Source organism: Sminthopsis crassicaudata, chromosome 4, assembly GCF_048593235.1.
Source record: "Sminthopsis crassicaudata isolate SCR6 chromosome 4, ASM4859323v1, whole genome shotgun sequence".
Lineage (NCBI taxonomy): Eukaryota > Metazoa > Chordata > Mammalia > Dasyuromorphia > Dasyuridae > Sminthopsis > Sminthopsis crassicaudata.
This window is the reverse complement of record NC_133620.1, coordinates 263641122-263713210: the sequence shown is the minus strand read 5'-3', so window position 1 is coordinate 263713210 and position 72089 is coordinate 263641122. Positions and strand designations below refer to the sequence as shown.

At 35.8% G+C, this 72089-nt stretch overlaps 2 protein-coding genes across 2 annotated transcripts; one reads left to right on the top strand and one right to left on the bottom strand.

Annotated features, from left to right (window-relative positions):
• The first annotated feature begins 35216 nt into the window (after positions 1 to 35216).
• On the top strand, positions 35217 to 50272 carry TMEM14A (transmembrane protein 14A). Its single transcript, XM_074310656.1, has 5 exons — positions 35217 to 35822; positions 41543 to 41628; positions 45883 to 45984; positions 48201 to 48288; positions 49627 to 50272. The coding sequence occupies exons 2-5, from the start codon at positions 41553 to 41555 to the stop codon at positions 49664 to 49666; spliced, it is 306 nt and encodes a 101-aa protein (XP_074166757.1). The 5' UTR covers positions 35217 to 35822; positions 41543 to 41552; the 3' UTR covers positions 49667 to 50272.
• A 6789-nt stretch (positions 50273 to 57061) lies between these two features.
• On the bottom strand, positions 57062 to 71196 carry LOC141566301 (glutathione S-transferase-like). The gene is made up of 6 exons (XM_074310655.1): positions 70995 to 71196; positions 68104 to 68155; positions 65047 to 65179; positions 62262 to 62403; positions 58472 to 58603; positions 57062 to 57614 (listed from the first exon to the last, which is right to left on the bottom strand). The coding sequence occupies exons 1-6, from the start codon at positions 71079 to 71081 to the stop codon at positions 57444 to 57446; spliced, it is 717 nt and encodes a 238-aa protein (XP_074166756.1). The 5' UTR covers positions 71082 to 71196; the 3' UTR covers positions 57062 to 57443.
• Positions 71197 to 72089: the final 893 nt, after the last annotated feature.

Here is a 72089-nt window from a genome sequence, read left to right as displayed (position 1 = left end):
GACTGGCCATAGCCAGTAAGAATCTGAAGATGGATTTGAACTCAGGTTGTCCTGCCTACAACTCTAATATACTATACCACCACCGAGTCCAATTTTCTATTATTCACACTGTCTCCAAGTCAGTTTTATCACTTACAAATAGTGCTTAATAGTAATTTTTAAATACCTTGATATCTATGCAAGATATCTCTAGTACTCAAGAAATCATAGTACTCTTGCATAGTTCAAATTTCATTACAACAAATATATATATATATATATAATATGTAATATATATATATATAATAAAAATATTTCTAGAACCAGGAAATGATCCACCTACTTTAGTTAACATACCATATAATCACTTCCAGACCAACAAAAAGATTGACTATAATATATGTAATATATATATAATATATTGACTATAATATATTATATATAATATTATACATATAATATATATAATATATTGACTATAATATATAATATATAAAAAGATTGATATAATATATATAATATATAATATATATATATTATAAAAATATTTCTAGAACCAGGAAATGATCCACCTACTTTAGTTAACATACCATATAATCACTTCCAGACCAACAAAAAGATTGACTTATATTTGTTTAAAGTTTAATTAAGCTTCTTAGGATTTTAATAGCTCTTGATGATGTTGATATTGCCACAAGTGGCCAGCTCCTGATACTAATGCCACGAGGCTTTGTGATAAAGTATGGAGGAAAACCTCTCTAAAAACCAAAATACCTTGGGAGCAGAAGAGAGCCATGGGGAAATGGGAAACAAAAAACTCCATTTGATGGCAGGTGATAGATAACCAGATGGCTTCTCAGCAACTCAGATATCATGAAAAACAGGTCGTTTACTACAGAATCAGATCACTGACACACTTAAAACGTGTATTCACTCTAATTGGCTGAGTGCCCCCCTCCATTAGTATGGCCTTTATGCAAAAAAAGACAGGCTCCTGGTTCTCAGAAGCTAATGTTTCGTCTCTGTCAATGACCTTGTTTAGTTCATGATGGGAATTCTGTCCCCATTCGTGTCAGTTTTCAAAATTTTCCTCCTCTCCTTACCTCTCTAACATAGAAAGAGTCAGAAGAGTCCCCTTGGGCTAGCTGAGTATCAGGAGTCTCAGTCTGAATCATTCACTTCTCAGCTCTCCTGGCTATCTCTTCCATGCACAGAAGTCCCATTGATAGCTCTGGTCCTTAATAGAGGCAAATTCAGCTATGGAAAAGATGAGCTGGGGTCTCCTGGGTAACTCTGGGGGAAGTTGACTTTGACAAGCTATTTCTGTTGATCTCTAATTTCATAACTGCTTTGGAACAGAGAGGCAGAAATAAAAGAACTTAGTGTTTAAATCCTTAGGCTGGACTTCTCTGCTTTTGAAGAGAAACCACTCTTCCCACTGACATCCCTTTTAAGTCATCTCAACAAGCACCTCCTGGTTTGTAAGGGAAACTAGGAGTTTATATGCAGACCATTCAGATGGAAATACGCTGACCATTGAGTTCTTGGATGCTTTTTAAAAATACTTCAGTCTGTTATGAGAGTAACTGTGCCATAAACATATGTAATTAAAGGAAGAGCTAGTTTCAAAAAATCTTCATGGTATCATTTTGTTTTATTTTAATTCTAGAATTGTAGGGAAGGGGCACAAAATGAGAAATTCACTCAGACTTTTACTATTCAAATCCTTTGCATATTCTCTGCATTATGAAGTTCCAAAAGTACGTTACATTTTCATTCACTCATTCCACAAATATGTCAGTACCTTCTATGTACAATTCACTGTGCTAGAAGCTATTTAATTTGAATGTCTAACAACAACAACAAAATCTTTCAATTCGAGGTGACACTCAGTTTGCTCAAGAACAATGTGTCAGGCATTAACTATTCTCAGAGATACAGTGATTCAAGACAATTCCAAAGGACTCATGATGAAAAATGCTAGCCACCTCCAGAGAAAGAATTGGTGGAGTCTGAATGCAGATTGATGCATACTATTTTTACTTTCTTTCATGATTTTTTTTCTTTTGTTCTGTTTCTTCTTTCACAACATGACATATAGAAATACATTTTACACAATTGATAAATAACCTTTATTAAATTGCTTACTATCTTAATGAGGGAAAAGATATCAGAAGGAGAGAAAAAATTTGGAACTCATTGCTTAATAAATGTTAAAATTTATCTTTATGTGTAATTGGAAAAAATAAAAAAATATTAAAAAAAAAAAAAAGAATAACAAGGCAGGCCTCCAAGATGAGAAGGGGATAACATGGACAATATGTGTAACCAGTCACAGAGGCTGCTATATTTAGAATACTAGCATTTCCTCTCTCTCTTTTCAAGCAACAGAGACAGGTATTTAATAGTCAAAGACATATCCTAAGCCTTCCAGGCAAACCTACACCCTTTTCTTTCTTTCTTTCTTTCTTTCTTTCTTTCTTTCTTTCTTTCTTTCTTTCTTTCTTTCTTTCTTTCTTTCTTTCTTTCTTTCTTTCTTTCTTTCTTTCTTTCTTTCTTTCTTTCTTTCTTTCTTTCTTTCTTTCTTTCTTTCTTTCTTTCTTTCTTTCTTTCTTTCTTTCTTTCTTTCTTTCTTTCTTTCTTTCTTTCTTTCTTTCTTTCTTTCTTTCTTCTTTCTTTCTTTTTTAGTATCAATTTGTACCTGGTTCTAAACTGGGATTTTGCAGAAGCTGTATAAATGCTCTAATACTAAATAGGGGAAAACTGTATAAAACAGTAAAGTGTAGCCTTTATGTCAGAAATTCCTTCATGACACAGAGCCCAAATATACCTTGGGGGATAGGAGGGAGGAATCTTCTACATCTCTGGCTCATTGCCTTTACTCAAATAACCTGGCAACTTTAGCAGTGGGTGTTGTCATCAACTCCCTGGTAAATACATGGTTCATAAGACACAAACAATGAAAAGATTTATTTACAAGTCAATGAAAACAAACAGAACTCATGCTTAGGGTTTACGGAAAATACCATCACCAATAAACCTCCCCTTCCAGAAGCCTCCCATTCTGAGGTAGGAGATTTTGGGGGAATTTTGGGGGAGATCCCAGTGGCTGCTACCTTTAGTGTGGGGTTTATTATGTCTCACTGACCACATTCCTAGCCAGCTCACTGATCAACCTGCATATTTCCACATGGAGAAGGCAATAGTAAACCACTCCAGTATTTTTACAGCCCCCCCCCCAAAAAAAAAGCACACATAAACCCATTGACTCTATGGTCTATGGAGTCACAAAGAGTCAGACATTAATGAACCACAAAAAGGTTCTCAATCATAGGCTTCAGAAGAGAAATTGCTTAGGAAATATCAGAAGGAAAATATCTTCAGATATCCTATTGAAATCTTCCTTTTACAATGGGTGCTGTAACTTCTGGGCTTACATAAGGATTTTTCCAGGACAGCCCCTCAAAACAATTATACATTCTCATATCGGATTGGGTCAGGCTGATTCCACAATCTGATGCCTTCTCTTTTCTAACATGTAACAAATAATATCTTTCTTGTCTGTGAAAATATTTCCCACAGATCAGGTAAATTCTACCCCAACTGTCCTTTTTTTGGACCCTGAGCCAAGTGGCCTTATTTAAATTACTTAAAGCTGTTTCCCTTCAGCTACTAGGGAAGAGGAGGGACCATGGGCAAGTAATCTTTCTGCATTGTAAATTACTGATTACCACCCATACCAACATCAGTTCTTATGTGTATCCTGGTTTACCAGGTTATGTGGAGCAATGAGTATGGAAGTAGGGGAAGAGGAAAGATGCCAGGAAATTTTTACTTGTCTTAGTGGTCCTCAAACTTTTTAAATAGGGGCCCGTTCACTGTCCCTCAGACTGTTGGAGGGCCGGACTATAGTAAAAACAAAAGCTCACACTCACTCGTTTGCCATAACCCGGCGGGCCGCATAAACGTCCTCAGCAACCGAATCTGACCCGTGGGCCGTAGTTTGAGAACCCCTGGAAGTATTCCTTCTCCAGCTATTTTATAGATGAAGAAACTGAGACAAACAGAGTTAAGTGACTTACTTGGGACACATAGCTAGATACTGTCTGGGGCCAGATTTGAACTCAGGAAGATGAGTCTTTTTGACTTCAAGTCCAGCATTCTCTCATATTACCTTGCTTTCCAAGATCATGGCTAATACGGATATATGTTTAACATGACTTCATATGTATAACGGATATCATATTTCTTGTCTTCCCAATGGGTGAGAGGGGGGATTGGAGGAAGAGAAAGAATTTAAAATTGAAAATAAAAATAAAATTTAGAAAAAAAATTAATTCCTCTTTCAAGATTAGGTGGTTTTACTTTGTTTTGGGCTCTTTCCTAATTTAGTCTCTCTTAATACCATTCCCATCTTTGCATCTCCATTTGTCTTTCTATTGAGCTTGATGTATTTCAACATTGTATATGTGTGTATTCAATTTTCCCTTGAAAATTGATAAAAGGGAGGTTCATCAATACTTGCTCCCCTTTCTTCTCCCATGTTTGTATATTTTTCTTTTGTTTTCTCACTCATCGGCATTCCTTTTAATCCTTTGGATTTCTCAATCATGTCCCTAGGAATTTCATCACTGGGAATCTCATCCTCCAGCGAGATTGAATAAGTCTTGGTACTCATCCCTCATCGTATCCTTTTACCCTGATTGGAGGGCAGAATCATGATCTCTAAAACCTCCATTTAATGAGGAAACCTGAGTCAGCTATTGCCTCATTTTCAAGCAGCTTCATTCCTTTGGATTTCTTCATACTTGTATCACCAGCACTTAGATTGCCTGGCACATAGAAGGCAGTTCATAAATTTTAACTGACTGACTGGAAGACTAACTCTTCTTTTCATCTATCTTAATTATGAGAAATAGCAAGTTCTACCCCTTCTTTCTACACTAATGTACTTCTTATTGTCCTCTCTTCTCTTTCTCCTCTTAAAGCCTTCAGAACAGAGATAACCCACTCCCTGGTCCTCTGTTTTTCTTAATGAACCCTGTCAATACTCTTTGAAGCAATTAAAGTTCAAAAAGAATGCTTATTTCTCTTCCTACTCAAATATAGCACTTATTATAATCATATTATAATATTATATTATAATATGGCCCCTTCCAGCTCCTCAAATAAGTTTACCTTTCTAGAGTTCTTTTGACTTTTGGGTGCTACAGTAAATAGGATGCTGTATTTGATAACAAGAAAACCTAGGTTCAAATCAAGTCCCAGAAATTTACTATGTGACCTTGGGTAGGTGGATAAACTCATCTGTAAAATGGGGACAATAATAGCACCTACTTTCTACTATTGTGAGGATAACCTGAAATATTTGCAAAGTCCTTTATAAACCTTAAAGTGCTCTGTCAATGCTAACTAAAGAGTGCTGGGCTTAGAGTCAGAAAGATTTATCTAAGTTCAAATTTGACCTCAGACCCTGGACAAATATCTTAACCTTATTTGCCTCAGTTTCCTCATCGGTAAAATGAGTTGAAGAAGGAAATAGCAAACACTGCACCAAGAAAGCCCCAAATGGGTTCATGAAGAGTTGGACACAAATGAAATGACTGAATGATATTATTCTTATTCAGGTCTAGCCTTTTGATCTACGATTTCATCATTGTGGTTTTTCCCCTAATACATATTGCATTAGCTCTTCAGTTAGAGGAGTTAGGTCTAAATTCCTCCTCTGACACTACATGAGCTACAACCCTGGGCAAGTTACTTAACCTCTGGGGACCTCAGTTGTTTTGATGAACCAAATGGAGTAGACTCTCAGAGTCCTTCCAGCTCAAGATCTATGATTTATCTTTGCTTAGTAGGTAGTTTTTCCATGAGTGGCTATGGCGTGTGTGTGTGTGTGTGTGTGTGTGTGTGTGTGTGTGTGTATATACATTTCATCTGGTGGCAACTTCCAGCTGCTGTACTTTTTGGCTGAGTCTTCTCTCTAGGTTCAGTATACGCAGTCTGTTGCTGGGCTCCAATTCAAAGCTTTTTCAACTTGATAGGACCTGTCAGAGTTAATAGATGCTTCATGGGCCTAGCCAAGACTCATTTCTACTCTATATCGAAGCCCTAGAATGGAATTCAAAAGGAGAGATTATATTTATTGGGCTGGACTTGGCTAGTCGATGGATATGTGACCTCACGGATCCTCTCATGTGACCCATATCTGACTATGTCTTTGCATAAATCCTCCACAGGCTGTCCCTCTATTCTGCTATCTGACTTGCTCAACTCCTTTTCTACCCATTTGTTTCTATGATAATATCATTTTCACAGGTCTCTCTTCCAAGGCTCTTTGTTGGTAATATGCTATAGTTTCTTCATGCTTATCCTGCATCTCTCCTTTGGCCTTTGAGTGAACTGTAACATTAATTTTTTCAGGATTGTGGTTATTACCCACTTCAGAGCCTTACAGCACCAGTAGATGAATATTGATGCTCAAAAGCTAGGCTTTTGTTTCAGACAGAAGCCTGATAGTCATTAAAAGCACTGCATCATATTCCCCATGCAATCCAGTCCAATTAACCCTGAACAATTAGTATCATTAGCATATATAAAATCATTTAACATACATTTTAATCCAATGCAAACTGAAGCCCTATTTTGGATTGTAATTTGTGTTAAATGACTTTATATATGTGAATGCCTCAAACTAATTACTAAGGTTTACTTGGAAATGGGTTAAAAAGAGAGGTCCTAAGAGAGACAAATGACTGAGGGTCCCAGTTCCCAGAGAAGATTGAAAGTAGGGCCCATGTTTTCTAATAGGAAGCACAGAATACGGAGGGAAGAATGAAAAGATTAGTTGGAAAGCTGAGGTCTATACAGAGAAGTTGTATTAATGGGATTTTCCAAATATTTATAGGACAGTATATTTAATAAATGCCTACTATGTGCTAGATGGGGGCAGCTAGGTGACTTGATGGATGGAGAGCTGGGCTTGAAGTCAGGAAAACTCAACTTCTAGGTTCAAATCTGGCCTTAGACACTTTCCAACAGTATGACCTTGAGTAAGCAATTCACTTAACTTTGTCTCAGTTTCCTCATCGAGAAAATGAGCTGGAGAAGGAAATGGCAAACTACTCCAGTATCTTTACCAACAGAACCCCAAATGAAGTCATCAAAGAGTCAGACATGATTGAAAAATGACTGAACAAAACTAAAAATGTGCTAGATATTATGCTAGGCTCTGAGAATACAAATACAAAGAGTGAAAAAATACCTGCTGAAATAACTGTTTGGACATGTATACATATATTGTATTTAATTTATACTTTATGGATATCTTCAACATAAAGAAGATCCAACTCACTTCCAGTTGATCAATGATGGACAGAAACAACTACACCCAGAGAAGGAACACTGGGAAGTGAATGTAAATTGTTAGCACTACTGTCTGTCTACCCAGGTTACTTATACCTTCGGAAGCTAATAATTAATGTGCAACAAGAAAATTAGATTTATACACATATATTGTATCTAGGTTTTATTGTAACACATGTAAAATGTATGGGATCGCCTGTCATTTAGGGGAGGGAATAGAGGGAGGGAGGGGAAAATTTGGAAAAATGAATACAAGGAATAATGTTATTTTAAAAAATTACTCATGCATATATACTGTCAAAAAAATTTATAATTATAAATTTTTTTTTAAATAATTTATACTTTAACATATTTAACATGTATTGGTCAACCTGCCATCTGAGGGAGGGAGGTGGGGGGAAGGAGGGGAAAAATTGGAACAAAAGGCTTGGCAATTGTCAGTGATGTAAAATTACCCATGCATATATCTTGTAATAAAAAGCTATAATAAAAAAAAAAGAAAAAAGAAAATGTAAAAAAAAAAAAAACCTGCTGCCAATCAGCTTACATTCTAAAGGGGAACACAAAACATAAATATAAACTGAATATATAAAAATGCATGCAAATTATTTAAATAAAAAAGTAATTTGGTAGGAAGAGCACTAGAAGTTGGAGAAATCTGTCAGTCAACAACTCTTAATATGTGCCTGTTATGCTACATAGAAAAGACACCATGAAGAAAGTATTCCTGAGCTTAACTCTAAAGGAGGAAAAAGGAATCTATGAGGTTGTAGGAAGGGAAAGGATGTCAAGGAAGAATATTCTAAGTATGGGGGACTGGCAGTACAAAGGCACGAAAATGGCAGATGGAGTATTTTGAGTAAGGAACAGACAGAAGTATAGTTTTATTGGATCACAGAGTGCTGGGAGAGGAAGTAGAACCTAATGACTTTGGAAAGATTGGTTGAAATCAGATTGCTTAGGGTTTTGAAAGCTAAACAGAAGAATTTCTATTTTATCCTAGAGGTCATAGGAAATCAATAGAATTGGTCAAAGAAGAAAAACACATAATCAGATGTGCTTGAGGAAAATAATTTGGTAGTGTGTGTTGGAGGGGCTACAGTGGTAAGAGACTTGGATTAGGGAGATCACATTGCTTGCTGTTGCAAGGATCAAGTCAAGGTGATCAGGGTCTGAACTAAAGTGATAGGTATGTGAGTAGAGAGGAGTTGATTTAAGAGAGATTATAAAATACATTGTTGTTCAACCTTTGTCCAAAGAGGACCAATAACATCACAGGTGATATTTAGACTTTTAGGTGAATTGAATTTAAATGAGGTAGAGTTATACAAAATCATCAGATTCATTCTGTCTTCTAGAATCATCAAACTCCAGTGGCAAAACAAAAATCAGAACAACTGGCATTGGTTTAGGATGCATCCATGATGTCTGATCAAGCTCTAAGCATTCCACAGTGCCTACTTTAATTGCCTTTGAAACAAATTGTCTGCATATGTCCATTCTGCAGGAGGAAAACTTCACATGCTTGGGGTAGACATCCCTTTTACTCATCAATAGGTTTCAGACTTGGTTTAGCAGCTGGAGTGTTCAAGGAAGACTACCACCTCTGATGTGAAGGTTTGCTAAGCTAAGACTGCTTATCTAACTTTGGTGTTTACTTGTCACTCAACTCCAAGAAGCTGTAGTGTGGATCACAGCCAAACCCTGATAAACAATCTTAATTGACCAACTAAACCTAGAAGAGTATAGTAAATGAGGAGAGGTAGAGGTACAGAGGGATCTCCAGTTAAGGTCCAGGAAATTCTAACTGAGGCAGTGGTCCCAAATATCCAGAGTCTGATTATCAAGCTGGAGGGAGAGAAGAGACAATTTGGATTGATGAACTCAAGGGAAGAATCTGGGTCTGGAATAAGTAAAGGGCAATTATTCCTGGAGAACCTGAGCTGGAAAGTTCAGCATAATCAGAAGATAGGAGAAGGATAGGAATTGACACCTGGAACTATTTTTTTGGGGGGGGGTATTGGGAATTCTTCTAGAGATTCAAATCTCTAGCCAGTACCCTTATACTGCCTTGTAGATATTGACTTAGAACTAAAAAAGGAGGATGGAATTTTCAGGGAAGCAGAAAGACAAAGACTTGGACCGAGGACAGGCTAGATTCAAGAAGCTGGTCAGAACAATTGAGAGGTTAAACAAGATATTTCTCCTAAAATGGTCTTGATCGACTCCATGTGCTTGTAATTGGCTAAGTGCCCCTCTCCATTAGGACTGTGTTTAAGCAAAGAAGGGAGGTTTGTGGTTCTTCTCTCCATCAATAAAATTGTTCAAATGCAGTCTACCTATATAATGCATCTTCTTTTAAATCCTCCCCAATGTAAAATAGATTTCATTACAATCAAGAGAATTGGTCTGAGAATGCATTGTTGCTGAAGGTTGCCTACAAGCAGGAGCATTGTTGCTGAGTTATGATGTTTGAAAATCATTATTAAGTGAATTACAGTTATTAATGAAAAAATCTGAGGGGCCCAAGGTTTTTGGGTACCATATAAGTTGGTGGAAAATAAAAGTCACTTTTTTTTTCATCAAGTCACATATTAAAGTCCTAGTCTATTTTCCCATACTACTTGTGTGATCTTAGACAAGTCATTTACTCTCTGGACCTCATTTTCCCCATCTATAAAATGAGGGAGTTGGACCAGATGGCCCCAAATCTAAGATTCTATGACTAATTGATGATTGCTAAGGTTGACCTTTTTATTCATTAAGACATAATTTGAAGTGTACTTCAGAAAGCATAATGGGTATGAATGAGGGAGAGTGGGATTTGGGTTCAAATCTTGACATTGTCATTAACTGTGCATCCATAGACAAGTTACATGACCTTATAAACTTCAATGATAATTCTTAATAGCACTTATCTTATATAACTATTGTGGGGAACGATTGAGACGTATGTGAAGAAGGTTACTAATCTTAAAATGATAGAAATGGCAACTCAAATGATTTGTGATTTCATTGGTTTAGAAGTTCCCTCAAAGGATATGAATTGCATCCCACCCACAACTACGCATCTAGTGCAATTTTTTTCCATGTCTTCCTTGAAGGGAAGATAGTTCTTCCATTCCTCCAGACATTAAAAGATTACTTTTGGAGCATTCTGGTTATCCACCTGATGTTCTTTGCCTTTGCAATATAATCAACACATTTTTTTTCTTCTGTCACATTGCCTTCCCAATACTTTTACTCTTGTCCTTCAGAGTTCTTCATTAGTTATACACTGAAGTCTGCTTCACAAGCAATATGCATCCCTCCATTACTTTCTGTGTGATATTCATTTTAATTTTTAGGTATTGTGGCATCCCATCTCTTACTGCCATATAGTAACACTAGTAAAATATTAATGCTCAAAAGATGGACTTTGCTTTCATTAGAAACTGGGGTCAAAAAAGAAGACAATTACCCATTCAACTCTGGGCCCAACTAGTTCGTTGTCCATTTGTGTTGACTAATCCATATATATTGAAGGACAGCATGCTATAGGTTTTCTTTCCAAATGAATGTTAAAATCGGGGCAATGGATATTCTTCATCCACTTAGTCTCTGACATAGTCAGGCTAAATTCCTTTGATTAATTATAAATCTCTTCCAAGATACTCTGCAATGTTCTGGAGCTTAATGTAATTAATACAACAATGTCATCTATAAACAGGTACATCTAGAGAAACTCGGCATCCACAGGGAATCCTACTTGAACTTGGCCTTTGTACTGGATTTTTTCCTATCACAGTAGTTAACACCTTTGACAAGTCTATATTTCTCTTTTTCATAGTGTTTATAATCAGAGATAATGTATATGATCCTAGGGTCACTGAACAGGATTTTTCTATTATGTCTTCTAAAGAATCTTGAATTTGTATGTTTTAACCAGAACAGATGGCAGAAGTTCCAAAGAAGGAGAAAGGACAAGAGAAAGAACAAAAAGTTCTAATTATATCCATTATATCAAATATATCAAGATCAAATGAAACACTGTATTTAAAGAGTTTTTCAAATTTTAAAATGTGGTTTAGTATCTATTTTTATCATATTTTTAATCCTTGAAAAACTTGGCACAGAGTAGATAATCATGCATGTTGAATAGATCAATGAAGTGGACTCATGAGTTAAACTGGATTTTTTATTTAGTATCTATGAATGTATTAGTTTATTTGGATAGTTAAACCTGGGGAAGACCTTAGCTTAGAAAGGCCATTGTTGCCCATTGTTTCTGGAGCCATCTCCAGTTGTCTTGATCTACATCTTGCCACCGGACCCAGATGGCTCTGGAGGAGAAAGTGAGGCTGGTGATTTTGCATAGTCCTCCCTCACTTAAATCCAATTCACTTGCAAGTCATGGTATCAATGAATCCTCTTCAAGAAAAAACAACAAACAATAAAGCACACATGCTTGTTTGTTCTCAATAAAAAGAAATTGATTTACCTACTTCCCTCACACCCCAATATATATTCTCTTGAATGATTTTGATGGATGGAAGATATTTTGCTGTAAAAAGAGTCTGCAAGTTGGACTTTTGTTCTGCCAAAGCAAATGCTTTTTTTTTGTTTTGTTTTCAGGCACAATGTAATCTTATATTAGCTACATCTTTCAGTTAATTGTGAGATCATAAAGATGTGGTCTGCTATTGAATGTCACTTGTGAAAGCCTGCTTATTCCCTAATAATAGCTCCATAAAGAATGTTCGGAATCCATGTATAGAAGACTCTCATAAAGACTTTGTATAGATGAGAGAGAATGAGAGGGAAGGCATTCAGTTCAGTAGTTACTGATAGGTTGTTGTTTTGTTTTTTTTTTTTGGCTCTGTGTGTGTGTGTGTGTGTGTGTGTGTGTGTGTGTTTGTATTAGTGAGGTCTGAGATTGTTCCTATGTTTTTTGTTATTTTCTCTTCCTTAACATACATAGTATATCAGTTTCTCAATTTTCCCTCCAGAACTTTCAAGTGTGTACATGCCCACATACACATTTGGTACAATCTGATTATTTTTTCCAACTTTGTTCTTTTTAGTGTATTTTCTAATTTCTTTACAAGCACACAGTGTGTTATGTACAAGGTTCTCTAGTGGAATATAAAGATGAATAAAGCAGCTTAATTAGACCCTGCCCTCAAGAAGAGAGGTAAGACAATAGACTAAAATACACACAGTATATGATAAATGCTATAGGAGTGGTGGGAGCAAAATAAAATGAGAATTTGAAGGAGGGAAACATTACTGTTAGCTGGAGAAACCAAGAAGGCTTTAAAGAAGAGGTGGTATCTGTTCTGGACCCATGAAAATAGAGTTAGGTTTCATATGCAAAAGAAAATTTCATTAAGAAGGAATTTTGTACTTTAGCAGCACTGGTCCTAATTCTTGCTTGGCTGATTCTATAAGGAAGGGCTTCGCAGGACCTCAGCTCTGAAAATTCAAGTTACTTGGACTAGTTCTGGCTTTTCATAATTATCCTAGGGCTTGTGTGCTAACCTGGATTGTAGATTTTGTGTCTAAGAATGTATTCATTTATCTGAGTAGATAAAATATGCATGCTCCTTTGTTCTCAACAGAGAGGAATATATTTGGCTACCTTCCTTGTACTCAAATATATATTCTTCTTTTAGTCCAAAAGTTGGCAGGATTGACAACTTTTATTGTCATAGGTCACCTGGTGACTCTTAATGTGGATTGTGATAATTGAGAGTATGGGGAAAGATATGGCTGGAATGTAAGAACCAAATTTTGAAATACTTTCAATCTCAAATCACAACAGAATTTTCTGATCAAAAATTTTAACAATGAGGGAAAGGGATTACATCCTGAGGGTAAAGTAATAGAAAAAAAAAAACTTCCTATGTGTGTTGCTGTTATTATTTTATAGAATTGACTACCTGGTTCTTGACTTAATACATTATTAAAAATCCTCTTCATTCGTCCATTCAAAATGCATCACTGAGCAGTTAGGTATTTTAAGGTTTGCAAAAGTGATGATAATAGCTGTAGATGACAACAAGTTGCTCACATTTGCATAGCACCTGAAAGTTCGCAAAACACTTTATATACGTATCTCATTTCAGTTTTGTTTATTATTTCAGTTTATTATTGTACCTGTTTTATAGGTATAATGGGTGCAATCAGCACTGTCTCTTTTGCCCCACACCCATTCTGCACTGAGCACTGGAGTTGAGCTGGACTCCCCTGGATAACTTCTGTTCTGGGCTACAAGGGCTGACTCAACAATCTTCAGGGATTTGGAGCTTTCTCTCTGATGGCAGAAGGAAGAGGGGGTTGCAAAGAGAACTGATCACTGATGCAGGAAGAGCTGCTCACTCAATAAAATTTAAAGGAAAAGACAACTTCTGTTTTACTCTCTTTTTCCTCTCCCAAAATTTATAGTTGAATAATTTCTCTCTGTCTCTGTCTTTCTCTCTTTGTCTCTCTCTCTCTCTCTCTCTCTCTCTCTCTTTCTCTCTCTCTCTCTCTTTCTCTCTCTCTCTCTCTCTCTCTCTCTCTCTCTCTCTCTCTCTGTCTCTCTGTCTCTCTCTCTCACTTCCAGGCAGTAATTGACTGTTGTTCTCATGTGCTGACTGAATGATTAACCAACCATTGTGCCCACTTCAGTTGCCTTCATGGCTATTGGAACAATTTTTTTCCTATCTGCCCATTCTATCAGGGAAAGTCTTCACATGCTTGAGGTAGACACCTGCCTAATTCACCAATGGATTTGAAATCGCTTGGTTCCCCACAATCTGGTTTAGCCCATCTATTGAAATGTTTTACTAGGGTGTAGCCACTATCCATGCTACAGCTTCTTGGAGCCACAGGTAAGAGTTAAATGGATCAGGTGGATATCAAAGATGGAAAGCATCCTTGAAAAGGGCTCAGTAGCCCTCACACCAGAGGTTCTAGTCTTCCCTGAATGCACCCTATACCCCATAAGAAAATAAATGGCTGCTCTATATTTGATCTAAATTGTAGCTTGAGTATTTTATTTTGGAGCATGTTGTTCAGAATTAAAAAAAAAAAAAAAAAAAAAAAAAAAAAAAAAAAAAACTACCACCAACAAAATTTTACTTATTCCCAGTCCCTAAACATAAAATTTACATAAACTACAAGTGATTTTCCCTGAAGCTACAAGGTAAAGGTATAATGAACCAGAGACTGTGAGAAGAGCCCAATCCTTCTTTTTAATTCAGTCAACATGGTTAATCCAGAGTTGGGTTATATAGATAAGAAAATTCAGTGCCTAAGGCAAGATTAAACTGGAGATTTTTGGCTGCAAGTTTAGCATCCAGAAAGATAAAGATGTACACTTCTATGAAGTAAGGGAATAGAATAAAACTGAAGATTTTACTGTCTAGTCCTCATGTTCTCTCATTATTTTAAAGTATTTTGAGAAAAACAATACCTAACACAGAAAATAAAGTGATGATTTTTTAAATTTAGTGAACTTTATAAATATCATTGGGTTCTATGAATATGATTTTATCTTGAAATTTTGCCATATTGGGCAGACAGGTACAATCTAATTTCTATAGTTGGCCATGATTAGGGTTTGGTTCCTTTGTGTTCTGAGTGAAGTACTGAAACCAAGTACTCATGATAATCTGACTTTCATAGGTGATATTGTAGGTATATTGGATTGCTACAAAAAAGAATATATAAGTCAGGTGTGGTGGTAGCCAATGTCTAAAATCTATTGTGTCTCCAATGGGCTAAGTCAATCAAGCATCTCAACTAAGTTAGACATCGATTCAATGAATCCCCTGAAATAGGGAACTATCAGGTTGCCTTAGAACAGATGAAACCTTCCAGGTCAGAAAAAGAAGGTAAAATTTTCTATACTAATCAATGTGTGACCATATTCTTGAGTTATCCCTGCACTTGCAGGCTGAGAGATAGGAAGATCAAGTCTTAAAAAAAAAAAAAAGTACATAAAACTGTATCACAGATTTAGAGATGAAAAGAAGTAGAGATCATTGAGTTCAAAAGTCTCCTTTTATAGATGAGGACATCAAGGCTCAGAGGGGAAAAATTATTTTCTTTAAGTCACATAATGCTGATCTTGGGTTTGAAAGTTAATTTTCTGAGACCAAGTCCAAAATTCTTTCCATTGCCTCTATATGAAGAAGAGGGGATATATGTGTATATCGAAAAGAAAAATATGGTATTGGAAGAAAACCTACTGGATTTAAGAACAGTAGAAGAGGGTTTGATTCCTGGCTTTGCCACTTGCTAATTCTTTGACTGTTGTGTTAGATAATCTCTAGGGTCCTTTATAGCTTTATATTTTTTTCCCATTTTTTCAAGGTGGGGGGAGTGGGGAAGCAAATATTATCCATGAGTTAATCAGTATAGAGAACTCCCAAGGAGGAAATACCTTTTTTCTAATGCAGAGAAGTATCCATTGTACAATTTATAGTCTTATAGGGATGCCCGGGGTCACAAAAGTATAACTGAGAAGTTGTGACTTGTCCACTATTGCACAGAATACAGCTCTCCCAACTGCATCCTCCTGACCAGAGAGTCCAGCTCTCAGTCTGCTACATCACACTGCCCTTCAATTATAGGTATCTAAGGTATACTGACCATATTTAGCTGGTATCACCTTATTTCCCAGATTTGCAGGTAAGATAATGACAGTATTTCATGGCTTTTTGTGGTTTGGATACCTCATGATTTAGAGAGCCATCATTCAGGACTAGAATTTATAAATCTTCCAGAAATACACATAGACCTTCAAATTACACAGTGACAGCCATAATAGAAGCAGCAAATAAGCTCCCAAAGGAAGATGTGCCTGTGTAATCTACCCTTATTCTGGTGGTAAGACTTTTTTCACCCTCTTATGTTACAAGATCATAGAATTATAGATTTAGAACAGGGTGGGACACCAGAAGCCATCTAACCCAAATTCCTTATTTTACAGATGAGAGAACTAAGACCCAGAAAAGAATTGTCTGAGGTTAAAGTGGTGATAAGTGGCAGATATAGATTTTGAAAGAAAGCCCTTGATTCCAAATCCAGTTCTGTTTTCACTGTACTATAAGTCTGATATGTGAATTCATTTGTCTTCCTTCTTTCAGAATATAAAGAAATAAAGTTGTCTTTTATGAACTTTAGGGATTATCTATGTATCATATTTAACTACTAAAATTTTTTTGAGGTTATAAGAACCCAGAAACAGGGACTCAACTAAGTTTCTTATTCAGGTATCCAGAATTTCATTCAGCATTCTCTCTTCCAGTTGGGAGTCATATCTCCTTTTGTATTCGCAGAAGTATAATATGGTCGCTCTTTCATCATGCCTGGGTGGAAACTAGTTAATTTATATTTTCTGTTTTTCATTGGATATTAGTATTAGAAAACTACCTCTTTTGATCTGGCATAAAGGGGACAGTAAATAGAAAGGAAAAAGGAAACATATACTAGAAATATGCAGCAAGATAGAATTAGGCTTGATTAGAACACATAAACCAAGAAATTAAAGGCCAATGGTTCAGGGAATCCACTACTAAGTATAAACTGTAAGGAAATCCAAGACAGAAGGAAATAGCCCTGTTAGGTTCTTGCTAAGTACTAATGAGATAATGAGATATTAGGTTCTTACTAAGTGCTAAGTTGGTACTTAACAATTCTCTAGTTCTGGCCTTTACTGAGAGTTTTACTTGTGAATTCTTGGGGAAGAGCTTGCATGCTCAGGAGGAGCAAGTTCATTGGTTGAAGTAATTTTTCCCAGAAGCCCTTGCATTATCCCACGCCTATTCTCTGGGAGGATAAAAGAGGGCAGCTCTGGAGGAAAGAGAGAGTTTTGCCTGGACGAGACTTGAGGCTGCTCTCTGCAGGAAGGGAAGTCGGCTCTCTACAGGAAGAAGAATCTGTCTGAGAGATTTGAGTTGACACAGCAGATCTCCTCCTAGAGAGTGATTGGCAGCTTCTGGAGACAACAGCACGTTACAAGCCCAAATTTTAAAAATACAAATATATTTTATGTGTATTATATATACATATTTATACTATGTATGGTGTGTTATATGTAACACATATGTAATATATACATACACAGCACTTTTTAATAGTAGAAAAGAAGTATAAGGAAAGTAGCTTCCTATCAACTGAGAATGAACACATGGTGATTTGTGAATAAATGGTATTGATTGGAAGAAATGAGGAATATGAAGAATTCAGAAGAACCTTGAAAGGCTTAAATGAACTGGTGCTGACCAATGTAAGCAAATCTAAGTGAACAATTTACATGATGACCACAATGTAAACACTGAAAGACTTCAAAATTCTAATCTGCATAATAACCAGTTGTCATTAGAACACTAATTGTGATGCATGTCTTCCACTTCTCATAAAAGAAGTGGTAGAATATAGGGGCAGAATAAAGCAGTCATAAAAGGTTCTTAATCTGGGGTCTTTAAACTTTAAAAAAAAATTAATGTATCTTAAAAAACTGTTCTGAGAAGGGGCTCATTGGCTTTACCAAAAAAGCCTATGACACACAAAAAGATTAAGAACTGGGAGAGGAGCCAAGGTGCCTGAGTAAAGGCTAGAACTTGCCCAACCTCTCCTCCAAATTCTTTTAAATAATGACTCTAAACAAATTTTAGAGCATCAAAATACCTAAAAAGATGGAGTAGAACATTTTCCAGCCAAAGGCAACTTAGGAGATCAGCAGAAAAGATCTCTGACATCAGGGTGAGGGTCTAATGTGCAATCCCGATGCCTGGGGCAGTAGTGGGGGCTTCCAGATCTCTCAACCCAGAGACACCAAAGAGGACCTAGAAGGTTAGCAAAAAAGTCTGTGGAACCAAGGTGGGAGTCCAACTCAAAATCCTAATGCAAGTCCTGGCCCTGACCCCAGCCCCAGCCCCAGCTCAGCCAGCCCCAGCTCCAGCTCCAGCTGAGACCCCAGTATGAGCAAGGTGGGACCTCTGGATCAGCAGCAGTGCTAGGAGCTTCTAGACTCTTAGTCCAGGTTCATCAGAGAGGACCCAGAAGGTCAGTAGAGAGAGTTTGTGGTAATGAGGTGGGTGTGCAGTCCCAGCACAGCCCGGGTCAGTAGAGCCCCAGACAGGCCGGCACACTAGATCTTACAGCTATAGTTGGGCTGGCACATACCTAGCAGCTCCAGAGCCGAAAAGAGTGCTGGTAAAAAGATTAGAAGTATTTCTGAAAACAGCTGCACAAAAACCCTGAAGCTTAGGACAATGCACCCTCCATCCTGGAAATAGAGCTCTACTTTAACAAAGGGTTAAAGACAGAGTAATAGACTAAGAAAAAGAGAAGAAAACAAAAAAAAATCTTATTACTGAAAGTTATTATGGTGACAAGGAAAATCAAAACATACATTCAGATGATAACGAAGTCAAAATTCTTATAATCAAAGCTTCCAAGAAAAACAAGAATTAGTCTCAGGTCATGGAAGAGTTCAAAAAGGACTTTGAAAATCAAGTAAGAGAGAGAGAGGAAAAATTAGAGAGAGAATTAAGAAAAGCTGCAAAAGGAAATACAAAAAGTTAATGAGGAGAAAAATACCTTAAAAAGTAAAATTGGCCAATTGGGAAAGTAGGTACAAAAGCTCACTGAGGAAAATAATTCCTTAAAAAATAAAATTGAGCAAATACACACTAAAGATTTTATGAGAAATCAAGATGCAATAAAACAAAATCAAAAAAGGAAAAAATAGGAAATATTTCATTGAAAAAATAACTGACCTGGAAAATAGATTCAGGAGAGAGGAAGAAGAAAAAAAAAAAAAGCTTTTACAGTGGAGGGGAAGAAAGAGAAGAAGGGATATAGAATACAATACAAGATACAATAAAGCAAAACCAAAAAAATGAAAAAAAATAGTAAAAAATATGAAATATTTCATTGGAAAAACAACTGACCTGGGAAATAGATCCAGGAGAAATAATTTCAAGGAGCCTGAATGTCACCTTTCAAGACATTATTAAGAAAAACTGTCGTGGTATTCTAGAATCAGAGGATAAAATTGAAATTAAAAGAATTCCCTGATCATCTCCTGAAAAGATCCCAAAATGAAACTCCCAGGAATATTGTAACCAAATTCCAGAATTTTCAGGTCAAGAAGAAAATGTTGCAATCATCCAGAAAGAAAAGATTCAAGTATAGTGAAGCCACAGTCAGGATAATGCAGGATTTAGCAGCTTATATAGAAAAGGCCCAGAGAGCTTGGAATATTCTGGAGAGCAATGGAGCTAGGATTGCAACCAATAATCACCTATCCAGCAAAACTGAACATAATCCTTCAGAGAAAAAGATGGTCATTCAATGAAACAGAAGGTTTTCAATGTGATGAAAAGACCAGAGCTGAATGGAAAATGTGATTTTCAAATACAGGACTCTGGAGAAGCACAAAGAGGTTATCAGGAAAGTGATATCATAAGGTTTATCTATTTACATTCCTATATGGGAAGATGATATTTGTTAACTCATTAGAATGGGTTGTCATTATTATAGCAGTTATAAGAAAGATATATAGAAAGAGGGCACAGGTGTGAGTTGAATATGAAGGGTTAATATCTTATTTTTAAATGATGAAATTAAGGAGTGAGAGAAATGTATTGGGAGAAAGAGGAAAGAAGTAGAATGGTGCAAATTATCTGTCATGAAAAAAGAGGGGGAAAAAAGCTTTTTGGAAAATAAGAGGGAGAGGAAGGGAGAGTGAATGAACTTTCCTCTCCTCAGAAGTAGCTCAAAGAGGAGATAAAATTCACACTCAATATGAATATAGAAATCTATCTTACTGTGCAGAAAAATAGGAGAGGAATGGGATATGGTAAGGAGAAAAGGTTGATAAAAGAGAAGGCATATTGGGGGAGGAAATGGTCAGTAGCAGAACACTTTTGAGGAGGGACAGATTGAAAGGAGAGAGAGAATAAATGGGGGAAATACAATTAGCAATAGTAATTGTTAGAGAGAGAGAGAGAAAGAGAGAGAGAGAGAGAGAGAGAGAGAGAGAGAGAGACATTCATAGCAGCTCTCTTCTCAAGATATAAAAAGTTTAGAAATTGAGGGGATGCTCATTAATCGGGGAATGATCAATAAACTGTTGTGTGTGTTTGTGATGGAATATTATTGTTGTCTAGGAAATGATGAGCAGGATGCTCTCAGGAAAAAAAAACCAAACAAAAAACCAGGAAAGTCTTCCTTGAACAAAGTGAAATATATTGTTTACAAAGTAATAACAGTGTTCTGAGATGACTAGCTGTAAATGATCTTGCTACTCTCAGTGGTACAATCATCCATAACTACTCTGAAAGAATTTGATGAAAAATCATATCCAAATCCAGAGAAGGAACTGATCATTTTTGCATAGAGATTAAAGCATTCTCTATTTCTCTCTCTATCTCTCTCTTTCTTTTTAACTTAATTTTTCTTGAGGGTTTTAATTTTTATTAGGGTGGGAGATCTATGTTTCCTTTCACAAAATGCCTTTTATGAAAATGTTTTGCCTATTTTAACATGTGGTTTCTTAATTGTAGGTAGGGATAAGGGAGAGATCCTAGAACTCAAAAATCTTTTTTTTTAAATTTTTTATTTTATTTTATTTAGAATTTTTTCCACAGTATATATGCATGAGTAATTTTTTAAAATAATATTATCCCTTGTATTCATTTTTCCAAATTATCCCCTCCCTCCCTCCACTCCCTCCCCCCGATGACAGGCAATCTCATACATTTTACATATGTTACAATATAACCCAGATACAATATATGTGTGTAAATACCATTTTCTTATTGCACATTAAGTATTAGATTATGAAGGTATAAGTAACCTGGGTAGATAGACAGTAGTGCTAACAATTTACATTCACTTCCCAGTGTTCCTTCTCTGGGTATAGTTATTTCTGTCCATCATTGATCAACTGGAAATGAGAACTCAAAAATCTTAAAAACGAAAGTTTTAAAAATTGTTTTGAATGTAACTGGGGAAAATATTAAATAAATAAATTAATTTTTATAAAAAGTTAAGAATCCCTGGCATATATCATTAAACATAGCCAGTATGCTGATTGGTTTAGTTTAATTGCATTTCTTTTCTTAAAGAGAGCATTTTATGGGGGGAGAAATATTGGAAAATAACATCAATGTCTTAAAAAAATAAAATTTAAAAAAAGGAATTTTAAAGTTAAATAAATTTTTTGGGAGAAAAGATATAAAGTGAGACATCAAAGAGTTGTGAGAAAGATGTCAACTGAATCCAAAGATGCTACAACAAACCCAGTTTACCTAACACACTCCAATAGTTCTCTCACTCTAGAGAATGGCCCAGAAAATGAATGAGAGAATGGATAAGAGAGAGATAATATTCAGCAGAAGAAAAGCCTCCCCATTAGTTGTTTAGAATATTTGCTATTACACAGATGGACCTTTGAACTATAGAGTTAATCTGTAGTCAATGGTAGCTTTGCTAAGGGCATCAGCTAGTCCAATGACCCATTTTTGCAGTCAGTCCCTTAATAAGCTATGACAGGACAATGATATGGCCTATACCTAGAGAGAACTTTCTCTGAGAATCTTATTCGGAATGATAAGAATGTGAAATGGATAAGGATGATGAGGAAAACCAGTTCTATTATTTGACTTGTTCAAATCAAATTGGTCTCTTACTGAAACTCAGAATCCAGGACCCCTCTTAGCACAAATTCTAATTTTACATTAATTTTACCCCAAAAAAGGGAAAACAACAAAACAGTGTATTTTTTAAAAACTGAAAGTTATTGTGAATAAAGAAAGCTTTCAGTCTCAGTTTTGCTAGCTGTAAAATGTGAGAGAGTGGGATAGTTTACCTTTAATATTCCTTCTACCTCAAGATCTATGATTCTGTACTTTCAGTTGAAGCTATCTATGGAAGATCACTTATTATGTGAAGTGATGGGTCAAATAGGTGGAAATTGGCAGGGGAAGAATGCAGAGAGACATGGAAATCACCAGCACGGCATCCTATGCCAGTCTGTCAGCCTGTACTTTTGATCTGAAGCCAGCATCTCTGTCCATGAGTAACCTAAGACTTTAGAATCAGATACCTCGAAGTCTCTATGGAGTTTCCTAGAGTTGTGTCTGAAGGGACATCTTTGAGAAAAGGAACGACACAGAAGCATCCTGTTACAGCTTGGCTACAGGATAGACCAATAACAGGGAGAGACTGCAGTCATTTCCTATTCATTTCATCAAGCCTCAGAGCTTTTAAACCTTCACTAATTGAAAGCTTAAGCCTCAAAGCCAACAACATTAACTACTTGGCTACTGGAGAAATATGCAAAAAAGATTCCTGATCTAAATTCTCTCCACATAAAAACATGACACATTAAAGCCAGCCAAAAAGGCAGAGCTAGCCAAGAGTGTGGCTAAGCTACACGTTCTCTTAAAACTCTCACTCCACCCTCACTTAGCTTACTTCACAAGTCCACTAATGTTCAACCTCTTTTTCAAAAGAATTTTTTATTTTGGATCCACCACAAAAGACTTGCTAGAACAAGCAGCTCCTCTAAGAAGTAGGGAGAAAGATGAGAGAATAGAATTATCTTTGTCTCTTAGAATTACTGTCCTTCAAGGTTTAATACAAGAACCACCTCAGAGATAAAGTCCTTCTTGTCCTCCATGTTTCTATCCCCCTCTGAAATTATTTTGTATTTACTTTATAGAAATATTTTGTTACTCATGTAGCCTGTATAATTTTAATATATAATTTACATTTTTGTTTTTAAAAATGTCAAAACTATTACTAGCTTATGAGCAGCGTAAGAATAGGTGACAGATTGAATTCTGGCCTGAACAAGTCCAAACCATTCATTTTACAGGTAAGAAATTTGGCAATGTGACTAATTATAGTGATACCAAAAATTATTTTATCTTTTTATAAAAGTTCATTTAAAAAGATGTTGTTCCTTAAAATAAACCATTTGGGACTGATTTTCTAACCATGTAATAGGACTGTCTAATGATGGCCTAGTCTTTAAAATAAACTCAGATATTACCTGCCTGGTTTTTGTTCAAGTAACTATATGAAAACTTTGGAAAGCTAGTTTTTAGATATAATGTTTCAGAGGCTATTGCTATGTGATAATGAAAAGTCTTCTAGTTGACTATGGAATTGGAAGAATCAATAACCCAGCAGGTGCTAAACCAGAACTGAATCTCTCAAATTTGCTCTTTTCCTTGGATTGCTTCAAGTGAGGAAGATTGTTTTGATCTTTAAGGTTCAGCAAAGAGCAGTTGACCTGTGTCCCACTAGGGCAAAATATGTCCATAAACACATGGAACTTGTGTTTATTTTATGTTTGCTATTTTCTGATTTTAGGCAAATGAGTGTTCTGAGATGGGGATGCCCAAGTGATCTGGCTATTTGTTTCCAACCTGTGGCATTCTAAGCTTATATTGGCCTGATCAGCCAAGTTGGACACACTAATTTGACACTAACATAGTGATGTCATTTTGGTTCTCTTCAGGAATGAAGAAAAAGCAAGATTAAGTACAAGAGATTCAAGGATTTCAACAAAGGTTCCAGGACTGATTGGAATTGGCAATAGCATTCACTGAAGCTTCATCTGAAAATTGCATGCTCATATCCTTTGATCATTTATCATTTGGGGCACAGAATTGTTTTTAAGGTCTCTCAATATCTTCATTGACATAATTTAAAACAAATATGTATATATTATCCCTCATAGTCAACCCTAATAGATTCTTGAATAAATGAATCTTTAACATCTTTATTTACATGTTTTCATGTAGTATCATGCCCTGTTTTGGTCTCAGCTTTTTCCCTCAAACTCTTCTTAACATGTTTTTCTGGCTTCTCATATTTATTTTTGTTTGAGTCTTCCTGGAAAATGTATTATGGAGGTTTTGTTATCATTAAGAAACTCATCTTTTTATTATAGTTATTATTATTTATTATTTATTTTTTTAATTTTCCTGTTATATGTAAAACATTTTTACATTTGTTTTTAAAACTTTGAGTTCCAGAATCTCTCTCTTCTTCCATATCCCCCATTAAGAAGGCACATGTGAAGTTATGCAAAACATTTCCATAAAAGTCATGCTGTAAAAGAAAACATAGATCTCTCCCCACAAAAAAATACCCTCAAGAAAAATAAAGTATAAAACAAAAAGAGTATATCTCAGTTTTCATTAAGACATAATCAGTTCTTTCTCCAGGTATGGATAGCATTCTTCATCCTAAGTTCTTCAGAGTAGTCTTGGATCATTGTATTGCTAAGAACAGCAAAGTTATTCATAGCTGATCATCCCACAACATTGATAGTACTTTGTATACTATATATAAGAAACTCATCTTTTCATAAGTGCTTTTCTGGGATATCTCTACTAAAATCCCATCTTGGAGGTTCACCTTATTGTCAAAACACTTGAATTTTCAAAGGTTGTATCTGAAGAGTTCAGGTTCTAACATTATTAAGTCAGAAAACCTTTGAGTGAAATGTACATCAAAGGTACATTATAGGTAACTAAGAGGCAGAATGGTTAGAGCATTGAGCTTGGAATAAAAAAGACTCATCTTCATGAATTCAAATCCAGTCTCAGATACTTACTGTGTACCCATGGACAAGTCATTTAACCCTGTTTACCTCAGCTCCTCATAAGCAAGATTAACTGGAGGAGGAAATAGCAAATCATTCTAGTACCATTGCCAAGAAAATCTGAAATGGAATCACAAAGAGTGGACACATCTCAACAGCAACAACAATGCTTAAAAATCTTCTAGTGAAGGCCATAAATTATCATGTCTCATTAGGAATTATTGTTTAGGAAATTCTCACCAACTGAAAGCTGACCATCACTTGAATTTTTTCCCCACTAGAGCAGCTGATAACATTGTCTAAGAAAGCTTAGAAAAAAGTTGTGAGCTGAATTAGTAAAGAACCAAGCCACTTTGCTAAAATCATAGATCTCTGAAGTATTCAGCAAACATTAGCATGAAGTTGAAGTAGATTTCAGGAAAATCAATGATTCCTTCCAGTGGACTATGTCTGCTGAGTTGCCAGGTGTTATCATAAAAAGAAACTTAAGGAGCACAAATATAGAAGCTTGGCCATCTTATCTGTTCTTTCGATATGTTTTATGTTATGTATTTTTATGTATGTGTTTGTTGTCTTCTCCAGTAAAATGTAAATTTTATTGTTTTATTTCTTGTTCTTGTATCTATGTGTTTTGTATGGCGCCCATATATATAAAGAAATGTTGTTTCATAGCTTGAGATCTTCATGGTATCTGAATAAGTGGTACTCATAATTTCTTATATAAAATTATTCATTTTTTATTTGTGTTTCTGACACAAAGTGGTTAAATTCACCTTAGTAAGTAATTTCCAAAGTGATGGAATGAATAGAGAGCTAGTCTTGAAGTTTCAATCCCAGGTAGACCAGGGTTTAGTCAGTTAGTAAACGTTTATTAAGCATTTTCTATGTATGAAGCATTGTACTACACTTAAGAGATACAGAGAAAAAGCAAAATAGATCTTTGCTCACAAAAAAGTTTATATACTAATGTAAAAGTATTAGTACAATTTTAAGCTTTTGTAATGTGATTATCCTAACCCTCACTTTCTAAAGACCAAGTATGTTATATTATACTACTTTCCCAGGATTCTCTAGCACTTTTAAAGGAGTTCAGGATAATCAGACTCTCAGAAAATGACTCCAGCTCTCTTTGATAATGTTCCCTCAAGAACAAGGAATGTGCGCCTCCACCCTGTTCCAGCAAACCACTAACAGTCCTTTTACAAAAGGCATAATCACAAATTAGTCCCAATACAAAGTACCAAATCCCTCTTTCCTTTGTACCACCCCACCCTCTTGGAAGGGCAACATTTGTAACCTAACCTATTTCTTATATAACACAGTTACTGTTCCAAATCCAAAACCACTCAGGGGACCAAGTCCCAGGTACCCTGGCTTCTCCAGGCTTCCCTGATCATTGAGATATCCTACCTGGAATACTGCCTCCAAGATCACCATGGCTTGAACTCCCAGGTCTAGGATAATCACCACTGGCATCTAAAATTGAGGACCAATGTCATAGAATGAAAACAAATACATTAGCCAGAAGGACTAAAGTGAGAAAGGGGAAAGGAGAAACCTTTCATTCAATTCAGTTCATGGCACCTATGGTGGGAGTAAATTGTAATTTTTACCTCATGAGAGCAGCAAGAAAGAGTGCACAGGAGGAAGAGAGACTCTCACAGTCTGACCAGTTTTAAAGATGCAACCAATCAAAGGAAGCAATCACACCACAGTAGGAAAAGATAGGATGTTAGAAGCATACCCAGATCAGACCCCCTTGAAATAACTTTTCAATGTATAAATAAATGCTACCATCATTTAAAAACTTGATTATTTTCATCTCTTTTATACTTATTCAGTTTTTAGAAATTTAAAGTGTTTTTCAGTTTAATAAGATGGGAGACCTTGTCATTTTACATTGTATTTTTGATGATACTTTCTCAATAGAAGAAGTCTTTTTGCTTAGTCCCCTCCACTACTTGATGTATCTCCACAGATTTTTTTTCTTGTGAGGTCACAACAAAACTGTCATGTATACATTAAAATTTACTTCTTGGATGATCTTCAGGCTAAGATTACAAATGAAATACTTTCAGTCTCTGAGCAGCAGCTAATGAAAGTTGTTTTTGTTTGTTTATTTGTTTTTGCTGAGACAATTGGGGTTAAGTGACACAGCCAGGAAGTGTTAAATGTTTGAGGTTATATTTGAACTCAGATCCTCCTGACTTCAAGGCTCAGTGCTCTGTCCAATACACCAACTAGCTACTCCCTGATGAAAGTTTTTACAAAGTTCAAAAACTGACTAGACCAATGTATAACATGAGATAACATGTCAGTTAAGAATAATAATTAAAAAAAACCCAGCAACCTAAAGACAAAGATAGGTACTATGAAGAGCAACTCCAAACAGGAAAAAAAAAATTTTGAACATCTGAAAGCACATTACAGAGGTGATAAAAAAAAAAGAAATTCATGAACTAAGAGCCCAACTAAGCCCTACTCTGTCCAGAATCACTGAGTGATCACAACCAATCTCACAATCTTACTTTGCTTCAATTGTTATACCAGATGCAAAAAACAAACAAGGAATTATTAAGCCACAGAGGTGTATCAAGGAATAAAATGGAATAAATTTATATGGCATCAGTAACTATGTTGATTTTTATTAAGTATTATTTATTTATATATCATGCTCCATGGTATACATACATAAAATATACATGGTATGCATATAAAGTATGCATATATACAATAAAATATATGTATATAAATATACATGTAAACATATGAATATATATTTATAAATATTATATATGTAAAATATAAATGTATATAACATATATATATATCTTTTAAAGTTTATATATGATTTGGCACCAGCTGATCTTTCTAGATTTTTTGAACTTTATTTCCTTTCTCACATTCTTGACGCGGCCAAATTGATCTTCTCTGCTCCTCTCATGTAGCATTCTTTCTATTCTTTGTCTTTGCAATGGCTTTTTCCCATTCCTAAAGTGTTTCTGCTCCTCATTTCTTTCTCATAGAATTTTTCTTTTCCTTTAAGATTCAGCTCAAGCGCAAGGATCCAGTGTACTCTTTCCCAAACTACCTTACATTTAACTACTTTGTACACATTTGTATTTACTCACTTTATATTTTTGCTGTAGATGGAAAGAAAAAAAGACAGATTGATAAACAGACAGACAGATAGATAGATAGATAGATAGATAGATAGATAGATAGATATTGTTGTCTGTCCCATTAGAACATAAGATTCTTGTGAAAAGTAATTGTTTCATTGTTTGTATTTATATCTCCTAGCCCTGTGCCTGGCATACAGTAGTTACTTAATTCATGCTTGCTGATTGATTGAGACACTCATTATAATATCTGAACATGTGGTATACCTAATTTCCATTATTATATAAAATTGGTAACTTTTTTGTTTGTGTTTCTGGCACAAAATTTTAAGAAGATATAATTAAATTCACCTTAATTATTGATTCATAGAGTAATGGAATGGATAGAGACCTGGCCTTGAAGTTAGGAAGAGTTGGGTTTAATCAATAAGCATTTATCAAGCACTTATTATGTAGAAGGCACTATACTAAGATCTGGGAATATAGAGAAAAAGCAAAAAGTAGTATCTGCCCCCAAGGTGTTTACATTTTAATATGGAAAAATACACATGTAAGCTGTTTAATTCTGTCCAACTCTTTATGACCCCAGGAACCATAGAAGTCTCCTAAAGTCTGTCCAAGTTTATGTTCATTGTTTTCATGACACTATCTGTCCATCTCATCCTCTGCCATCCCCTTTTCCTTTTGCCTTCAATCTTTCCCTACATTAGGGTCTTTTTCAATAAGTAGTTATATACAGGACATGGCTAATATGAGTTCTGAAATGACTGTACTAATATGTCATAGTTCTAGCCCCTCAGAAAGGCTTCTGAAGCCCCAAACTGCTACACTTAGCAGTGATCCTTTGTGAATGAACTCTGGCCAAATTAGAAGATCCCTACAGCAATCAGAAACCACAGGACCAACCTTGACCAGCTTAAGGGCAACCTTGAATAGCAGCTGCAGACTCGAGACCTTGCTCAGAACTTTCTAAATATCCTGCTTCCTGGTTTATTATGTCTACAGATGTCTTTTCCCTTAACATACTACTCCCTACCTGTCCAAAAGCCTCTAGAAACTATTTTATCTCATCCTTTTCCATTCCTTTTTAAACTGTTGAGAACTTTCTGCTTTCTTGCAAATTTCCTGTTGTAAACTCTTCTCAGACAATCAACACTTTTGTAATCTGGGATCAGACTTTTTCATTTAGGATCCTTCTTTTGGGGCCTAGAGTGTTTCTTTAACAATACATATGTGGTACGTTCAAGATTCCCTTAAAGGGAAAAACATTAACAGCAGAAGGGAACCAGTAAGACCTCTTGCAGAAGGTAGCATGTGAATTAAGTCTTTGAAGAAGCTAGCAATTCTAAGAGAGCGATGAGAAAAGTATACATTTCAGGCTTGAAAGCTGCCTCTTTTTACAGATGAAGAAACTGAGACTCAGGGAGCTTACCAAGAAAGAGAAGTTATTTTATTTTTTTCTCAATAGTACTTTATTTTTCCAAATATAGGTAAAGATTATTTTCAACTTTCATTTTGTAAGATCTTGTGTTCCAAATTTTTCTTCCTCCTTCTACTTCCCCAAGACAGCAAGCAATCTTATACAAATTAAATATATACAATCCTTTTAACATATTTCCGCATTTGTCATATTATGCAAGAAAAGCAGATCAAAGTGGGGGAGGTAAACCATGAGAAAGAAAAAACAAGCAAACAAAAAAAAAGTGAAAATATTATGCTTTGATCCACATTCAGTCTCTATAGTTCTTTCTCTAGATGCAGATGGCATCTTCCATTCCAAATCTATTGGAATTGTCTTGAATCACCACATTGTTGAGAAGAGCCAAGTCCATCACAATTGATCATCATATAATCTTGCATTTCTGCACTTCTATACCTCATCATTTGGTGGCTTAAATAGGGAAAGTCTGGCTGTATCCCCAAATTCTAGTGGCCTATACAGGGAGTGTCTGCCTTGCATCTCCATATCCCATCAGAGGTATCTTCCATTAGAAGCAAGATGGAATTAGATCATCTAACTAGACTAAGAACTTAGAAGAACTAGAAGAAGCCTAATCAACACCATATTTAACCCAAAAGGACAGTAAATCACCCTAATGGCCAAATAAGAAGACAAGGGAGACAAATTTTTTATATTTTAAAAAACTTTTTTATTTTCAAAATATATGAATAGTTTTCAACATTCACCCTTGCAAAACCTTGTGCTCCAAATTTTTTCTCCTTCCTTCCACCCCCTCCCCTAGATAGCAAATAATCCAGCATATGCTAAACATGTGCAACTCTTCTATACATATTTCCACAATTATCTTGCTGCACAAGAAAAATCAGATCAAAAAGGGAAAAAATGTAAAAGAAAACAAAATGCAAGAAAACAACAACAAAAAAGTGAAAATCCAATGTTGTGATTCAAATTCAATCTCCACAGTCCTTTCTCTGGGTGCAGATGGCTCTCTCCATCACAAGACTACTGGCCTAAATCATCTCATTGATCATACTATAATCTCGTTACTGTGTATAATATTCTCCTGCCTCTTCACTTCACTTATTCACTTCACTTAGCATCAGTTCATGTAAGTCTCTCCAGGATTCTCTGAAATAATTCTGCTGATGTTCTTATAGAACAATAATATTCCATACCATTCATAGATGATAACTTAGCCATTCTCCAATATGGTATACACTCAGTTTCCAGTTCCTTACCACTACAAAAAGGGCTGCACATTTTTGCACATGTGGGTCCTTTACCAAGGGAGGCATTTTTTAAAAGTTACCAGATGAGGGAGAAACCACTGAGAAAAAGATAAATGGGCATATTCACTGAACAGTACCTGCAAATATTTCCCAATTCTGTGCCTCTGCTCATAATAGTATTCTCTATTTCTCCACCTGGCAGTGTTTCTCTCCCTAGCTACCTTGCATTTAACTATCTTTATTTAGTTTGTGTTTATTCTGTATAGGTTTATGCAACATGGTATGTTAAAAGCTTTCTTACCTGCTCCTGGCTGGCCATTTGTGCTAGCTAGTAAACAATGAAAAGGTATGGATGGATTGCAATCTGTACTTTTGAAAGGATTATTTATCACAAAGCATCTGTTGCAAATTTTGTACTCCCTGTACCTAACATAATGCTCTATAGACAGTAGGTACTAAATAATGTTTGCTGAATTGAATGGAACCAGATGATAAGATCTTTAAAGACAATAACCATGTCTTCCAATTTCTTGGTATTTCAAGAATATCACCACAGAGTCTTGCATATAATAGGTACTACTCAATCAAAATCACTGGATTCATATATTGATTGACTATTGGCCATTCTTCTTTAGAGCAGGGAATATGATTATGGCTACAGGTTGTGGTTTAGAAGCAGACATATTTTTGGAAAAGAACATAAAATTATTATTTTTTTTCATACCTGGAATCATAACCAAATTTTCCCATTCATTGCTCAAGTTTGGTTTAAGCTGCTCTTTTGTCCTCACTTTTTTCAGAGACCATAACTAAGTTTCATTGCAATGTTTCAATGCTTTGATTACAACTCTGTCTTGCCATGGGTATTAAAACAGAGATCTTAGTGCCACCTGCTGTCTTGTCAAGGAAAAGGAAAACAAGAAAGTCAACAAGTGGCTTCATTTAAGCTACTGAATTGGAAATTCAATTTTGCTTGAATTACTATATTCAGTTTTGTAATGGTAGTGTATTTTTTGGTTAATAAATGTTTTTCCCCTTTTGGAATTTTGTCACTTCAATTTGGTTTAAGTATGCTATTAACAATTTGCCTTTGAGATTTGGACCTTTTGTTCATATCCTTTCCCCTTTGTTCTTTGCTTCATCAAAATTGTGTATTTATTAAAGATACTCATTGTATGGAATATTTTTGTTCAATGACTTGAATCTTTTCTCCAAGCTCTAATTTTTAATTACACTCTAGTTTGCTCTGTCCAACTCCCCACTGAACTAATATTCATTTGTCTCATTATCAACTCAAACTCAGCATATGCCCAACTATAATTTGCAATACTTGTTTTTTGAGAAAAGCATTTATGGGTAAGCAAAGGAGTTATGATGTTTGCTTTCCAAAAGGTTACAGGCTAGTTGGAAAACAAGATATGAACATGTAAAAAAAGTACAAATAAAATCCTAACAGTGAAATCACAATTCATAGGATCACTGGCCGTTTATCACTGACTCATAACTAAACAGGAATGCCTTTACAAAAAAGTCAATATAGCACTTCAAAAAGTAACATTTAAATGTGTATAATTGATTTCTGGACTCTAGACATTATTGTATACTGATATTTTATATCCTCTTGCTTTTATAATGAAAGAAGAAATATATTTTCTCAACTTTCTTTGGAGCTTAAACATGATCATTACAATCATATAACAATCTATTTTATTCTTTCATTTGCTATTTTGAACTTATTGTATATATTATTTTTCTGCTTCTACTTGCTTAACTCTGCATCAGTTCATATAGCTGTCTTGCCATCAAATTCTTCATATACAATTTATTTAGCCATTCTCAAGTTGATAGACACCTACTTTGTTTCTAGTTCTTTACTACCATAAAAAAGTGGCGCTATTTTGAATAGTTTGGGATAAATGGGATCTTTATTTTGGGATAAATGGGATCTTTCCTTCTGTCTCTGCTTCCTTAGGGAATATGACTGTGGAATCTCTATGTCAAAGTATATAAACATCTTTTTTAAAATCCCGTAATTCCAAATTGTTTTTCAGAATAATTGGATCAATGTATCCTATGATATCATGAATTCAGAACTCCCCCACTGTGTATTAGTGTACCTGGAACTGCTTCAACATACTCTCTTTGCCAATTTGCTGGATATGAAGTGAAAGCTCAGAACTATTTTAATTTGCATTCACTTACTATTAGTGGTTTACAGCAGTCTTTCTTATGGTTGTTAATAGTTTGCAATTCTTATGAGAATAATCTGAGCCTATCCTTTAACCACATTTTTATTGGAGATTGTCCTTTGAGGTCTTTCATATTTGATTTCATTTCCTAGATGCCAAATCTTTGTCAGTTGTATTTGTGACAAAGGTTTTCCTTATTCGGTAGTTTCCTTTTTTATTCTCACTATATTGATTTGTTAGGGCAAAAGCTTTTCAACCTCATGTAATCAAAATTATCTGATTTTTTTTTTTTTTTTTGGTGATCAGCTCTGTCCTTAGCTTGAGTGAGAATTCTCCCTCTAGCCATTGTCCGTTGTTGTGAAAGGCACTTATATCTCTTTTCCACCAATTAAAAAAAAAATCAGACTTTAAAGAATGTGGAATATAACTCACTTCCAGTTGATCAATGATGGACAGAAACAACTACACCCAGAGAAGGAACACTGGGAAGTGAATGTAAATTGGTAGCACTACTGTCTATCTACCCAGGTTACTTATACCTTCCAATCCAATACTTAACGTGTAACAAGAAAACTGGATTTACACACATATATTTATCTAGGTTATACTGTAACACATGTAAAATGTATGGGATTGCCTGTCATCAAGGGGAGGGAGTAGAGGAAGGGAGGGGATAATGTGGAAAAATGAATACAAGGGATAATGTTATAAAAAAAAATTACTCATGCATATATACTGTCAAAAAAATTTATAAATAAAATTAAAAAAAAAAAAAAAAAGAATGTGGAATATGGAAAGGTAGCGATGAGGAATGTAGGCTTCTGTCAAAACAATCATCCTGACAAAAAGGAAACGCCTCCGTAAGGCAAGTGGGAAAGCAATAGTCTTTTCACTCCTCTCCTTTTTCTTTTTTTTTTTCTTTTTTTGTCCTTCCCTCCTCGATTTTCTTTCTTCCTCTTTCTTTCTTCATTCCTTTTTCTTTATTCTATTTTTTCCATTCCTTCCTCTTTTCCTCTCCCTTTTTCTTTATCCTTCTCTCCTTTCCTTTCATTTTCTTTCCTCCCTCCCTCTCTTCTTTTTCTTTCCTTCCCCAAGAAACATGCTAGGTTGAATAATTTTTATCTCCTTAAGGCAGCAAGAAATCACTGAAGGTTTTATTTTTAAAAGTTTTTTTTATCAAAACATATGCCTAGATAGTTTTCAATATTCACCCTTGCAAAACCTTGTTTTCCAATTTTTTTTTCTCCTTCTCTTCCCCCACTCCCTCCCCTAGACCATAAATAATCTAATATATGTGAATTCTTCTCACTGAAGGTTTTTAATCAGGGAAGTGACATAGGCTGGCCTGTGCATTAGGAAGCTTATTTGGGCCACTTTAGGATGAATAAATGAGTACTGTTTGTTGGCAGAGGCAGAGTGGTTTTAAGGGAAGGAACATTGGGTTTGCAATAAGAAGACTCAAAAGTGAGTGTCATTCATTCCACTCATTACTCGTCAGTCAGTCTCTCAGTCTTAGTTTTCTCAACTACATATGGGGGTGGGGAAAGCTGGGGGGAGGGGACAGAGATAATGAAAATCATTGTTAGTGCTATGATGGAAGAAGCACTACGTTATTAAGAGTTTGAGGTTTTGCAGCTGTTTGGACATGTATATATATATTGTATTTAATTTATACTTATTTATACATATTTAACATGTATAGGTCAATCTACCATCTGGGGGGAGGGAGGGAGGAGAGGAAAATTAAAACAAAAGGTTTGGCAATTGTCAATGCTGTATAATTACCCATGCATATATCTGGTAAATAAAAAAAAATTAAAATATAAAAAAAATAAATAAATAAATAAATAAAATTATCCATTAAAAAAAAAAGTTTGGAGTAAAAAAAAAAAGTTTGGAGTTTTCTTTTGTTGTGTTTTGTTTTGAGCTATGAGTCCCAGCCTACCTCCTGAGCTGCAGCTAGTCTGAGGACCTGGGTCTGAATGCTCATTTGAAACACTCATGTGACCTCTGTGCCTCAGTTTCCTCATTTGCAAAACCAGTAAATTGGATTAGCCAATCTCTAAAGGCCTTAAAATCTATGATCCTATGATAAGAGAAGGGCAGAGCCTGTAGCACCAATTTGGAACCAAGATCCAGAGTTCCCTCAGGAGTGTCCTGGTTGTATTAACACAGAAATTCCATATAATCCTCTAGAACTCTTTCCCAGACCCAATCATGTCCAGCAGGTGGCGTCCCCCTCCTCCGCTATTCCCGGCTGCCGGCTCTGAGGCCCAGAAGGCCGGGACTGACTGCGAGACCGGAGGGCCGAGTATGTTAAGATGTTAAGGGAAGACTGTGGGCACACGGCTGCCGGTAGTTAGCACACTGCCCGGGGCGTCCCATAGACAGAACGCGAGCCCGGGACGTTCCACAGACAGAACGCGAGCCCGGGGCGTTCACGCGTGCCCGGGGCGTTCCACAGACGGCGCGCGTGCCCGGGGCGTTCCACAGACGCACGCGGGCCCGGGGCGTTCCACAGACGGCGCGCGGGCCCGGGGCGTTCCATAGACCGAACGCGGGCCCGGGATGTTCATTGACGGCACGCGGGCCCGGGGCGTTCCACAGACGGCTCGCGGGGCCGGAGCGTTCCACAGACGGAACGCAGGCCCCGGACGTTCCACAGACGCACGCGGGCCCGGGGCGTTCCACAGACAGTGCGTTGGCACGGGACGCTCTCGGGCGGGGCTGCCTTGACTGGACAGGCACGCGGGAAGGAAGCTGAGGAGAGAGCGAAAGTGAGCGTGCGCAGAGCTTGGGGAGGAGCAACGGGAGGAGGAAAGAAGGAAGGGAGAAGGAGAGTTCAGAGGGTACCGGAGGCGGGGACGGTGTCAGGTAAGCAACCTAGAGGAAACCTGAGTTTTTTTCCTTCTGCAGCCCCTTTGTGTCCGTCTGCAGCTCCCGTCCCTTCTGCGGGCGTGAGTCTTGGGGGCTAGCTGTGAGCAGCTGGGAAAGTTGGCCAGTCCCCCGTAGAATTCCCTCACCTGGGGATGCAACCCGTGATTCCGCTGCCGATGGACCTAAAAGAAGGAGCTCCGGGCAGCGACATCTCACTTTTTCTGTGGGGGGCAAACGAGGCAATTGCCCTTGTCGGGGACAGAGATTTGTGCGGGATGCACCCCGGATGTTCTCCAGAGTCCCTTCCAGCTCTTCCCCTCCGCAGCTGCAGCCTGGGAGCAGCTGCGCACCTGGTCCAGTTAACAGAGGGGGGACCTTCGCCTTACCCATTTATTGCAAATCTAGCTGCTCCCAGTTTTTTCTCCTCCACCCTCCCTTCCGGGAGCAGACACAAACCACCTTCTTATTAACTAGACCTCCTCAGGCTAATTTCCCTCTGCCAAGTTGCAACACACCCTAAACCGCGCGGGATTATTGTGGAAAGTGTAAAGGGCATTAAAAAAAACCCTGCAAACTTAATTCCTAAAGGAGTGTTCTCTGCTGAAATGAGCCCGTTTGCAGGACCTTCTAGCTTCAGGAACAATTTCCCTTCCATTTAATTTTCCCGTCCAGTATAAATGCAGAATGGTCTCCTTGAAAGCATCTCTGCTGCTCTCTGCATCAGTTACAAAAGTGCTGCCAGAACTTCCCTTCTTTAGGTGACTTGAAAAGTTTGAAAGCAGCAACTGGCCAAGTCACGTGTATCCAGATGACCCTTCATTGAGAAAAAGGCAGGAGAAAATTGATTCTTCTTTTTGTGGCGTTTTTTGTTCCCAAGTCAATCAATAAACAGTAAATTCAGTAGTTTTGATTTCTCTGTCCTTTAGAATAGGACATTCATGATAATAATAGCTAACATTTACAAAGGGATTCAAATTTTGCAAAATGTTTAATTTGCAAGCTATTAACGTTTTGAGCTGTATTAAGAATATTAGAAGACCATTATTTCCATTTGAACCTCACAACTCTAAAGTAGATATTATTCCCATTTTATAGATGAGGAAACTGAGTCCGAGAGATGAAAGTGACTTGCTTGGGTTACAACTAGTGTCTGGACTTAAGTATTTCTACTCCATTACATCACTCTCCAAATTACTTAGGTGCCATATATATATATATATATATATAGTTGGAGGCCAGAAAGGAGAGATGTTACTGAGTAAGGGAGCTAGGCTTTGGATAAGTGTTCTTGCAGCATTTCTCCCAAGTTTAGCTCTCAGAATCAACATCAAAACTGAAACTTACTTCAAGGACACATCTGACCATATGAATGTTAATTAGGGAAGAGGATGTTGAAAGTTCCTGATTTTTACTCCTCCTCAGGCTCACCCAGTTAATGTTAACCTTTCCTGGGTTTAGTTGCCTGAAATAATGGCCTTGACTATGTTGAGCTTGTCAGTTTCGTAGAGGAATGAGAGTGAGTATAATTAGTTAATTTCTTTCTGTTGCTTAGAGAAAGGTGGTGGGTAAGGGCAGAAATCATGTCTTAATTAATTACCCGTATTTTCCCAGCTCATAGGACAGTGCTTTATATATAGTGAAGGGCTTAATAAATGAGTGTTATGTGTATCAGAGGTCAAGAGAAAATCCTAGATTCCAATTCTGTTTCTCTATTAATTGTATGTATTAGATTATCTCTAATCTAATTAATCATAATAATAACTGAAATTTATATAGTGCTTTAAGGTTTGCAAAGATTCTATCCCCACCATTTAACTGAAATAATCCTTTCCAATATTGTCAATGACTTTTAAAATTGTCAAACCCAATGACCTTTCCTCAGTTCTAATTCTTGACCTTTCTGTAGCCTTTGATTGCTACTTTTTTTTTTTTCCTGGATTTTTTTTTTTTTTTTTGGCCATTGTAATACTGCTTTTCCTAAGACCTTTCTGAAAATCCCTTAGTTTCCTTCATTACTTCTGTCTTCTCCTCTAGCCCAAATATGAATGTGATTTTGTCTCATTTATCTCTCATCTTTGATGATCTAGTCCTTAAGGCTTCAATTATCATCATAATGCAGCTAATAGCTAATCTCTATTTCCAGGTCCAACCTCTCCCTTGAGAGCTCTCATTTTTTTTTTAATTTTTTAAATTTTTTTTTGCAGAAGCCTGTTGTATGTCTCCTCCCAGATAATCTACTTGTATATTAAATATAACTAAATCAGAATTCCTTCCCAAAATCTGCCTCCTAGTTTATTTAGCTTACGAGTTTCTCTCAGTGACGCCATTGTCCAGGGTCAAAACCTTATAATCATTTTTTGATATTTTTTCTCTTCCTACCACATTTTACTAATGAGACTGGCCTTCCTATAGCAAGTAAAAGTTAATTTTGAGGGAGAATGTTTAAGTCTACCAAGATTCAACCATATGGGAGGCACTTGAAACTTTTTTTTTGGTAGTTTCTGATAACTGGAAATTATGGAGTTTGGATTTGTGAATATAATTATCACTCTTTCAAGATAACTTTGTTGAAAGGGAATTAGATTGGCATTAAAGGAGCCTTCAAAGTTGGGTAGGAAGAGGAAGAAGATCCCCTAAGAGAGCTTCTGTAAAAGGTAATCTGGATTAGTGCCTTAATGCAATCAGAGCATTTCAGACTTGGAAGATACATTAGGGGCCTTCTAATGGAACCTAGAAGTGTGTTTGTTGTAGTTTTTATCTGTGCCCAATACTAATGGCCACTTAATCCCCATTTGGGATCTTATGGGTGATAGTGGCAGAAGGTAGGGAAGATGTGGAGAGTCTGATAAGGCTCTCTAAGTGTTCCAAGTCATTTGGAAAAGTCTAAGAATACCCATAGGGCAGCTAAATGGCACAGTGAACAGGGTGCTGGGCTTTGGAGTCAAATAGATTCATCTTTCTGAGTTCAAACTCAGCCTCAGATACTTACTAACAAGTCACTTCACGGTTATTTGTCTCAGTTTCTTCATCCTGTAAAATGAACTGGAGAAGGAAATAAACCCCTTCAATATCTCTGTTAAGAAAAATCCAGATAGGGTCACAAAGAGTTAGATGTGATTGAAAAATGACTGAGCAATAATAGCAGTAACCTAAAGAGTTTTAATTTTTAAAATTAATATCTTTTAGTTTTATATCACTTTCCTAAAATGTTCTTCTCATTCCCCTATCCAGAGAGTCATCCTTTATGACAAAGGATTTATTAAAAAGTTAAAAACTAATATATTAACCAAGCTAGTATTCCATATCCACAATCTCCCCTCTTCTGGGAAGCTAGCAGGAGGCAAAGTGGCATGAAAGGATGCCTTCTTATATCTCTTTTAGGGAGACCAGATTTGGCTATTATAATACATCATTCACTTTCATTTTCCTCTTTTCCTTTTCCTTTTCCTTCCTTCTTCCCTTCCCTTTTTTCTTCTCTTCCCATTCCTTTCTTTTTTTCTTTCCTTTCCTTCCTTTCCTTCTTTCTTTCCATTTACATTGTCACAGTCACTGACCATGTAATTTTCTTGCTTTTACTTCATTTTGTACCACTTCATCCCATTTAAAAGTTCAAACCTAATTTGTCCAAATCAAGAGAAACTTACTTTCCAGCTCAGTAACACCCCCTGATGTTATATCTCAAACTAAAATTTCTGGTACCCTAAATTCAGGAACACCTAGGAGGCCTAGAAGGAAAAGCTAAGCATCCAAGATGACAGTGGGAAGTAATTAGCTGGTTTGTAGGCCAGGATAAAATAGCACCTGTGTTAGCTCATGATGTCTATGAAAGCCAGGAACCTGTAGAACCAAAACAAGACACCAAGTGTTGGAGAAGTAGAAAGCAATACTACTAGAGATGTGGTAGGTTAACAGAAATAGTAGCAGAAATGAAAAAACCACTGTGGGTGATGAGAAGGGAGAGCAGACAGTTGAGGCAGCTATAAGAGAGGAAATGGAAGAAATATCATTTAGAAGAACCTAGCTATTTGGGAATAATTTGCTCTAGGGACCAGAAATTTTTTGTGCTTCCTAGCCCCCGAATTATTGTGTCAGGTCCTGCTGTAGAAATTGATAGTGGTAATGTTTGCCTGGAGAAATCAAGGAAAAGTTAAAGTGATATTCTTCCACTAAAGTCTTTTGAAAACGCCTCCTTTTGACATGTAAGTGACCCTGGACTTCCAAAAACGTGTGTCAGTAGGATACAAGGTCTTGAAGAGGTCAAAGCAGATAGGCCAGTATGCAAATGATTAACAGAATCTTACATCCTCAAGAGAAATCCCTTTCTTATACAAACTTCAAAGGATTTACAGCCTCCTGAGAAACCCCTTTGATATACAAACTACTCTATATCTGAGGGGAAGCAGAAAAGTCCTTTGTAAATACAAACTCTGTTTTATGATCCTGTTTGTGTATAAAATGAAGCTCCAAAATTCTATTCCTTGCAATAAGGCTTTTCTCCCTGGAGGCCTATTGCCCGAAGATCCTTCGGAGTCTCTTTCCTAATTGATAAAGATTTTGTTTTAACACTGCATTGAGTAGGCTAGCCTTGGCACTTTGGAGGGAGAAGGAGAGAGAGAGACAAACTGTAATGTTCTGATTGTCTCTCAGTTGTAATCCTTCTCTGGGAGGAGGTTTCTTTTCTGTATAATCTTTTCCTCTATGAGCAGGTTTCTTGGGAGGCTTCTGGAGCCTCCAGCCAGCCTCTTCTTCTTCCTGAATCCTGGCTCTGAATCTCCTCCAGCTCTGGTCCTTCCCCAGTCCAGATTGCTCTCCAGGCTCAATGTTGCCTCTTTTTATCCTCCCAGAGAATGGGCGTGGGATAATGCAAGGGCTTCTGGGAAGAAGTACTTCAACTAGTGAGCTTGCTTCTCTTAGAATTCCTAAGGTGTAAACTCCCTTTAAAGGCCCAAACCAAAGGTCTGAGCCAAAGAACTGTCAGGTCGACCTGAGTTCTCACCATGTAATTGTCCAGACAATCTGAATTCTCACCTTGTCACTGTCCAGACAACCTGAATTCTCACCTGGTAATCCTAACAGGCAGAAAAAACCCACTGACCCATCTCTGCCTAGTTTCCTACCCTCTTCAGTCTGACAAACCCCTACCAAGTGTGAAAGGCCTAGAGTACACATCTGGAAACTAGAAACTGTGTGCCATCCTCACCAAGTCTGGAGAGACTTCTCACCCTAAAGTTGGCCATTCACTGGGTGATCAGGTTTTTTTGTTTTGTTTTGTTTTTTCAATTACACCAACTCCTAAATACTTTCTGCCAAGACATGGAAGGGCTTACAATCTGCATTGGTGGAGGGAGGGTCCACAGTGATGAAATCATGGATGCTTGAGGGATGCTCTGCTTATTAAGGCAGAAGGTAGAATGTGTTTTGTAGAGCTTTCCATAAGAAAGATATTTTACATTTGGACAGTTGACTTATCTGGAATCCTAACTCTTGAATACCTCATTCCTGGATGTTGCCAGATAAGAGGAAAGAAGGGCTGATCCTAAGCATTTTCCTACACTTTTCTTCTTCCGATAAACAGACTTGAAAAATTACAGATTTTATTTTATGTGCTTGTGTTATTTTAGTAATAATTTTTATGCATCTGACTTATTTCCCTGTTTAAAAAATTCTTTTTGCAGTTTTATCTTATTTGATCCTATTTCTTTTCTCTCGTTCTTTAGAAGTGTAACCATGACTATTGACTGGATTGGTTTTGGATACGCTAGCATAATAGCATGTGGAGGCATTTTGGGATATCATCGCAAAGGTAAATTCTGAAATTTAAATCTAAAGGTAACTTAGCAATCAAAGTTTGCAAGAATGATCTAAGGACCTGTGTAAAAGAAGAAATTTAGAATCTTCTTAGTTTTAATGTCGTCTTTAATACTAAACTCTCTTTAAGTTCTCTAATTATCAGTTAGTTGATGGGGTGGGGAGAAGATGCAGCTAGATAGTGATGCAGTGAACAATAGAGCACCAGGCCTGGAGTTGGGAAGATATGAGCTCAAATTTGGACTTAAACACTAGATGTGTGACCCTGGATTAATCACTTAATTCAAATTTACTTCAGTTTCTTATCTGTAAAACGGACACTGGAGAAGGAAATGGCAAACAACTCTGATATCTTTACTAAGAAAATCTCGTGGACAAATCCATGGGGCCATGTTGACTTGGATATCACTGACCAACAATGAGATTGATAGGAATTCTGATGAGTTAATGTTAGCATAGCATATTGATAAGGAAAAGTACTTTGGTGCCAAAAACTGACTTGTTTCTAATGTCGAAAAGAAAGAAAAAATTAACTCATTGGAGAATTTGAGGTAGAGTTTATTTATTAAAGATTTTTTTAAATTTACTTTTTTTCAGAATTTTACTTTTTATATTCTCATGAAATTGATAAGGTCTAGATTTAGGGAATCAAAATGAGATTAAGGTTTCTGGTTGTCTGGGATTTAAATGATAAAGGTCTTCTGGCAGGTTCAGGGTTCAGGGAACCAAATGGAGAGGTTTGGCTCCCCTGCAAATCCCAGGAAGTTTTGGGGACTCCCTTCTGGCAGTGCAGAGATTCTCCATAAAGGAATTTACAGACCTGAAAACCTAGATTGATAAAAGAAGTTTAATTATAGGGATTGTAAGGTTAGAAATCCTGACAGAGAGGCATGAAGTCTGATTAGAGAAATAAGGTAAAGAGAGGGTGGCACTGGAAAAGAATATTCCAGTGGACAGAGGCTCCTTGGCATCCCAAGCATGGCATAGCTGGCATGTTTGGAACCTCTGCTAAGAGAGGGTTTTAGTTTGGTTCTTTTATAAGCCTTGGCTACAAGCTAGGGATTGCTCTTGATGGATCTGGGTACAGTTTGAATTGAATTGAAGATCTTCATTTGAATAGGGTTGGAATATTTTAGCTCTGGACTCAACTAGCCCCACATAGCTAAAACACTTTATCTGATTCCCTGGGTGGTCTCTCACTGAGGCAGGGTTGAAGGAGATTTTCTCAGCCAACCGGAGCAATGGCCTACTGAGCCTTGCCCTGAGACCCTCCAAATTCCCTTCCCTATGTAAGGTTGGGAGTCCAGGAGTTTGACTTGGGAGATGGAAGACCACAGTCCACCATGTAGGCTTTGACATTTAGATTTTGGGCAAATTACTTAACTTCAAGAAAAAAAAATTACTTATCTTCTCTAAAGGTCTTGGGTAAATGTAAGACTTAATTCCTCTATTGATCAGATCCTTGACTTTTATCCTGTTAAGTCTATAACTGAGCAAGGCAAATTGTCTTGGAGGAAGAGAAATTTGTAGACAAATTGTTTCTTTTCTTTTTGCTTCTCACCCTTTTGTGGTGAAAAATTGAGGCTTTTGTTTTGGTCTGTTTTTCTCACAACTTTGTTTGAATAAAGACAAAGTAGCCAAAGTTAGTTGTAAGAACTTGCTTTTTAAAAAGAGATCTCTTAGACAAAGGCAGAAAAACCATTTGTCTTCTATAATGTAAGTATTTCTTCCCTGGAGGCTAAGGGGATAGAATAAAGCTAATGATCCATTACAGCCTTTTTGTGCCTTGTAAGTTATGATTAAAATTGCTTTTTTTCTCCTCTTTTGGTATTAGAAAAGTGAAGAAACCAGTGTAACCCCTGTAAATGATTACCAAACTTTGAAACTTCGTAGATAATCATCTATTTTGAACTTCAGAGGAATCAGATCCTTTGCCTGGCTTAGTGGATGTGATGTGCTATATGATTGTGGTGTCAAGCCCCAAGTGATGGCAGGCACAAAAGTTGGGGTTCAGTCATGTGAAGCATTCACTATGGCCATTCTCTTTGGTAAAAAGTAGATTTATTTAAAGGAACAGGTTACAGATAAAATGAAGGGATACATTAGACACCGGGAATGGTAAGTATAAAATAGAACTGGGAAAGCATATGAAAGACAAATTCCTCTGTGGAACTCACACCAGTGGAACTCACCCAGTAGAACAGGTGCACTCCATGAGGCTGGGACATGTCATTAGCTGGCAGACTAAATCCTGAAAGTGACTTAGTACCCTAAAAGAGTTAAGTAGCTGTAAAGAAAAGAAATGGGGTTGGGAAGCATAGTGTAGTTAGGGGCGGTACAGTGTGGTATGGGGGTGGGGGAAAAATACCTCAGGGCCCAGTGCTATGGCTGGCTGACCCTAGGGAAGGTAGCTGCAAAGCCTTGGGCCATAAGTTGTTTTATTGGGGAATTTTAGCCTCAGGGTCTTGGGATCACTTGGTTTTTTGACTGGATTACCATTATCTGAGCCTTCTTCCGGCTTGCCTAAGGGTAATCCCTTATTTTTATCAATTTCTCTGCTAACCACAGCTAACCTTGAAGACCTCATCTGACCGAATGTTGAACTTGGAAAAAAACAAGATTTTATTAATCATCTACTATGGGCCAAGCTCTTTATAAATATTATCTCATTGGATCTTCACTACAACTCTGGCAATAAGTGCTGTTATTATTCCCATTTTACAGGTTTTTTAAGCTTCAGGAAGTACTGGATTTGAATCTTGCTTCAGACCCCTTTTAGATGTGTGGCACAGACTTAATTTCTCTGACCCCCCTCAGTTTCTCTCATTTTCCATAAATTAAGGTAATAATAGCTCCTACTTCACCCAGTTATTATGAAGCTCATATGAGAAAGTGTATGTGAAGTGATGTGTAAAATTTAAAATGCCATATAAATGTGAGGTTGTCATCTCTACTGAATTGCTCATGAAAATTAAATTTTTTTCCCCAGATGGCAGTTTCCAAGTTGTTTCAGTTATAAAACAGCAGAAGACCTAAGGGTGGCTAGTGACTCAGTAGATAGAATATTGGGCCTAGAATCATGAAGATTTGTCTTCATGAGTTCAAATCCGACTCTCAGACATTTATTAGTTTCCTCATCTATAAAATGAGTTGAAGAAAGAAAAAGTTCAACACTCCAGTATCTTTGCCAAGAAAACCTCAAATGGAATCATTGAGTCATATACAAATGAAACAACAGACAAAAGACCTGAATATTTTTTTCTCCTCAAAAAATTAGATTATGAGAACCATTTATTGTTGAACTTCTTTATTTTAAATTCTTTGTTACAAATGAGAACTTCATGGTGAAGCTTCAATCACAAATAAAGAGGATGTAAAAATAAAAGTTGTCCATGAACATTTGTCTGAATAAATTAATCTAATATGCTTTCGAGATTCCCTTCAACTACTATATTCCATCTTCCCCAAATTATGCTATATTTATTTCATAAATATTGTATTTTTACTTCTGTGTAAGCCCAATGAGTATGGGCTTCTTGAGAGATGGAATTACTTTGGGTATTTTTTTTTTTTTTTTTTTTTTTTTTTACATTTGCATCCCTAGCACTTAGGACTGCCAGAGTTGTAGAAATACTGAATTGTTGTTCCCTCATTCCCAGAGGTGAAACTTTGACTTGCTCACAAATTGGATTTAAGTGAAGTGGAGTTGTACAAAGTCATCAGCCTTGCTTTCTTCTCCAGAGTCCAGTGGCCAGGCAAAAGTCAAGATATCTGGCCTAGGATACAAGAATGATGTGATAGACAAAAAGATGGCAGATAACAGATGATAGAACAATATGTCAAATAGGCTGATGGATGTCTTGAATAAATACTAGCTGATCGATTGTTTCTTTGCAGTATTTTTGAAAGAAAGTTTATTTTTCTTCAAATGTTTTTAAATTCTCTACAAAATTTCTATTCTTATGCCTTGAGGTGGAGGGAGAAGGTGATCTTCGTAGTTGTTCTGGAATGCAAAGCTTTGGTAGGTTATCTCGTGCTGAATAAAGGGCCTGAGAATAGGACTGGAGACAGATTGTGCGTCTGTTTTCTTTGGTCCATCAGATAGTACTTTGGAGGAGTTGCGATCTGTCTCCATGGAGAGACAACCAACCGGTAGAGGTTTGTGAAATAGTGAGGTGATATCCTCATGTTTCATATTTCTTGAATTTGCATTTCTGTTGCTGATCCTCTGCTCTCTTTGTTGTTTTAGGAAGCATTGTATCTTTGATTGCTGGTCTTTTCTTTGGCTTATTGGCTGGTTATGGAGCTTACCGTATCTCCTGTGACTCCCGAGATGTCAAAATGTCACTATGTGAGTATTATATTGATCTAGATTGAGAAAAGAAAGTATTTAAAAAAAAAAAATCAAACTCTCTTAGTATATTTCACAAATCAGTAAAGTAGTTCTGTGAGACCAGAAATCAACACAGTCCAGCTAGGTCTTTTTTTTTTTTTTTAAATAGCTTTTTATTTACAAGATATATGCATGGGTAATTTTACAGCATTGACAACTGCCAAGCCTTTTGTTCCAATTTTTCCCCTCCTTCCCCTCACCGCCCCTCCTCTAGATGGCAGGTTGACCAATACATGTTACATATGTTAAAGTATAAATTAAATACAATATATGTATACATGTCCAAATAGTTGTTTTGCTGTACAAAAAGAATCGGCTTTGAAATAGTGTACAATTAGCCTGTGAAGGAAATCAAAAATGCAGGTGGACAAAAATAGAGGGATTGGGAATTCTATGTAGTGGTTCATAGTAATCTCCCAGCGTTCTTTTGCTGGGTGTAGCTGGTTCAGTTCATTACTGCTCTATTGGAGCTGATTTGGTTCATTTCACTGTTGAAGAGGGCCACGTCCATCAGAATTGATCATCATATAGAATTGTTGTTGAAGTATATAATGATCTCCTGGTCCTGCTCATTTCACTCAGCATCAGTTCACATAAGTCTCTCCAGGCCTTTCTGAAATCATCCTGTTGGTCATTTCTTACAGAACAATAATATTCCATAACATTCATATACCACAATTTATTCAGCCATTCTCCAATTGATGGACATCCACTCAGTTTCCAGTTTCTGGCCACTACAAAAAGGGCTGCCACAGACATTTTTGCACATACAGGTCCTTTTACCTTTTTTTAAGATCTCTTTGGGATATAAGCCCAGTAGTAACACTTCCATAATTAGTATGAATAATGAATCTCATGAAACAGTCTCAAGTATTCAAATTTACCTTATTAAAAATTATAATTAGATCATCCATATCACATGTGCATTCAAGTTCTTTCCTTGTCATTATTCCCACCAAATCTTTCAGCACTTTTCTTTGTCTTTTCAAATATTTGTCTGTAATAGTGAAAATAAGAAAAAAAAGACTGAAACCCTTTCCTTGCATTTAAAAAAAGTCTGAGGACCAAAAAAAAAAATTGTATATTCTAAAATATGATCATTAGTTCCAGGCCAGTGGAAATATGCATGCCAAGTAGAAGCATAACCATAGACAGAACAATTATGGGCCTTTTATGCACCAGTTTGATCATAGATATCCAATCAGAGAAGGATTGGGAAAAGAAGTGAATTAATATTGTTCTATGGTAATTTAATTGCATTAAAAAGCAACTGAGTTTGTACATGAACTGAAACACAAATTTATATTTTTTATAGGAAACACCATAATGATATATTTGAATCTGGGATAGGGAGAAGAAGAGAGTTGGAGCTATGAATGGTGTCAGGAGTAAATTAGGGGAAAGAAAGAAGGATAGGAAGGAAAAAAGGAATAAATAAAGGGAGGAAGGAAATAAATAAAGAAAGAAGGATAATCCTTGCAAGAAGGCAGTTTTTCTAAAATATTCTTTCTACATGCTTTCAAGCAACTTGCATCCAAAGATTTCTGTCATTTACAGGCATGTTATTTGGAAAATTGTGTAAAAGCAGTTTTTCAAGTGTGCTGTTATAGTGCCATAAATACTGCATGAAGCCTACTGGAGATGTGAGTTGCTAAACAACTGACCTGCAAAGTGTATAATACCTGACTCTCAGATATTCTGAATTCTATTAGTTAGGTAGCTAAGTTATTTATTCTCCATGCGTGAAATTCTCCAAGTGTTAAAACATTATAAAAATCAATATTGTTTATTTTCAGATTTAAATTAATTAGAAATTATTTTTTATGATATACCATTCTCCTTAAAACCTCTATAACTTCATCATTTTTTGTGTTTGTGTGGTAAGTCAGAGTCCCTTTCATCTTATTACAAATGTCCCATAAAAAAAGTTACCTTTTTGTTATATTATTTCTGGTTAGCTATTTGAAAACAAATGTCCTCCTAATTGTTATGTATTTGAACATTATGTCTTTGAGGAATGGAGCTGTTCAAAGTTTGGACAAAAACCAAAAACTTGCTATGACTTATAAGAGGGGAGGAATTTTGGACAAATGAGATCATGTCCTTATTTTTTCATGTGTAACTAAAGAATTGCTCCATTGTAATTTTAACTCATGAACTGATTTCTTTTACAGTCACTACCTTTTTTCTGGCCATTATGATGGGCATGAGGTTCAAGAGGTCCAAGAAACTAATGCCAGCAGGGATTGTGGCTGGCCTCAGGTAAGGAATTGTTTCTGTCCTTAATTTCCTTTGCTGAGATTCAGAAGTAATGAGTTTTTGGCAATTAGAAGTTTCTAATTTTTGCAAATAAAGTAATCCTGAAGGCATGGGCTTTGGAATCAGAATGACATACATATCATTGTCTAAGGTGTCCCACCTTAGACAAATGCTAGTGATGTCATTCTGTATAAATCACTTAGTCTCTTGATACCCTAATTAACTTCCTAAGGCTATAGGTTACACACAAGTACCTCTGCTTTGGTAGGAGGAGTTTCCATTCTGAGAGATTTATAGGTTACTAAATGTAATTTTCATAAGAGTCTAGAAACCTATGCAAGCTTCAAGTAAGTATTCGTTAAATCTTTCAAACTAATAAAGAGTGCCAGGTATGTGTGCGGTAGAAGAAAATGTTCTGGAAATGGGGGATTTTTGAGTTCTCATTCAGTGACCAGGTAGCCAGCATGTACAAAGCACAGCACCAAGTTCTAGGGAAGATAGAGAGGTGAATGATATTTAGCATTACAGGTGAATGATAGGGCATTCATAGACATGGAGTACTTATTGTACAGTGACTGTATTCTTAAACACTAGAGTAATAGGAGAAAAGAGACAAAAATAATGTATAAATTCACAGGGAGAAAAAAGAGATCATTTCCTGCTGTTGGATCAAACCTTAATTCTTGTGGAATTTCTTGACTGGTTGAAATAGTCCTAAATTTTGAAACCATGATCTTTTTAAATTCCCATAAGATTGTCTTTACAAGTATGATAATGAACTCTGGATTCTTCCATGTCTGTGAAATCTTCTGATTTTTCCCATGGCAGTCCATCAGTTTACAATCAACAAACATTTAAAGGCAAAATGTCACTGACCTCAAGGAGCTCATGTTGTAATGAGGGAGATAATATGCAAACAACTATGTGCCAACAAGATGTCTATAGTATAGGCCTGACTAATTACCTCTAATTTATTCTGTAGATGTCTTATTCATAATCTGTCTAGTATAATATACTACATATATAATATATTGTGTGTCACATACATACATACATATATATGCTCACATGTATATATACACATGTATTTGTGTATATATCGTATATTATATATAATCCATCTATAATGTAGCATTATTACTATTTAGATATATATAACATATAGAGAGCTAGTGTGTATATAGTACTTTAAGATTTACAAAGCCCTTTACAAATATCTTATATTTCAAGTCTGGCACTATATCCACTGTGCTACCTAGCTGTCTCTAGACTTATTTTTTTGTCTTCATGTTTTGTGTCAATTATTTTTCCTTATATTGAATTTCTTTTCTTTTGAAACAGCCTCTTGATGATTTTGAGACTGGTCCTGATGCTTGTATAAGAATCATCAGCTACCAAGGACATAATCTCATCCCTCCACCACAGCAGACTAAATATATGCTTTGTACTTGAAAGATAAGTTTCAACAAGAAATTTCAAGCATCTACAAGGAAAAAAATAACAATTAACAAACTGGCACTTCTCATATTAGCTTTTGTTTGGAAGCTTTTTAAAATTTTTTATGCCAAAAATTTTTTTTCAACTGTTTTCCAGTTGGTAAGCATTGTTTCCTAAAAGGTACTTAATGAATCATTCCTCATTAACTCTTATTTCCCCTTCTTTTATTTTTCAGTTTAGAAGGTGTAAAGTTATTGTCCACCATCATAAAAAATTTTAAAAGTCTTTTATATTTGTTTACCAAAATTTTCAAACACTGATGTCACCAAACTAAAGTTTACATAACAGTAAAACTTAACTGATAATAAGATGCCTTATATGATATTTGACTAAAATACTAACCAGTTGTCCTAGTCTTTCTTTGTCTTCCAAGCTGCATAGGAAGTACTTATTTTTGACCTGAATTTAAAATTTTCTTCCACACTTTGCAGAAACTGGATATAGGAACAGAGTGTAACTAGTATTCAAATAAAAATTCTTCTATTTTAAATCTGTTTCTATCATTATTGTGTGAGATATGTTATAATTTAAAATATGAGAGGAGTTTGGTTAAAAAGAGAAAAAAAAATAATAACTCTGCCTTAAATTCAATAATGGGCAGCTAAAACATGAAATGAATAGACTATTGGGCCTAATGTCAGGAAGATAAATCTTCCTGGGTTTGAATCTACCTCAGACACATTAGCTGTCACTTAAGTCTGTTTGCCTCAATTTCCTTAAATTTTCTGATATTCTTTGATTCTAAGCAAGTCTTTTTGTTTCTTTTAGTATAGATGTTATTTCCACTTTTGAGAGGCTTTTGATTCTATTGAATATTTTACAGACCTGTGACTTTGGACAAGTCACTTAACTGATTACATCTGTCAAATGAGCTAGAGAAAAAAATGGCAAACCTTCTTTGCCAAAAAAAAACCCCTAATAGGGTCATGAGGAAAATTCTGATGGGGACTTGACTAAAATAACTAAAAACAAAAGCCCAAAATTTTGCATCAGTTTTATGTAACTGCATTTCTTATCTCAGGAGGACAATTGATTATATAGTGGTAGGTATTCAGTGATTAAATGTAGCATATAATTGAAAGGGTCTTGGAATCAAGATTTAAACCCCTAGTTCTGATATTTGACTTTGAGTCACTGAATCTCATTTTCCTATCAGTAAAATCAAAGAGTTTTGACAAAATAATCACCAAGGTTTCTTCCAAGTCAAGTAAATAAGCATTTATTAAGTGCTTACTATTTGCCAATTACTGTAGAGGCCTCCATTTCTAAACTGTATGATTCTCTAAAACAAGGATTCTTAACATTTTTTTGGTGTCTTGTGAAGCCAACAGATTCCATCTCAGGATGATTTTTTTAAAAACTCATAATTGAAAAAACATTAAATTTCAGTTAAAAGTTAATGGGCAGGAGCAGCTAGATGGCACAGTGGATAGAGCACCAGCCCTGAAGTCCGGAGAACCTGAGGTCAAATGTGGCCTCAGATACTTAACACTTCCCAGCTGTGTGACCCAGGGCAAGTCACTAAACCCCAATTACCTCAGCAAAAAAAAAAAAAAAGTTTATGTACATAAAGATGTGATTTTTTTCCCCACATCTATGTTCATGAACCCCCCTGAATTCTATCCATAAACCCTTCTGGATACATGGATGCTAGGTTAAAAACCTATAATGTAGAACCCAAAATAGTTTTTGGTTGGCCAAAATTGCTGCCAAGCTGCATCTTTAGTGATGTATTTTTGGCAAAAGAACTTAATATTGTTAGAGAGAATTCAATTTAAGCTGATAAAAGCTTGGAAGGAAATGTATAAACATAATTTTAGCAAATTACCATGGTTGTGGTATTAGGAGTCAGAATTAGGAATCAGAAATCCTGAGTTCAAATTCAAGTTCAAAATAATGTTGGTTAAATCCCTTAAGCCTTTCTGGGGACTCATTTTTCTCATCTACAAAATGGAGGTGTTGGACTAAAGGTCTCTTCTTAATGATCCTGAACTATGCTTGAGTTTTGCCAGCAGAGAGGAGTAGTTGGAGATATTATTGTAGGACTGTTTTGAAATGACAAAAACAAATTGGGCTTTTGGCACCAAAAGTCACTAAATTGTGCTTACCCATTTTGTGTTATATTTTAAAAATAATACATGATAAGTTCCAGCAAATCCATTCCTGCCAGACTGTTTCCATACAAGATGACAAATAATACAATGGAAAAGCATGTTGGGTCTGTGGTCAGAAGGTTCAAATTCCATTTATTATCTATATGATCCTACACAAGTCATTTTTTAAAAACCATTTTCTTTTCTTTTGGTTTTACATTAATTTTTAAATACATATTTCTTTATGAATCATGTTGGGAATATACTTTAACATATTTAACATGTATTGGTCTACCTGCCCTTTGGGGGAGAGGGTGTAGGGAAGGAGGGGAAAAGTTGGAACAGAAAGTTTTGCAAGGATCAATGGTGAGGGGCAGCTAGGTGGTGCAGTGGATAGAGCATCATCCCTGAATACAGGAGGACCCGAGTTCATATCTGGTCTCAGACACTTAACACTTCCTAGCTGTGTGACTCTGGGCAAGTCACTTAACCCCAGCCTCAGGGAAAAAAAAAGGATCAATGCTGAAAAATTACCCATGCATATATCTTGTAAACAAAAAGCTATTTAAAAAAAAAAAAAAGAATCATGTTGGAAGAGAATAATCAACAAAAGGGAAAAACCATGAGAAGAAAAAAAAAAAAACCAGAAGAAAAAGAATTGTTGATTTACTATTCTCCATAGTTCTCTCTCTGGATGAGGATGGCATTTTACACCACAAGTCTATTGGAATTACCTTGAATCATTGTATTATAGTTGGTCATCATATAATTTTATTGTTACGATGTAAAGTGTTCTCTTGATTCTGCTCACTTTACGCAGCATCATTTCTTGTAAGTCTTTCTGGGTTTTTCAGAAATCAGTCTGCTCATTATTTCTTATAAAACAATATTCCATTATATTCATATGTCATGACTTATATTCAATTTCCAATTCCTCACCACTACAAAAAAGGCTGTTACAAACACTTTTGTATATGTGGGCTCTTTATCTTTTTTTAATAATCTTTTTGGGATACATATACCGTAGAAACACTGCTGGGTTTATAGGGTATGTGCATGGTTTTATATAGCTCTTTGGGCATTGTTAGAGTTTTATTTTACTCTCCCTAACTAATGTTAATCTGTCCTTATTCCTAGGCCTATCAGAGAAAATCTGGTAAATATAATATTATCAATCTCACCTCTATTTTGAGGTCCTCAGAATCCTCTGGCTACTATCTCATAGAAAGTAGTTGAAGCATAACAGAGCACCTGAGAGTTTAAATGAGCAGCAATCTTAAACTTTATTCCTGTAAATCACATCTACCCTATGACCTCCTGCACATACCTTAGTATCGACTTCCCAGTCCAGGCTCCAGGTGGTAGTAAGAAGGGAAAAGGGAAAGAGAGAGGAAAAGGGGGAAAAAGGGAAGGGCGATTCTTGTCTTGAGCTTATATAAGGTCAATGAGGTCACAGACACAAGCCAATCAACAATGAATTCTACATCCCGAACTTGACCGAGACTTCAGAGCCAGATCTAGGTTCCCACCATGAGTGGAGGTCCCACCCACGAAAGAAGTCCCTAAGTACTCAACTCTTAAGCACATGTGGGTATAAAGACCACCGGTCTACTTCCACTTCAATTGCGCTTGCTTGACCTTTCTTTGGACCCTTACAGGGCATAGCTCCAAATTGCTCTTCAGAATGGTTGAATCAGTTCACAACTTCACCAACAATGTATCAGTGTCCCAGTTTTCCCACATCCCTTCCAATATTTATCATTATCTTTTCCTGTCATCTTAGCCACTTTGAGAGATGTGTAGTGGTGGTACCTCAGAATTGTCTTAATTTGCATTTCTCTAATCAATAGTGATTTAGACCATTTTTTCATATGACTAGAAATTGCTTTACTTTCTTCATCTGAAAATTTAATCATTTATCAATTGGATGAATGAATTGTATTCTTATAAATTTGACACCATTCTTTATATATTTTAGAAATGAGGCTTTTATTAAAAACACTGGCTGTAAAAGTTGTTTCCCAGTTTTCTGCTTCCCTTCTATCTTGGCTGCATTGGTTTTGTTTGTGCAAAAACTTGTAATTTAATGTAATCTAAATTATCCATTTTATATTTCATAATGTTTTCTAGTTCTTCTTTGGCTATAAATCCTTCCTTCTTCACAAATCTCCAGAGGTAGACTATACCTTGTTCTCCTAATTTGCTTTATGTTTAAATCATAAACCCATTTCAACATTATCTTGGTATAGGGTGTTAGCTGTTGGTCAATTCCTAGTTTCTGTCATACTGTTTTCCAGTTTTCCCAGAAATTTTTGTGAAATAATTAATTCTTATCCAGGAGCTGGAGTCTTTGAGTTTATCAAACACTAGATTACTGTAGTCATTGACCATTGTGTCTCGTGAACCTACCCTATTTCACTTATCCATTACTCTATTTCTTGGTCAGTAACAAATAGTTTTGGTGATCTATGCTTTATAATATAGTTTTAGGTCTGGTTCAGCTAGGCTCCCTTCCTTTGCTTTTTTTTTTTTTTTTCTTTTTTTCTTTTCTTTTTTTTTTCTCATTGATTCCCTTGAAATTCTCAATCTTTTATTCTTTCAAATGAATTTTATATTTTTCTTAGCCCTATAAAGTAATTTCTTGACAATTTGATTGGTATGACACTGAATAAGTGGACTAATTTGAATAGAATTGTTATTTTTATTATATTAGCTCAATTTACCCATGATATTCTTCCAATTGTTTTGATCTAATTTTATTTGTGTGAAAAGTGTTTTGTAATTGTGTTCATATAGTTCCTGGCTCAGTCTTGGCAGGTAGATTCTGAAATATTTTACATTGTCTAAGTTATTTTAAATGGGATTTCTCTTTATATCTCCTGCTGCTGGGGATTATTGCTAATATTTAGAAATGGCCATTATTTTGTGGATTTATTTTATGCAACTTTGCTAAAGGTATTAATTGTTTCTAGCATATCATCTGCAAAGAGTAATAGTTTTGTTTCCTCATTACCTACTCTAGTTCCTTCAATTTCTTTTTCTTCTTTTATTGCTAAAGCTAACATTTCTTGTACAATATTGAATAATAATGGCAATAATGGGCAACCTTGCTTCACCCGTGTGGATCTTTATTTTCTTCAGAAGCACAAAAGGCTTTCTTTGGGTTGTTGTTCCATTCCTTGCCTGCACATGTGGCTAGAAAAACTGAAGATCAATATTTCATAGCAAGAAAAAATTGGGGGGGGATTGTCCAATATGTAAGGCACTCCATGTAATAGGGGAATTACAGATTGAATATGTGTTGTTTCTCATAATAAGCCTTTTAAAAATTTGAAATTATTTTTCATTTTATTTCATTTTCATTTTTGTCAATTTTCATTCAAAATATTTTTATTTTAAAAAAATGAATTTTACTTTTTAAAATTTCAACTTATAATCTCTTAAAATTATTGATCTAGAAACCTTAGAAGTCATTAATTTTTTATTATTGTAAAGTTTTTTGTATTTTTGTATATTGTATTGTATTTTTGGTATTGGATATTTTATAATGTATATATAATGTATATGTTGTATATTTTATTGTAGAGATGCTGAAAAGTTATATGATTTTGATGAGCTCCTGTGTATAGTTGGCAGAGAAAAAATGAAATATTGATGGAATTGCTCTCTGTGGCAGGCAGGGAAGGGCATTGAGAGGAGTCAATTTAGCTTCGTGTGGTCCTACTTTCTGTGGAGGTTGTCCAGCCAGAAATCCAAATTATGTCAAACTCTTATGGAGATTGTGGGCAGCCCCTCTGCTGTGTCCAGCCAACAAATCCCAGTCATGTCCCTGAGGTTAAATGTCCCTTATAAATCTACTTGTGACCCATGGCATCTTTCTGAACTCCATGAGGTCAATCCATCCCTTATGGTGTTTTTCCCCTTACCACTCTCCCATGCCACGTAATGTTTCCTCTCTCATCCCATCATACCTTATAGTATCTGTCTCCTCCTTATAACTAACTAACTCCTTAAAGCTGCGAAATCTCTTTTAGGATTTAGCCTGACAGCTAAAAATACTCTTGGGATATTTCCTTTCTCCTGCCTAATTTTAAGTTCCCCTATGGAACTTGCCTTTTCTGTCATTAATATTAAAACCCCTTTTATTGCTACATACTTTCCCAATTCTATTCCATATTCACCATTCCTGGTGCTCATTGTATTTCTTCATTTTGTCTGTAACTTATTCCCCTAAATAAATCTACCTTTTGCCAAATGGCCATTGTGAATTCTTCACATGACCGAACCCCAACATTTAATGCTCTTCTAAGTCACATCATCTGGTGGCTACAAAGCACATAATTTGCTATTCCAACCACATGAACTTGAGAAGTCAATAATTCTATGTTTCCTTTATCCCTTTGTACTCCTATCATGATAGCCTGATACTTTTTTCTTTGGATATGAAGAAAATATTTGCTTTTCTTTGTTTTAAACATTTACTTTGTCTATGAAAACAGGGTTATCCCAAACATTTTCTGGTTTGTATGTAACTTTTTGGATTGTTTTTGAGAGGAAACAATTGAGGGGGAGTATCCCAAGAGAGGAGAGAGAAAGATTTAAAACTGAAATATTTTCAGAGTATTGTCTCTAGCTGGAGACTCAGAGCTTAAGGGCAGAAGGTGGGATGGGGGAAAAGTAGGGAATTTTAGGTTCTTTTTGCTACATCTTTCTGGAACAGTGTTCATTTTCCATTCCCACTCAGTGACATCAAGAAGATGTCTTGACTTGATTGTGAATTAGCTTTGAGAAGGGCAGAGTCACATAAAGTCCTTAGTCTCACTCTCCCAGTCATACAAAAATCCTCTTGTAAATTCACAAGATGAGGGCTTTTTTAAAAGTGGAAATTTTCAGTTAATCTTCAAGTTTTTTCTTTGTATTAAAACTAATCATTTTAAAAAAGAAGAATAAAACCATGATTAAAGAATGTCATGAGGAGAAAGAAATAGGGTATTTTCTTTAATTAAATTTCTGGTTAACTGAGAAATAAGCATTTTTTTCTGTATTTTTTTTAATCTTGAAAATCTTTCTAAAATATTGGCAGATTGCTTTCCTGCTTAAATTCTGTGGAGTAAAGATAACTGAACTTTATTTATTTATTTATTTAATTGTTGTTAACGATCTTGAAGAACATTAGGACAGGTGCAAAAATCTAAAAGGAATTTAATACAGCATTTAGTAGGATTTGAATTTGTTTCATTTTTCTTAAAGAAATCTTTAGGATCATCTTTTTATATGACTTTCAATTTTATTCAAAAGTTTCCACTTTCCAGAAAAAAAAATAATAAGATTAATTGAAGGGGAAATAGTATGATAGTTGAGAAAGTGTTGAGTTTGAAAACAAGGAATCAGAATTCAAACTCTGGGGCTTATAATAAGCAATGTAAAAATTACATTTTCTGATTTATAACAAGCTCTACAGGAAGGCATCATATTTACTAGCGTTTGAACATAGGAATGGTGCAGGAGCACATGCTAGTTTTTGTTGTTGTTGTTGTTGTTTGTTTGTTTGTTTGTTTTCGGGCCTGACTACAATTCACCTACTATGGTAGTACCATGTTTAATAAACATGCCTTTTGCAAGCTTGAATATGTTCGTAGCAACTTTAAGACTTGCATCATCCATTGGCGGCTTTCTTTGACTGCCAGGCTGAAGGAATTTCTGAATCCTGGGAAGTTTGCTGACTCTGGCTTTGAACTCCTAAAATGAAAGAAATGATACCATCTGTAAATGAAACAATTAGTTGTGCATATTGGAGCAGGATCCCAGAGATGCTCTTGGCAAGATCCTGAGGGAAAGCTGTGGCAAGCATTTTCATCTGCTAGACAGTGATGTTTGAAAGTCCAGAAACTCCTTGCTTTGCAAATGAGTAAGGCTTCTGTTTTTCAGATGTAATGTAATATAATATAATGTGACATTATATTTATTATATAATATAACATAGTATAGTATAACATAATATAACTTATGAAGAAACAGCCTTCTTCTTTCTAAATGCATTAAGGTTTTTTTTCCTTAATTGCCAAAAGGCTTTGAGCTCTGGTTTTGCCCATGGGCTTCTTGTCTACCATTTGAAAAGATAGCAAAAAAATGATGTCTAAAAGTATAGACAGCCTCGTCATCTGAAGGGTGGGCAACAGGTTTTTGCTTTGAGTCACAGCACCTCATGAAGGCTATCTGAGGATTTGTGACCTTGGAGAAAAGGTACACAGAGAAAATTCCGAATCTTTTCAACATGCTTGTATTGATTGCTTATCTATGTGCCTGGTGCTGTGCTAAGCTCTGGAGTTACCAAAAAAATCAAAACTATCCCTGCCTATAGAAAAACTATATTTTAATGGGGAAGAGAACATGTACATTGTATACATATATGTGTGTGTATAAATATGGAGAGAGAGACACACAGAGATAGAAGACAGAGACAGAGACAGAGGGAAAGAGAGAGACAGAGACAGAGATACAGGAAGGAAATGCAAACAGAGAGAGACAGAGCAAAGGGAGGGGGAGACACACACACACACACACACACAGAAAGAGAATGCTTTGGATGTAATTACCTGTAGTTTAGGGAATGTCAAGAGAACATCAGACTTGCATTCTTCAATCATTAAGATTAATTCAAATAGATGTATATCTGCCCAGCTCAGCTGGTTTCCAACAAGGTAATTTTTCCCATGGTCTTTTAATACCTACAGGATTAATGACAAGGAGAGAAGAGATTTTGTGGGACTATCTGGCACATTACTTGAAAACAAACAAACAAAAAAAAAAATTTGAAGACTGAACATTTCCTCTGGCCATCCCCCATGTCTGGAGCACTTCCTCCTCCACTCTGTTAACTTACCTCTCTTTAAGTTCCAACTAAAATTCCTTCTTCTCCAGGAAACCTTTTCCAGCCCCTAGGCATCTAAGTGGAGCAGTGGATCGAATGCCAGGCCTGGAATCGGGAAGATCTGAGTTCAAATGTGGCCTCAGATACCTTCTAACTGTGTTACGCTGGACAAGTCACTTAAGCCTGCTTGCCTCAGTTTCTCCCTCTGTACAAATAAGCTAGAGAAGGAAATGGCAAATTTGTTAAAGAAAACCCCAAATGGGACAGAAAATGCCATCCACATCCAGAGAGAACTATGTAAATTGAATGTGGATCAGAATATAGTATTTTTTCTTTTTGTTTGTTTGCTTTTTCTTTCTCATGGTTTTCTCCCTTTTGGTTTGATTTTTTTTTCCCCCCTGAGGTTGGGGTTAAGTGACTTGCCCAGGGTCACACGACTAGGAAGTGTTAAGTGTCTGAGACCAGATTTGAACTCACGTCCTCCTGAATTCAGGGCTGGTGCTCTATCCACTGCGCCACCTAGCCACCCGGTTTGATTTTTCTTGTACAACATGACAAATATGAAAATATGTTTAAAAGGATTGTACCTCTATCAGATTGGTTAGTGTCTTGGCGAGGAGAAACATAAGGGAGGGAGAGAGAAAAATTTGGAACACAAAGTCTTACAGAAATGAATGTTAAAAACTATCTTTACATATATTTGGAAAAATAAAATACTATTGAGGAAAGAAAAGAAAGAAAAACCTACTGGAACACAAATAAACAACAAAATTTATCCGTACATAGATTGTTTTGTATGTATTTGTTTACATGTTGTCTCTTTCTTTACACTGTAAACTCTTTGAGGGCAGGGATTATCTTTTTTCCTCTTCTTGTATCCCTAGTGCTTAGCATAGAGCCTAGCACATATGGTAGGTGCTTAATAATTGTTTATTGAATGAATTAATGATATAATAAAAAGAGCAAAAGTATACAAAGAGAATGAGTTAGAAGACACACAAAAAATTGAGAAAATATTATCATCTTGTTGGTCAACAAACATTTATTAAGCACCCACCATATGCCAGGCCAGGCACTGGGATTACAAAGAAAGGCACAACACAGTCCCTGTTCTCAAGGTGCTCACAGTCTAGTGGGGCAAGCGACACAACTAGGTAGAAATGATATCTGCATAATAAATTAGAGATATTCCTCAAAGGAAGGAGAACTAGGAAGCCCTTCTTGCAGAAGGCAGGACTTTGCCTGAGACTTGGTGGGAAGCCAGAGGAGTCTGGAAGCACAAATGAGGAGGGGGAAGGTTCCAGGTGAAAGAGACGAAAAAGGAGGAGAGCAATAGAATGTTTTGTTCCAGGAACCTTAAGGAAGCCAGTGTCAGGGAATAAGTTTTATGAAGGCTGAAAAGATAAGGAGGGCCTCCTTCCCTTCCTCCCTCCCTCCTTCTTTCCCTCCCTCCTTCCTTCCTTCCTTCCTTCCTTCCTTCCTTCCTTCCTTCCTTCCTTCCTTCCTTCCTTCCTTCCTTCCTTCCTTCCTTCCTTCCTTCCTTCCTTCCTTCCTTCCTTCCTTCCTTCCTTTCTTCTTTCTCTTCCCTCCCTCTTTCCCTTCCTTTCCTTTTCTTTCCCTTCCCTTCCCCTTCCTTCCTTCTTCCCTCCCTTCTTCCTTTCCTTCCTTCAATCCTTCCTTCTTCAAAGGGAAATTTAATAATTGATGTCCAAGTAATTTCTTATTTTCTGAATAATTACTTCTCACAAATTACAGAAAAGATATAAGGTCTTCTCATATCTGTTAATGATCACCTCATATTTATCCCAAATCCTTTATAATATTCTTTAATAGTATTATAATGGCCTTGTTTTTATGATCAGGTTCTATTAGTATAATTAAAAATCCTCTTGGAGTTTTTCTTAGTATCACTGCACACTAAATGCCTAAAGTTTTTACTTCCATTTTATTCAAATTCTATTTTAAAATGTATTCAGCAAAGCACTAGTGCCAGTGCAAAAAATATATCTAGTAGTATGTAGCAATGTAAACTAAAAATCATATACACACACAAAAGCAACAGCATACAATATGGCAGGCATTAGTAATGAATTCAGGGGCATAGGCAATTCAACAACTGTGTAATCAATAACACAGAACTCCAAGTGGTACTTATTAGCAAGCCAGTACCTTTGTAGGAAATAACCCACAGGCAGTCATGTTGCATGATACATTTGGAATCCTACAGAAATCACTAGTTAGCTATAAAAGTGAATCCCAAAAGAGAACAAAGCCCAGCAAATCCTGGACTGGAAGGGAGGAGGGAAACGGTAAAGAAACACTTTTACTGAAGAATAGAGATGGGAAATTGAGTTTAAAAAAATAATTGCTTTTTGATGAAATGAAAGCTATTTCAGCCAAAAAGAAAATTTTAAGCTCAAGGAAACTCATAAAACTTCAAAAATAAAATTAACAAATCCCCAGGATAAGTTAAGGTTAACAAGTCAGTACCTTTGTGGGCAATAACCCACAGGCAGTCATGTTGCATGATACATTTGGAATACTACAGAAATCACTGAGTTAACCATAAAAGTGAATCCCAAAAGAAAACAAAATCCAGCAAACCCCAGACTGGAGGGAAGGAGTGGGGTGGAGATGAGGGGTTGGAGAAACATTTCTGGTGAAGAATAGAGGAGAGAAAATGAATTTTAAAAAATAATTGCTTTTTGATGAAATGAAAGATATTTCAGCCCAAAAGAAACATTTTTAAACTCAAGAAAACTCATAAAACTTCAAAAATAAAATTAAATCCCGAGGATAAGCTAAGGTCTATTCTAGTATGGCAATCAGTAAAACATATGACATATCCTAGACCCAGGTTACAGTACAATTTGATTCCCTTTTTCTTTTTCCATTGTCCTTTAGCCATATTAAGAGCCCAGTGGGACTGACTGCATCTTCAGGTTGTGTTGACAATTTATTTTCAAGAGTTGTAAATTACTGAGGCTGTGTTGTTTCTAATATCCTTTTATAACACCTTTAAAAAAAACCAACAAATATTTCTAGAGATATTTTCCTACAATGGTTTCTGTGAATTACCTCTCACCATCTGTCAAAACTGCCTCATCCGGAGACATATTTTTTTCCACTGTGACAGAAAACTAGACAATTGGGTAGTGTCACAACAAAATTCTCTTTTGGCCATTGTTTGGGTAGGTCGCTGCCCTCCTGAACCTCCATTGGCTCATCCATAAAATAGGGATAAAACTTATACTGTTCAATTAAGAGATTGTTAGGAGAATAAAGCAAAATAATGCTTAAAATATTTAATAATCCTAAAACACTTGATAAATGTAAATGCTATTATTATAACATTTAAAGCTTTTTTACAATCTGACTCCAGCCTTTATTTTACATTACTCAGATTCTCTGTGCCAGTGGTCTTTCTTCTGTACCATGGAGCCCCCAGTGTTTCTGCCTTGTCACGTATTCGCTCAGATTGAAATAAAAAAGCTGTCACATTGTTCATTCCATACCTTCTCATACACTGGCAGGAATCTGTCAGTGGCTTTCTCGAGAATGAACCTGAGAGTCTCCTCCTTCTCTTCAGGCAAAGACAATGGGGAGAACATAATTATGTCGTACAGATCTCTCATTCCCTCCACATACATGTCAATACTGGAAAAGGAAAAAAGGCATTAATAAAAATATTATTACTAGCCTATTGTATTATTGAGAGATTCTAATCTTTAAAGCTTTGAAAGCTTTAAAGCTTTTTTTTAACATGTCATTTTTTAAAAATTTTAATAGTTTTTCTTTACCAGATATTTGCATGGGTAATTTTACAACATTGACAATTGCCAAACCTTTTGATCTAATTTTTCCCCTCCTTCCCCCCTCCCCCAGATGGCAGGTTGACCAATACATGTTAAATATGTTAAAGTATAAGTTAAACACAATATATGTATATATGTCCAAACAATTGTTTTGCTGTACAAAAAGAATCGGACTTTGAAATAATGTACAATTAGCCTGTGAAGGAAATCCAAAATGCAGGCGGACAAAATTAGAGGGATTGGGAATTCTATGTAGTTCTTAATCATCTCCTAGAGTTCTTTTGCTGGGTGTAGCTGGTTCAGTTCATTACTGCTCATGTCATTATTATTAAATGCAGGAACAAAAAAAATATATATGAAAATGCCTTTAAGGTTGTTGTTCACTGTTTCAGTTATATTGTGACCCCATTTGGAATTTTCTTGCAGAGATACTGGAATGGTTTATCATTCTACTCTAGCTCATTTCACAGAGGAGGAACTGAGGCAAATTAGATTAAGTGACTTGTTTAGGCTCATACAGCTAGCAGTGGGAGGTCCAATTTGAACTCTGGAAGATGAATTTTTTTCCCTCCAGGCCCAGCCATCTATCCACTGTATGACCTACCTGTCATTTCCTCATACTCCCAACTACAACACAGCAATGAAGAATATCATAAATAAGCTTTAATTTAATACAAACATTGAGAGGCACCATGGAGTAGCAGATATAGAGCAGGGCTTCTTAAATTTTTTATGTCATGACCCCTTTTCAGATTAATATTTTTAAAAGCATAAAATGAAATAGGATGATGAAGGAAACCAAATTTCCTTTATATTAAAGATATAAAATTATATATCCTTTATATATTATCAAAATTATATCAAATCATATAATTTGATTATATATCAAATTATTATATCAAATATAATTGATATATTATATCTAAAGATTTAAATAAACAAGTTTACAGGCCCAGGATAAGAATAGTTCTTAAATCATATGCACATTAAGGCCCAGATGTTGAAAATTGTCCTTCTACTGATTGGCATCTGAGATCTTCTTTAAACTAGAAAAAAGGCTTCAGTCAAGGCTTTAAAAAAATCAAATCCTATTTTAAAACACTTTCACTTAGTTTAGACAAACATGCAAAATCACTACTGTAAAGCAGAATTCATCAATGAGATTTTTTACTTTTATGTTTTAAGCAGAGGAAATATCAACCAGATAAAGTGACAAGTCACTTCTCATTTATAGTTTATTTATAGTCTTACGGAGGCCCTGAGAGGTTAAATATCCTTCGTAGGATCACACGGCTGGTGTCTGTTTAAGTCTGGACTTAAATCTAAGTCTATAGTCAGCAAGATTTTTCACTCTTTGTATCATCAGGGCCTGGGCAGAATGCCCAATTTCAGTCATTTCAATGAGGTCTGACTCTTTGTCGCCTCATTTGGAATGTTCTTAGCTGAGATAATGGAGTGATTTTCCATTTCCTTCTCTAGCTAACTGAGGCAGAGTTAAGTGACTTGCTCAGGGTCACACAATTAGTAAGTATTTGAGGCCAGATTTGAACTCTGAAGTCAAGATTTCAGACCAGCACTCTCTGCTGCACCACCTAAGCTGCCCACTCTAACATATATAGTAGGCACTTAATAAATTCTTGTTGATGGATTGATTTACCCCAATATGGGTTGCATGGCCTCTCCATGATGAGTTAATAAACTCAGAAGCTAATTTTTTAAAACAACCTCACTTTCATTAATCTAATAATACATTTATGTTCATTAATACATTTAAATTCATACTTTTATAAATTATTAAAAATGATTTTAAATTATAGTTATTCTATTTTGAGATCTGAAGCCAGTATTTCTTCTCTTCTCAATAAGACATCTTTGTATGTGAGTGGGCTAGTCCATTATATATAAGCCTTAACATGTTAGAAAATTAAGACAGGGTTCCATAAACATGTCATTAGATTGTAAGCTCTTTGGGACTGTCCTTTGCCTCTTTTTGTATCTTCACCATTTAACAGTGCCCAGCTTATAGTAGGTACTTAATAGTTATTGATTGATTGATAAGCAGCTTACAAAAGCCAGTATCAATTCTTTATAGTCAACACTCTACTAAGCAATTAAAGATTTAATTTCCTCCTTTGATTGCCCTCTACTTTGTAAATATCATTAGAGATATCTTTATTAGGGTATCTTGGATTTAGGTCATGTGGGAAAGGAAATTAAAAATTTTATGTGTTTACTTTCATAACATACTGATAAGAATTTCTTAACATCATTTCATTGATCTGCAAATAATAGATTAAGGGGAAATAATAAATAAAGAGCGGGCCTTGTAATCAGAAAGATGTAAGGTCAAGTTTTGCCTTTGACATCTACTTGATGGTGTGACTCTGGGAAAATCATTTGTCAGAATCCATTGTTAAGTAGACATTTCCTTAAATAAAAAAGGTGACTTCTATGTTTTATTATAAATATGGAATGATTACTGTACAGGACTTGCTCCTTCAGGTCCTTCCCATATAAGTTGTATTTTGCAGCTATATATCTTAGGATGGCTCTAGTTTCTACCATCTTCATTCCATCAATTTCAACCATTGGCACTCGTTCATACATTAATTTCCCACCTAAAACAAAAACAAACAAACAAACAAACAAAAAAAAACACAGTTCACACGGCTAAGTATCAGAAGCAGGATATGAATCTATGAGCTCTGATTTTAGAATCAATGCTTTTTCTACTGTATCATACCACACTATTTTCCAAGGGGGGAGTGGAGGTTATTTTTGAAATTTTAATTTTTTTCTGGTTATACATGTATATTAACTTTTTAATACACATTTCTTTATGGATAATGTTGGGAGAGAAAATCAGAATAAATGGAAAAAATCACTAGAGAAAAAAACAGAATAAAAGAAGTGAACATAGCATGTTCTGATTTATAGTCAGTCTCCATAGTTCTTTTTCTGGATGCAGATTGGCATTTTCTATTCCAAAGTTTATTAGGTTTACCTTAAATCACTGAAACACTGAGGAAACCCAAGTTGATCATCACACAGTCTTCCTGTGATTGTGTACAATATATTTCCGGTTCTGCTTGTTTCACTCACCATCAGTTCATGTAAATCTTTCCAGGACTTTCTAAAATCAACTTTTTCATCATTTTTAAATAGAACAATAATATTCCATTACCTTCATGTACCACAACTTGTTCAGCCATTCCCCAATTGACAGGTATTTATTCATTTTCCAATTCTTTGCTACCACAAAAAGAGCTGCTACAAACATTTCTGCACATGTGGGTCCTTTCCCCTCCTTTATGTTTTCCTTGGGATACAGACCCAGTAGTGGTACTGCTGAGTCAGAGGGTTTGCACAGTTTTATAGTCCTTTGGGCACAGGAAATGAAGTTATTTTCATTATAGAGACCTTGCTTCCCATCCTGCAAATGAGATTGTGCGGCTACTAAATAAGGTTGTTCAAAATATTAGGAATGATTAACTTACTCTCTTTCATACATTCACTGACCCAGAGACACAGCTCTTTGTTGTTCCTCAAACTAAATACTTCAGTTTCTTAATTTTGGCCATTTTGCACATGTGTCCCCCATGCCTAGAATGCTCTATCTCTTCATCTCTACCTCCTATCTTCCTTGGTTTTCTTCAAATCCTAGCACAAATCCTATCTTACAAGAAGCATTTCCTGATCTCCTGCTCAATTCTAGTGCCTTTCCTCTATCGGTTATCTGCATTTTACCCTGATATACCTAATTTATTCATATTTTGTTGTCTCTCCCATTAGACTGTGAGTTCCTAGGGAACAGGCTCTATTGTTTATTTTTAAATTTTTAATTTTTCTCATTGATTTTCTCTTATTTTTACTTTTTCTAGAACTTAAAAAAAATAAAATGAACATTCCCATAGCATAATAAGGATAGAAAAAATAGAATTGCTAAAAAAAAAAAAAAAAAAAAAAAAAGATGTTTTAATCTTCCTATCCCCAGTGTTTAGTGCAGTGCCTGGAATATGGCAGGTGTTTAATAAATGCTTCTTGACTGACTGAAAACTACTGCTGGAATGCCTTTACATGAATACCTTAGCATGCGAAGTACTATGAATGGTAAACATGAATACTGGAAGGAGCTCTAAAGATTTATCTGTTATCTTGTTGGAGTAGGGAACTCTCCTTAAGTGGGAACTTCCACTACAACCCAAATGGCAGTTCTATACAATCTATTTGGGTAATCTGTTTCTCCACTTAAAGAATTCCGCCTTCAAATCTTAACTTAAAAATTGATCTGCTCTTTTCTGCCTCTCTAGCTTCAAATACAAATTATTATTATTAATATTATTATTATATCCAAAGCCCTTCATGATGTGGTTGCAGCTAGGCTCATTATACCTGACTCTTGTTCACACACACACATCCTGCCTCCCAGACAAAATGTCTTACTTGCTTTTCTGCACCCACCTCCAGTATTCTTGCCTTTATATGAGCTGACTCAATCCCTGGAATTACTTTTCCCCTGAAATTACTTTTTATTAGAATTTATTCTATATTTACTTATATAAGTAGCTAAGTAGCTTGGAGAATAGTGTTGAGTTAGGAGCTCAGTTTTCTCGGACATTAATTTGTTAGCTGTATAATCCTGTGTAAGTCACTAAAGCCCTCAGCTTCAGTTTGCTCATCTGTAAAATGGGAATGATGACAGCCCCTATCTCCTGAAGTCATGAGGATCAAGGAGATAATATTTGTAAAATGCTTTGGAAACGTGTAAATGCCATGATGACAGTGGCTGTGAGGTTTATGCACGATGTTTCCCCCTAAAGAATATAAGCTCATTGAGGGAAGGAACCATTTCATTTTTTCATCTCCAGAACCTTGGTTAATATCTCATGCATAGTAAATGCTTAATAAATGCTTATTGATCAGTTGGTTGATCCAGACCATTTCTTTAGCTCCCACTGCCATACTCTAGGCCAGGACCTTCCACTTAAATCTTTCAATGTTTCTGATTGGTCTCCATATCTCCAGTTTCTGTCTATTCCAAAACAGACTTTTATAACTAATTTTTTTGAAACATAATTATCAAGATATTTCTTTGCTCATTCACAAAAAATACTCTCCAATAACTCCCACTTGCCCACTTTTTCCTCACTTTCAAGTTCCTCCATCAATCAATTCCAAGCTAATCTTTCTAGTATTCAATCCCATCACTTTTTTTGCACCATTATTCCTCTAGAGAAGGCAAAGGTTTTTACCTTTGTTCCAGGAGAAAAAAAACAAAAACAAAAACAAACCCTTTACTTTCTTTGCTGTTGGTTGTTTTGAAATTTAAGCCTTTCTTCTGAGATACAGAGAAGCACAGTTGTGTACTACTATCTCATGTAATTCCCAATCTGTACTATGATTTATAAATATACCTTTTCACAACAATAGAAACAGAATTTTAGGGCTTGAAGGGTACTCAAGAGACTTTCTTTTCAGGCAAAGCAATAGGAGTTAATCTGATCTTCATGGCCTAGCACAACAGAACAAGGCTTTAACTCACCCTTAATTAAATTCTCAAATTCTTCAGCTGTTTCAAAAAGTTGTTCTTCATACTAGAAAGGAGAAGGACACATGAGGCTATCAGAATTATAGAATGTTCACATTGAGAAGGAACTCTAGAATAATCACCTCAAGATAATTGGGTGGTATAATGGGCAGGAGTATAAATCACAAAGACCTGAGTTCAAATCCTACCTTAGATATATATTATATTTATTAGCTGGGAGACTCTGGACAAGTCATTTAATTTCTCTGAAGACCTTGGACTAAGTGAACTCCAAGTTTACATCAATGATTCTGATGTTCTTCTCCAGCATTTCTTTTTTGTTTCAGAACTCCAATACATTCTTAAATGTAATATTACTGAGGGTTTACCCAAAGAGCTTCTGTTTACATGGGTTTTATCAATATTTTCCATATTAGGAAAAAAAACTAAAAAATTATAAATGTTTAATAATTTAATAAAACACACCCAATATAAATAATAATGTAATATAATCAATTATGTTTTATATAACATAATAAAAATAAATAAATAATAATATATCATAATAAATAAATAAATATTAAAATATAAGTAACATATTTTAATGAAATTTCCAAAACAAAAAATTAGAGTACCATTGTTTTACATATATTTTGCAAGTCTTTTCAATTTCTAATCTAATAAATTCTTATATCTGCTTCTGCATTCAGTGTTCAGTCTGTTGCAATATGTTGTTCTGGATTAAATATATTTGTATCTATACATAGACACATACATATACATAAATACACATATATATGCATGTATATATTCATATATGTTATATGTACACACACACATATGCCTATATACAAAATCCAGCTCCACACAGATATGTAATTGGAAAAGGGAAACATATTTTAATTGCTTAATCATGTTTTAGGATTATTATGAAAATAATTTCAATCTCAAGGTTCCCTGAAAGAATCTTGGGGAACTTCAGACTATACTTTGAGAATCACTGTTCCAATCTATTTTCCATCCCCTCTACTTTAAAAAAAAAAAAAGATGAGTCTTAAAAGAAATAATAGATTATCAGTTCCTAGAGAGTAACAATTTGTACTTTTTCATTTTTGTATCTGGTAGAGTACAAAGTGTAAGTCAATACAAAAGATCTGTGATTCTGGCAATCATATTATGACTTAATATGTAAACTCTGTTGCCAGGATCATACTAGTGTCAGTGACAATATTTGACTTCAAATCTGTCACTACAATCATTACAGGCTACCCTTATACTACTTTTGCAAAGAGAGAGAGCAAAAGTATCTGGATCTGTGATTTCATGGATATGGACAGAGGTATCAAACAGGTTGCCTGTAAAATTCCTGAGTATATTCCCAACCAGATTAAAATGTAATTGGGAAATGTTTATAAATAATTTAGTGGTCCCCTTTTCTATTTGCATTTGACACCACTAATGGAGGGAACTCTTGCTGAAGAAATTCTTCCTATTGGCAATTTATTGACTGTTCTGCAAGATAGAGTCTTAGAATCAAAAGACCTGGGTTCACAATCTATCCCTGTAACTTATGAATGACCTTGGCAAGTCATTTAACTTTTTTTGTGCCTCATTTTACCTGTCAATAAAATGAGGCAGGCAGACACAAACTAGATGCCCCCATGGTCTCTTTTAGCTCTCTATCATCCCATGATGCTATGACTTAAAAAAATCACACAGCTAATTAATGATAAAGCCATCATAACAATAGGAATCTCCTGTCCCCCAAACCAGTGTTTTTCACTGTCACACTGCCTAATTAATATTATGTCTATTATTAATAATCGTAATTACTGCTCACAGGCTCATGAATTGAAACTCAATCTGTTTACAAGGCAACTAAAGGATATGGTGATAAAGTACATGAAGTAGTCTTTAGCAAAACTTAAGTCCCTCAGATCCTAAGATGCAGGCAGAGATGGAAGGGATATTGAAGGCCATTTTATCCAAACCCCTCACTTGAAAGAAAAGGAAACTGAACCCCAGAGAGGTGAAGTGATTTACTAATAACACTTAGGAGCAGGAGAAAGCATTCATTACCATCTGAAATATTATTACAAACATTTCTAGCATATCAACCTAAATTATGAATGTTTAAAAGTTTAGAAACTTCTTGCATATTTTATGAAGACCCTGTATATAATGAATCCAAATCTTCTCCACTTTCTGCCCAACAAAAAGGAAGTCAACAAAAATGGAGACTATTAAAATTTCTTTAGAAACTAACCCAACCTCTGTTCCTTGGTATTTTTCAATTTGTCAAAATGATGGGTTTTCAAATGAATGACAACACTAAGCAATAATATCCAGGCAGTTAATCAAATTAATGGGAACCAGTATTCCTTTTTTTTTTTTTTTTTGTTAAGGCATAGAAAAAAATTTTTAAGGAGTCACAGAATGTTGAAGTTTAGAAGGGCATCTGAGAAATAATCTAGTTCCAGCCTCCTATTCCAGAAGTGATGAAATTGAGACTCAGAAATACAGGCTAGTTTGCATATAGCTGGTATGTAGTTGTGACAGGACTTGGAGCCACATCTGCTGAATCCAGTGAGCTTTACACTAGATTCTGATTCTACATTCAGAAGAAGAATTCAATTAACATTTATTTATCAAATTAAATTTGTCCTTCAAATTGCACCTATGACAATTCACTATTTATTTAAAAAAGAAAAAGAAGAAGAAGAAGAAGAAGAAGAAGAAGAAGAAGAAGAAGAAGAAGAAGAAGAAGAAGAAGAAAAATGGTGATCACAATGATTAGACCCTTTTTTATGAGGAGAGTCATTCAGTAAGTTTCTTGTGACTTCTCCATTAGTAAATATTCAATTAATCTGAAGAAAAAGAATCCATCTAAGAAATTAAACATCTACCTCCACACCAGCAGCTGCCAAGAGCCAGCGCACTGATTCCATTCTGCCTCTTCCATTGAAGTAATGAAGCTTGGGCTTCGCAGCCATGATTTTTCAATTCCTGGTTTTCTGAAAAATAACAGAGAACTAACAATCTGGCTAAGACCTAGATACAAGCAGTCCTTTTTGTAATCTTGACTCCACTGGGAATACATGAGGAAAGTCCAAACACTAAGGGCCAATGATTCAGAGGGCAGATTGGGAGGATGGAAGGGGGAGGAGAATCATGTGAAAGGCAGAATTCAGACTTCTCCTTTCCCCCCAAAAAACAGGCTGAAGCAGCATGAATCTATTTAACTGATGGAAATGTATTTGGACCTTTTGTGACTAGTAACTGATCAACTGAATCTGGACTGCATAGGATACTTAAAATAAAAAGATGGAATTTCTTTCATTGTATAAGGAATATCTCCTAGGATAATTTTTATCATTTTATTAAAAGTTAGTCTTTCAAGTCTGGAAATCATGCATCCTATATAAATCCCTTGCAGTTATACAAATGTGGCTCAAACCATAACTGAGTCATTCACTATCAACATCCAGGAATCATTAATCAAATAGAGAAGTTTTCATTAAGGACAAATACCAAAATAAATCACTTAGTTCTGTGCTTTGATTTATACACTAAGCTTTCTAGAGAGGAAATTCCTTCTGACAATATAGATCTGTCATTGTCCTGGGGTTTTTAGTCTGAGAGTTGCCTGGTACACAGATAGATTAAGCAATTTTCCCAGGGTCACACAGCCAGTAGAAATCAGAGGCAGAATTAGAATGTAGGTGTTCCTGAGGCTGAGGTGATTTGTGTATCTACACAGAACATCTCTTTTTCCTCTCTACTGTAGAAATCCATTCCAATAAAAATATAGTTACCTTACCATAAGGACTTATTTCAAATTGACAAGAAAAATATCAAAATACATAAAGAAATGCAATTCCCCATAGATTCCCATATTGCCAGTGAGAATGGCATTCTCCATATGGAGACTCATAAGACTCATAAGATCCCAGGGTTATGGCTAAGCTAGAATACCCTTAATGGTTCCCTTCCCAGACAAT

What these genes read in the sequence shown, in the direction of transcription:
- TMEM14A (XM_074310656.1), top strand. Translation starts at nt 41,553, where the DNA reads ATGACTATTGACTGGATTGGTTTTGGATACGCTAGCATAATAGCATGT. An exon ending in TTTGGGATATCATCGCAAAG is followed by an intron (nt 41,629 to 45,882) that starts GTAAATTCTGAA and finishes TTGTTGTTTTAG; the next exon opens with GAAGCATTGTATCTTTGATT. An exon ending in AGATGTCAAAATGTCACTAT is followed by an intron (nt 45,985 to 48,200) that starts GTGAGTATTATA and finishes TTTCTTTTACAG; the next exon opens with TCACTACCTTTTTTCTGGCC.
- LOC141566301 (XM_074310655.1), bottom strand. Translation starts at nt 71,081, where the DNA reads ATGGCTGCGAAGCCCAAGCTTCATTACTTCAATGGAAGAGGCAGAATG. An exon ending in TGGCAGCTGCTGGTGTGGAG is followed by an intron (nt 68,156 to 70,994) that starts GTAGATGTTTAA and finishes TCTCCTTTCTAG; the next exon opens with TATGAAGAACAACTTTTTGA. An exon ending in TCCTGCCAGTGTATGAGAAG is followed by an intron (nt 58,604 to 62,261) that starts GTATGGAATGAA and finishes TTAATCCTGTAG; the next exon opens with GTATTAAAAGACCATGGGAA.